Below are 60,948 nucleotides of genomic sequence, written 5' to 3' on the forward strand. Positions count from 1 at the left end.
TCCTCCATATGCATCTACAGTATACTGGGGCCTCAGGTTCTCCAGGTCATACTCTGTGATCTCTCCATTCAAACCAGCACTGAACAGTCGATGGCCCACCCAACACAGAGCCTCAATAGCTCGGCCATCCTGTCCTGGGATCACCTGAGAAAATTAAAACCAGTGTGGAGGTTAGGTTCAGGTTTCTTTATTTGTACCTGACATTTGGTCTGCAGCCGTGAATCATCTACCTTCCTTCTGCCATTACAGAAACAACACAAAAGCAAAGTACATAATACACAAAACAAAAATTAATAATAATTTTAGCATCATATTATTACCCTCAAGACCACTTTTACAAAACTCCATTATGCGATTGAGGGGTTTGGAAAAATGTAGAAAAATGCAAACCCCTGAGTTTTGGCACCTGACACATCTCTCACCCACAGCAGTGATCATCATGCCTGTGGCTACATTTAACCACTTTCATTGGCTTTTAGCAATAAAAAAAGAAAGAAATTTGGACAGTAACCAGAAGCCTTGGTCTTGAACATCCACCCATCATCCACACTTCAAACGGTGAGGTGGATGTGTCTCTTTGTGCAGTTCGAGTGTCTGGCTAGGCTCTTTAACATGGTTATGTTACAGATGCAGGAGTTGGAGACCCAGTGTGTCTGTTGGCTTCATCCTTGACTCCTTCAATAATGAGGGAAATTACTGCACAAAAAAACACAACACTATGGTTTAAGAGTGTGACAAAAAGTGATACAGAGCAGTGAAGGGTTCCCTACAATTAATCTTCCAGGCATATTCTTGCCATTATCAAAACTACACTATACTGCTGAAGTAATCACTTATCTGCCTTCACACGCATTTGAACTTGATGGACATCTCATTCTTAATCCATAGGGTTCGATATGATGCCAGCCCACCCTTTGCAGCTGTGACAGCATCATCCTCCCTGGGAAGGCTTTCCACAGGTTAGGAGTGTGTTTATGGAAATGTTTCATCATTCTTCCATAAACACATTTATGAGTCCAGACACTAACGTTGGATGAGGAGGTCTGGCTCAGTCTCCGCTCTAATTCATCCCAAAGATGTTCTGTTGGGTTGAGATTAGGACTCTGTGCAGGTCAGTCAAGTTCTTCCACGCCAAACTGTTCATGTCTATATGGACTTTGTTTTGTGCACTGGTGTGCAGTCATGTTGGAACAGGAAGGGACCATCCCCAAACTGTTCCCACAAAGTTGGGAGCATGAAATTGCCAAAAATGTGTGAGTATGCTGAAGGGTTTAGGGTTTCTTTCACTGGAACTATGGGACCAAGCCCAACCCCTGAAAAACAACCCCACACCACCAAAAGTAACACTTGGCACAACGCAATCATACAAGTACTCTTCTCCTAGCAACCTCCAAACCCAGACTCATCCATTGGATTACCAGATGGAAAAACGCTCCATCACTCAAGAAAACATGTTTCCACTACTCTAGGAACCAGTGGTGGCGTGCTTACACCACCTGTATGTGACACTTGGTGATGTAAGGGTTGGATGCAGTTGCTTGGTCGTGGAAACCCATTCTATGAATCTCTCTATGCATTGTTCTGGAGGCCATATGAAGTTTAGAGGTCTGTAACAAATGAACCTGCAGAAAGTTGGAGACTTCTGCAGACTATGCACCTCAGCACCTGATCGCACTCTGTGATTTTACACATCGTACCATTTTATGGCTGAGTTCCTGTTTACAGTACTACTAACAGTGGACTGTGGAATGGTTAGTAGAGAGGTAATTTCACAACTGAGCTTGTTGCACTGGTGGCATCTTCTCACAGTACAATGCTGGAGTTCACTGAGCTTTTGAAATTGATCCATTCTTTCACAAATGATTGTAGAAGCAGTCTGCATACCTAGCTGCTTGATTTTATATACTTGTAGCCAACTCGGGTGTTCCAATGGATGATTTGGATGTGTGAATGAATACTTAGTGCATGGTTTAAACCATGCAGTAATGTCATCTATCTGATGGCATTACCTTTTCTTGGAAGAAATTGTCATTGAAGTTGAAGATTTCTACTGCGCCATCAGCCCGGGCCACAGCCAGCCGCTCAGTTTGACTGTTGAACGCCATGGTCCGGATAGCACTCGGCATGTAGTCGAAGAAGCGGACTCGGTGTACTTTAAACTCGCCCATTATTGACTAGAAAACGGGAAAAAAGGTAGTCTCATTTCAGTGACAGCTGGGCAAAAGAAGCAAAACAATACTCATAAAACAACCTTTAATGGCATTTTGACCACAAAGTCCATTGAAGGTTTTTCTTAGTAAGAAATTGACAATTCCAAAAAGCCCAAAATGATTGTTTGAAAACACTTACTGCTGATCTGAAAATGTACCTAGAATACATAAAGACGTTTCTTACAATTTGCAGTTTTATCATATAAAACGCTTCGTCCTTTTCAACGAGCAGTCACCTCTGCCTGCCAGTATATCACAAAGTTTGACAAGATTAAGACCTTGTATCAAAGCAATAAAATGAAAAGTTCGCCATCTCCACTTCATAAAATATACAGAAATGAGCAGTCTTTTCACTGTAATGGAGATAAAAAAAAATCATCCAAAAGTTCAGGAAAAAAACCCCAGATAGATACAAATGATAAATTTTTTTGTACATGATTAAGTGAAATAACTATTTGATGCCTTGAAGCCCAGTCAAAATTCTGGCTCCCACAGACTGGTTATGCCCCCTTGTGCCACATCTCAACATGAGTTTTGTCTCATCTATGGTGATAGTACACCATAGATGAGACAAAACAGCTGTCAGATGAGCTCTGATGAGATACAAGACCATCAGAAAGGAGCTTGGTGAGAGGGTGACAACTTCCGGTGCATCGGGATCTTGCTATGTGGAGTTGTTTACAATACATCTGCTCCCTACACCATCTTGCCGCGGACCCTAACTCGGGGAATGTTGAATGCCCAGTCCAGATACCTCGAACTCCCGAGTTAGCGCGTTCAAGAAAAAGCGAGGAAAAACAGGATTTTGCATCAACACCACATATGAGTGGACGGAGTGAGGCCTAGGGTCTTTTCCGGAGGACTTCAGAGTTTGTATGGGCAGTGTGTGTGTGTGTGTGTGTGTGTGTGTGTGTACGGCGTCCATTTCTGTGTCTCCATGTTGGGTGAGTGTTTATATATGCGTGCATGAGGGTGGGAATGCATGTTTGTGTCTGTGTGTGCTTGTTTGTCTGTGTGTCAAAACGCGTCTTAGACTCCCCCTTTCTCTTATAACATCTCAGCCCCCCAGGTGTGGGGGAGCCTGAGATGTTCTACTTTGTTCGTTACAACGGGCTGACATGTGGATAAACATAACCAGTTAATGTGAACTGTAACACCGGTCTGCCACCTGAGGTACATAATGAGTAAACGAGTTAAAAATCTCTCACACGCTGCGCTGAATATATTAATCAACCAAATATCACAAAATTCACACATCTAGGTAAAAAAAAAAAAGCGCTCGCTCTGTGTGCTAATATAAGAAGCACTGCGACAACCTACTCGTTAGCAAAGTGTAACACCTTACAGCTCATTACAAACACGTCGTGTAATTCAGTTGCATTAATTATTAATGTAAAACATAAGTTACCAACTGTGCCTCTTCGCTGTTGCCAGACTATCTTGAACACCAACTGAGACACGCCAGGACCCACGTTGTTACCCTTTGAACCGGTAGTGGATTCATGGACATACGTCATCACGTCGACAGTACGGACAACGGCTTGGATAAAATGTAGTGGATAGTAGTTGCATATGGATTTATTGGAATGGTTCATTCAACTGCTCCAAGTATCAGGGAGTTGGTAATTGGTGCATGGATTCTTTGTGGAATGGGAATCTCCCATCGTGTGCTGTAGATTACATTCCGGAGTCTTGTTACTTCAGTTCAGTGGGTGGCGGTAATACACCTGGTTGTTGATGTCAAGCGCCGAAGAAGAAGAAGACGACGAAGAAGAAACGCTCACAGTGGGCGGGAAATACTGTCGGAATACGAACTGAGTGAAGAGTGCTGGTTTGTGACTGCAGCTGAAGCGCTACATCGGTAGCAAACTAGTTAGTGTTATTGCTAATCGTTATTGACGGGAGGATGGTTCAAATAATGATCAGGTAAAACTGATGAGCGAACTTTATCTTTCCATTACTTAGTGCCAAATATATGTTTATGGGGGAAATACTCAAGGCAAGTTCACGCTAATGATCGGAACAACTATAGTGTCATTAGCCACATTTTAAGAGGAGAGTAGAATTGATACTTAAATTTAAAGCGGGATTTATGGTCCAGCAACACTTCTGACAAAGACTAGACCATTGAAAGGCTTAATGTTTGGTTTGTTAAAAGTAAGAAAAGGCTCATTCTTTAAAACTCAGGACCTGGGTATTCAAGCTCTAGTAAATCTGTGGTCCTGTGGTTTTGCCATGATGCTGACAGAGAGGGAGAGAAATGTTAGACATCCCTGTGTAGGCTTGGACGGGTGCATTTATCAGAGGATGAGATGGGTTTTTTTCCCATTTTAACAAATTTAGGTTTTTTGACATTTATATCATTATACAGTATTGCTATCACATTAGACATGCGGAGACAAAATACTTGTTTTAGCTCAATAAGTTTGTAGGAGAATGAGGGAAGTCAAGGTTTAAGTCTAAAGTTGAATCTGTTTCGTACATGTGAGTGGTGTGTGCCTGAGCTAACAGTGTGAATATTTATATTTTTTCTTTTTAGAATATATTGACACTTGAATGTTTGTTTTTTTACAATTAAGTTTTTAGGGGTACCTTTTTATTATAGAAAATTATAACTGTAAAATATATTGAAATCTTTCACCACAAGGTGGCAGGATTTTATCAGAAAGTTTTGCTTAATTGTCCAGCATTGCCATTATTAAACGCAACTTTGAAAGGATGTTGTATTGCTCTTGAAATATAACTTTTAATCTGGTGTTTTTTTTATGTTAATTAAAAACAAACTACATAACATATGCTCTTTTATCTACCGAATTAAACAGGCTGAGTATGACTGCTTTATAGGCTGTTGATATGCATCTGCTCTTGTAGAGGCAGCCCGGATGGCAGCAGTCCCCCCGAGTGGCTGGTGGTGGAATTACAGGGGGAGATGGTGTCTAGACACAACTCTGGTCTGGCAGGAAATGTGATGGGAGATCTACTGTATACCAAAGAGGTACACAACATGCTGAAAAACACAGTATAGCCCCCCAAAAAAGATAATTTATGTATTTACTAAAATCCAGCATCATTTCCCTCAAAAATAATAGCAGTGTTTATAAATCAATTAAAATTAAGTTTATTTGAGAATAGCACAATCTCACACAGAAGAAAGTACTTTAGGTAGTAATAAAGCAAGTTTATTTATGAAATGGGACAGTATTGGTATAAAATGCAGACTGACATGAAAAGCTCTGTTTTCTGAATTTTTTCATTTTCAGTTTTGTTTTGAATTGTCATTGTGTCACCTAAATGCATGTTTTGGATAATACAAAGATTAATTAAAGAAATGCAAATAGTTTACAGCCTTCCAAACTTAGCTAACAATGTTAACAGAATGTGAAGAAACAGCTGCTATGTTATGTCGAAAACATCTGCGTACTTTGATTAATTTAATTCAGTTTCAAAATGCAGTCACATCAGTGCAAAAATGGCTGGTGAGAGAAAATGAGATGCTTAGGAATTTTCCATTCCCAGCATAAACACCATGGTCATACCAGCCACACAGACTCGTGAAGTCAGCATACTTGATGATAATATCAACATGTACAACTGAAGTAACAACAATATTCGCTTCCACTTGTCTCAGTTGGGCTGTGCCTGTGGCTGCACAAGACTGCCATCAACTTAGCATTTAAGCGTCTGTTTGATACCCCTTTTTAGGGCTAAGACAGCAGACTTCCAAAAATGAACCCATGAGTCCTATTGTGTCAATAAATAACCAAGTCATCAGATCAAAGAAAAAGTGGTACTTAAGTTGTTCTTGTAAATGGTCATTGTGTTGGGGGAAAGCTGAGAATCCACTGCCACTGAATTATTATTTTGTTTCCCATCCACCAGGGGGTGCCAGTGCTGATTGTAGGACATCACATTATCTACGGGAAGCAGGTCAAACTGGAGAAACCCTTTGCTGTTCTCACCAAGCACTCGGGCCATTCACAGGGCAGTCACAGCAGTAACAACGATGAAATGACACAGGAAGCAATGGAAACAGACCAACAAGGCTCTGCTTCCACATCTTATTCTGTGTCCGCACTCATTAAAACAAAACTGATTTTTAAGATCCGCCCCAAACCTATCATCACTAATGTACCCAAGAAGGTGTAGCAGGACTACATTTCATTGCTGGGACAGAGTCCCTGTCTGACTTGTCTTATTCTAAGAAGTATTTATACTGTGATGGTTTCTGATCTGAATGTTGTTGAAGGCAGTTTTTGGAAAGCAAAATAAGACATCAATGGGTTTGTCACTACCTGACTTTCTGTCCACATTTAAAGAAAAACTGCAAATGAAAATTGTCATTTCCTTTTAATCATAGGAAAGACTGTATATGCTGGGCGGACTGATGGACAGGTGAAGCGTGTCTGAAGGCAAAAATTACATTTGTCATATATAATAACTGATGCACTCAACCTCAACCTTCGTGCCTCGCAGCAAGAAGGTTTTCTCTTCCTCCCACAGGATGAAGGCCTGCAGTTAGTGGGTCTTGTCCTGTCTGTATTTCCTTTCCTGGGTGTACCCCGCATGTTGCGCCTGTGGTAGCTGGGATAGGCGCTACCAGCTGTGACCCTGATAAGGATAAGTGAAAGAGATGTTTGTAACAGCAGTTTTTGTGTGCAGTCATGAATATATATTATAAAGAAATACTGGTGCAGACAAAGTTTTTTTAGGGGCTTTGAACCAGAAATTAGACATACTTTCACTTACACTTTCTGTTTTACTTTTATTTTTGGTAAAATAGATTTAATTAAAATGGATTCATCGAGATAAAAATCAGATGATGCTAATTGTTTTGTAGTTTTAGTTCACCTTTCCACTCTGGAGGGAAAGGGCACTGCAAATCAATACACATTTGTTCGGAGTAACACATTTTTCTGCTAAAGAAACATTTTGATCATTCCAGAGATTTGGGAACTCTGCCAGTGCACACTGAATTTGTTCTAGCATCACATAGTAGCCCAGAGTCTGAGGGCATTTTGAATTGGACTTAAAAAAATAAAATAAAATTAAGCACACACACACACTCTCTCACAGATGCAGTGGATTTGGGTTCAGTATCTTCCCCAAAGATGTGTGAGTCACTGAGCTATCTTCTCATCCCTTCTGTGTTTCTTTACTGTCTTTGGATTGATGCAGCAGTTGTATTATAACAAATTGAAGTGTAGATGATGAAACTGAATGATGTTAAAACTGAATAAATGTGATGTTTGAAACAAATACAGTTAAAAATAAAGGTTTATGGGCAGTTTAAGAATATGTACATGAATAAATTCAATATGTAATACTGTAATTGTCTAATGTGTTTTTGTTTTATCTGAATATTCCGTTCAGTTTGATTTATATAGCATCACAACAACAGTTGCCTCAAGGTGCTTTACATTATAAGGTAAAGGCCCTACAATAACAGAGAGAAATCCCATCAAACAACCCTCTTGGAGCAAGCATTTGGTGACAGTGTGAAGGAAAAACTCCCTTTTAACAGGAAGAAAGCTCTGGCAGAACAGATTTTAAGGAGGGTTCATCATCTCCCACAGTCAGTTGGAGGTGATGGGAGAAAGACAGGATAAAAGACACTGTGGAAGACATGCATAGCTTGAAATGAATCGCAGGTAATGATGGAGGAGGCCTTCAGACAGGTGGGAACGCTGGCATGAGTCAGGGAGAGGTTGAACAGCCTGATGAGGATCCTTGCCAGCTGGCAAGGCTTTGACCACAGCCCTGGGGTGACAGGGCTGATATAAAAGAGGCTATAGTGGCATTGCTTTGGATTGTAGGCAGACTAGAGGTAAGTCAGCAGGGGGCTGAGCATTAACTGCAGTGTTGAATCTGTTAAAGACTGGCTCTGTCCTCACCACCCTCGGGTCTTCTGCTGTTGGATGGCAGGAATCCAGTGATTGTCTTCATGCCACTCCACATCTCTCATGTTGTTCTGCTGGAGTATCCACTCCAGCTTTCTCTTGTAATTAGTAAATTGTATTTCCACTGTATATATCAGAAATTTTTAAAGCTTTTATTTTACAAGAAGTGCAGAGAGCAGTGGGAAAAGCAGGGCTGCAACTTTGAAATCATTTGCGTGGAATCCAAGACTGTCCTTCACATGACTCCTTCAGAAAGCTTCACAAGGAGGAACAGGACATAGACGTTATTTCACTTTGGGAAATTCACATTATAGCAGCAAGGAAAAGCGAATTAAAGATATATCAGAAAAAATAAATGAATAAGAAAAAATTCTGTACAAAAAAGCAAAAAATAAAACCTATAAAATGTATAATATTTACAAATATTTATAAAGAGTCAATGCACTCAAATTGAGAATTTTTTGTTTCATATGCATATAAAGTGCAGTAGGATTGATGCTATAAAGAACTGTATAATGTTTTGATCCAGTCTAGGAAGGATGAACTTAATTAAAATTTGTGTAGAATCGCTTATCAGAATTTCCACTTTATGTAATTTGTCCGGTTACATTTTCACTATTTTTGTTTTATCTGGTTGGCAAGGGATTTTGCAGATTTAATGCCATGTTTAGAGTTCTCCAAACACAGTCTTGGCACCAGAAATTATGTCTTTCTATCAATTCTTTAATTCAATTCCAGTTTTAGTTTTCTCAGGTGAGAAGGCTGTAGTAGAGCAGGTCATGTACTAATGGGGAGGTGGCTCTGTCCCTGGCTGCTCCAAGCTATCTTTGGGCAACATGCTGTGTTCACTTAGTCTGTCTGTCTTGTGTGTCTCTGTACAGGGAGTGCAGAATTATTAGGCAAATGAGTATTTTGTCCACATCATCCTCTTCATGCATGTTGTCTTACTCCAAGCTGTATAGGCTCGAAAGCCTACTACCAATTAAGCATATTAGGTGATGTGCATCTCTGTAATGAGAAGGGGTGTGGTCTAATGACATCAACACCCTATATCAGGTGTGCATAATTATTAGGAAACGTCCTTTCCTTTGGCAAAATGGGTCAAAAGAAGGACTTGACAGGCTCAGAAAAGTCAAAAATAGTGAGATATGTTGCAGAGGGATGCAGCAGTCTCAAAATTGCAAAGTTTCTGAAGCGTGATCATCGAACAATCAAGCCTTTCATTCAAAATAGTCAACAGGGTCGCAAGAAGCGTGTGGAAAAACCAAGGCGCAAAATAACTGCCCATGAACTGAGAAAAGTCAAGCGTGCAGCTGCCAAGATGCCACTTGCCACCAGTTTGGCCATATTTCAGAGCTGCAACATCACTGGAGTGCCCAAAAGCACAAGGTGTGCAATACTCAGAGACATGGCCAAGGTAAGAAAGGCTGAAAGACGACCACCACTGAACAAGACACACAAGCTGAAACGTCAAGACTGGGCCAAGAAATATCTCAAGACTGATTTTTCTAAGGTTTTATGGACTGATGAAATGAGAGTGAGTCTTGATGGGCCAGATGGATGGGCCCGTGGCTGGATTGGTAAAGGGCAGAGAGCTCCAGTCCGACTCAGACGCCAGCAAGGTGGAGGTGGAGTACTGGTTTGGGCTGGTATCATCAAAGATGAGCTTGTGGGGCCTTTTCGGGTTGAGGATGGAGTCAAGTTCAACTCCCAGTCCTACTGCCAGTTTCTGGAAGACACCTTCTTCAAGCAGTGGTACAGGAAGAAGTCTGCATCCTTCAAGAAAAACATGATTTTCATGCAGGACAATGCTCCATCACACGCGTCCAAGTACTCCACAGCGTGGCTGGCAAGAAAGGGTATAAAAGAAGAAAAACTAATGACATGGCCACCTTGTTCACCTGATCTGAACCCCATTGAGAACCTGTGGTCCATCATCAAATGTGAGATTTACAAGGAGGGAAAACAGTACACCTCTCTGAACAGTGTCTGGGAGGCTGTGGTTGCTGCTGCACGCAATGTTGATGGTGAACAGATCAAAACACTGACAGAATCCATGGATGGCAGGCTTTTGAGTGTCCTTGCAAAGAAAGGTGGCTATATTGGTCACTGATTTGTTGTTGTTTTGTTTTTGAATGTCAGAAATGTATATTTGTGAATGTGGAGATGTTATATTGGTTTCACTGGTAAAAATAAATAATTGAAATGGTATATATTTGTTTTTTGTTAAGTTGCCTAATAATTATGCACAGTAATAGTCACCTGCACACACAGATATCCCCCTAAAATAGCTAAAACTAAAAACAAACTAAAAACTACTTCCAAAAACATTCAGCTTTGATATTAATGAGTTTTTTGGGTTCATTGAGAACATGGTTGTTGTTCAATAATAAAATTATTCCTCAAAAATACAACTTGCCTAATAATTCTGCACTCCCTGTATATCTTTGTTTAATGTGTTTTTTGCTTTTTCTGTGTCTGTACTGTATGTTAATGAACCAAATAGCAGCGTGAAAGGCAAAAATATTGCTGATTGCAGAAAAAGATAAGAAAAGACACAAAAAAGACTGAAGAGTGACGACACTAAAGAACGATTCCAAAGTGACTTAACAACAATAGAATTAATTATTAAAAATGAATTTTATCTTTTCAAGTGAACAAAAAATACAGTAAAAAACAGTCAGAAAATGATTTTAAACAGGGGGAAAATCCATGTAGTCCTTTAAATGAGACATTTTCTGTATCATATGAATAGGATTTTTGTGTCCTAAATAGAAAGCAGTTTAATGACTTTCAGCATCCTGTTGATGCCCAGAGATGGAAACAGCAGAAGATCAAGAAACAAGAGCTACAAAATGTCAGAGTTGTAAAATTCCTTTAAATGTATGTGACCTTTTGACCTTTCAAGTTGAAGCTTTTACATCTCAAAATAAAGCAATATGAATATAACTTAAATATTTTAAAGTGTCCATTATGCAGATGTTTCTCACACGAAACATACAGATAAGGTTTTTGGAACATATCCTAGAAAAAAACTTTGGTGTTTAGTCTTTTTGTTGGTGTGAACAGACAAAATCAAAATCTAGTGTAAAATGTGTAAATGACCCACATCAACATAACTGTATCCAGCAGAAAAACACACAGACATAATATGGCAACTTTTCATTATATAAAAAAGACTTCTGAATTAAACTACAACACACCGAGAACTGTAAAATAACGATTCTAACAATGACACTGCTCAGCCACAACAAAATGCAGCCCTACCTTCAGAGATGTTTGGATTCTCTTTTCTGGTAAATCATAGTGGATGATAATGCTGTTCGTGATTCATGAGAAACACACAAAGTCTAGAAAACTTCCACACCTATCCTGTATACTTCCAAATGCAATCAGTGTCTCAGTAGGAATAGATTTCAGGTCTGGTTTTGATACAGTACACACTTTAGCATGTATGCAGAAGGGAGGTTCATAGTACTGTCTGAAATGACTATGTAACTTCCAAACATCATTAAACTTTAATACAGTTGTGTCAACATACTGTTGTCTGATAAGATGGTCACTGTTTTTAGATTTTGACAAGAAGACTTTGATACCCCAGTAGAACAAATGACAATTGCACCTCGACCACATACTTTGAATCATTAAAGGTATTAATATGGATTTTTTCTCCTCATAGTTGCTGCAAAATCAGTTGTTTCAAAAATTTATCACAACAATGTTTAAGACAGTTGTTTATATTGTCATGCCTGCGCATTACTAGAAAAACACCCATTTTAGGGATATCCCCAGGAATTTCAGAATTGTAGTGCCATGCTGTAGTGGCAGTTTGCGGCAGTGTAAAATCTGTAGGCCTATTGCTTTAGTCAATTTGCCAGCTTGCTAACTAGCACAAAAGATATTAATGTCTTGAATGCCCCCTTCCCGATTTCCTATGTTTTTGTCTGTTTGTCACACTCAAATGTTTCAGATAATTAAACAAATCTAAATATTAGACAAAGATAACACACGTAAACACAAAATGTAGTTTCTAAATGATGGCATTTATTATTAAGGGGGGAAAAAAAATCCAAAAATAATCCAAACATAAATCGCCCTGTGTGAAAAAGGGATTGGACCCCCCTGTTATAACATAAATTAACCGTGGTATATCACATCTTTGGATGTGATATCCATGTTCAATTTCTGTGGCCACATCCAGGCCTGATTGCTGCCACATCTGTTCTCAATTAAGAAATCACTTAAATAGGACCTGCCTGACAAAGTGGAGTAGACCAAAAGATCCTCAAAAGCCAGAGTTGATGCCACGGTCCAAGGAAATTCAGGAGCAAATCAGACACATCTCTCAGTCTCGAAAAGCTTATAAAGCATTTCTAAAGCTGTGGGACTCCAGCCAACAATAAGAGCCATTATCCACAAATGGCGAAAACACGGAACAGTTTTGAACCTTCCAAGGAGTGACCAGCCGACCTAAATTACCCTAAGAGCACATTGATGACTCATCCAGGAGGTCACAAAAGACTCCAGAACAGCACCTAAAGAACTGCAGGCCTCACTTGCCTCAGTTAAGGTCAGTGTCACAGCTCCACCATAAGAAAGACGCAAAAAAAATGGCCTGCATGGCAGAGTTTTAATATGAAAAGCACTGCGGAGCAAAAGGAACATCAAGTCTTAGTTTTACCAGAAAACATCTTGATGATCCTCAAGATTTTTGGGGAAAATAGTCTGTGGCCTGACGAGACAAAAGTTAAACTTTTTGGAAGGTGTGTGTCCCGTTACATCTGACATAAAAGTAACACAGCATTTCAGAAAAGGAACATCATACCAAGAGTAAAATTTGGTGGTGGTAGTGTGATGGTCCGGGGCTGTTTTGCTGCCTCAGGACCTGAAGACTTGCTGTGGTAAACAGAGAATTCTGCTGTCTATCAAAACATCCTGAAGGAGAATGTCCGGCCATCTGTTCATGACCTCAAAGTAAAGCGCACTTGGGTTCTGCAGCAGGACGATGACCCAAAACGCACCAGCCAGTCCACTTATGAACAGCTGAATTTAAGAAACTACATTTTGTGTTTATCTGTGTTATGTTTGTCTAATATTTAAATTTGTTTGATAATCCTAAATATTTAAGTGTGACAAACATGCAAAAAACAGGAAATCTGGAACGGGAAAATACTTTTTCATATCACTGTATGTATGCATCTTAACTAAATACATTTAGGGTCTTCACATGGGGAGATATGCTAGCTGGCCTAATAACAGTATGACAGTTTTAATAATGTAACAGCTTTCCACAGCTTTTGTTTGAAGCTATATTAGTAATGTTTCTTGCAATTCCTCATTTGTCTAAATCTCTTCTTGCTGTTACTCAAGTTCAAAGCAAATATTAATTTGAGAATAATTTTTCCCTGCACTGATAAACTAAATCTTGTGGTTCACCCACCTGCCAAATCTCAAGAGCCCTACAGGTACCGGTCAAAGCTAAGAGTGAACTATACTTTTTTTAATCTACTCTTGGCTACATAACTAAAAGAGAGTTAAACAAATCAGTGTGAAAAAGCATCTTTAGTGGAATGCTATGTGGCAATGCTAATCAACGAGGTAAACACAGCAGATCTTTTTCAAGCACTAACACAACACGTTATGGTGGTGTTTGGTGATGAATTTAGCAATATGTATCATCTTAGGATCAACATGTTTCAAATTATTACAAAAGGTGGCAGCTGGTGCACAATCATGGTAAAACCTTACAAACATTATTTTTGTTACCTTTACAATTTACTGTTTGTAATCTGAGACAATGATCTAAATGGCTTGGAAAGAAAGTGACTGTACTTCTTAATTACTTGAAGACGTTTCACATCTTATCTGAGAAGCTGCTTCACTTCTAAAACTAACTTGATCTCGTGCCTCACAACACGCCGCAAGGTGCGAAAAAAGGTCACTATCAGCAGAGGCTTCAGTTGAAACCATTGTGAGGCCTTGCCTTTCCCTATTATCTGACCCACTGAGATCACCTGATGCAACCCATATGGAAAAGAAATAGTAAAAACATATATGATTTACTCATGAAAGTGGCCACTTTCTCATTACTTTCATATATTTTTTTAGTAAGTATACAAAACATACAAGTTTCATTATATAATTTTTCAAGGGATCTTATATGTGCTTTCACTCTTGTATGCTTTTCATACAAGTTTCATACAAGACAGATAAAAACTTTATAAGATTTATATATATCTTTTCCATATGGGAAGAGCTAAGTAGAGGGTGAGGCGCCTGGGAAGGGAACACAGAACTGCATAGTAAGTGGCAGACAGTTGGTGTCGTAAGCCATCCCCTCTTTACAAAGATGGTCATTCATCTATGCCCACTGTGAATGACCAGTGGAACTGAAGAAGCTTCTCAGATCAGAGGTTAAAAGTCTTAAAGAAACTTAAAGAAGTCCAGATGATTTCTTTCCAAGCTCCTTAGACTATCATCACCTGGATGACTGAGAACCTACACAGACAATTTGAGACAATGTTACTTTACTGAAATTCACACACTACACTAGTAGATACATAGTATAATGTATATACTATTAAAGTATAAATAGTAAAAATGGAAGTAGCAAAATTAAGACACAGAATATTTATGTAATTTTTTTTCATGCACCAACTGTACAGATCTTAGGATGTTACAGAGTATGGATGTATTTTTATGTATAACTCACACACTAGTGTATTTTCTGTTTATTTCTTAAAGACTCTCTTCCTACTTCCTACCTCTCTATATTTTTAAATTCATGCTGACTGGCCAGGACAAATTCATCTCTTCCTCTCTTCCATGTTAAACACATCTTCAGTTGAATTTGTTGGCAGTTTCATATTTTTTAAAATTTGCTTTGTCTCTGTCTGGACTCTACACCTACTGAGCCTCCCTAATCTTTTCCAAAGCAGGTGCTCTGACTAATCTAAGTAAACATCTTAAATATAAAAGTTTCACATGTATTTTTAAAAAAAAAAATGTAAAACACTGTATGACACTTTTCATTACAAAAAGCAACCTGTACCCATCAATTACCTGATGTTTTTCGTAGCAAGTATATGGATATTTTATAACATTATGACCTATTCTGCTTGGTTAAGGTTTTCACTGTGAAGCACCATAAAAATGGGACAAATGGAAGAACTGTATGGATCTATAAGTCCCCACAACTAGAGTCATGCTTCTCAAATTTAAGAATCACAGTGTTGTAGCACCAGCAATGAAGATGTGTGTTCCTTGTTCAATGTTTTTGTTCCAGCAAGGTGAGTAGAGACCTTGCTTGAATCATACTGCAGTGAAACTCAGACGAGCAATATTTCCAGTTTAGGCCTCTTCATATGGCAGATGATACTGTTCTTCCCTCTTATTACACCGTTTGGCTACAATTGCCAAGTACAGTACCACAAGAATAAGCCAGTAGCAGGCGTAGAGTATCGTCCCTGCTATCAATAAGGCTTTCTCAGTCTCACTGAATGGCTCCTGTGTTTCACAGTAAACTGTATATGCCACACCTCCAAGCAGCACCATAGCCCAAACTGTAACTGGCACCGCTCCAATGAAGTTGACCACAATCTTCCTGCGGCCTGATGTGCCCCATCCAGCCTTGTTTATGGTAAGCAAGGCAAATATTTTGGCAGGAAGAAGGCTGGACATGTAGAGAAGTGAGTAAAGTGACATGAAGATCATGACCAGACTGCCACGCAAAAAACAGGCGTAGGTCGCCTTCACCATCCCGACCAACTGGACTGTCAATAAGAAGAGCAGGATATTCCACAGCCGTCCACGATAGAAGAGATGGATGACTGTAGCAACCAAGAAGAACGGGAAGAAGCCAGTGACCATGGATTCATAAGTCATCCAGAGGCTGTGTTTATGGAACCACAAGGCATTGTAGAGCCATTCACGAAAGTAAGACTTGCTCCATCGAGTCTGCTGGTTGAGCCAACGCAGATACTGGGTTGGTGTCTCAGTCTGACACTGTGATCGAGCTGTGAATTTTGTCTTGTACCCAAAGCTAAGCACCCGATTGGTGAGGTGGCGGTCATCTCCAAAGCTGCACTTGGAGCCTAAAAAGGTCTGATGGTACCATGGCTCCAAGAAGTGCTGTAGCAAGGAGTTCCTGTACATCCCGAGAGGGCCACTGATACACTGGACACAGCCAAAGTAGGACTGGCACGCACGCTCAATGTTGAAGGCCATCCAGTAGCGCACACTGCTTAAGAAGGAGATCCATGAGTCGTACTTGTTGAGTATCTGGAAGATAGGAAAGTGCATAAGAATATATTAAGATTGAAAGAAAGGAAAATCACAGTCAGGTTTCATTGTATCTTAACAGTTACTGAAAACTAAGATTTTTCCATCAACTTTTCCTTTTTTTTTTCAGGTTTAGGGAATATTGTCTTGAAACTCTCCAAGGAGCCTTCACCTTTTTTTGTCCCAGATATAAATAGAATAAAATAGACACATTTTCAGGACCTAGATGACATTTCAAATGTAGTTTTATACATTTTTGCATTGTAGTTTTTTTTTTTCTGTGAGGATTTTACATTTGAGTATTTCAAATGTGCAAAAATATGCCTGGTTAGCCCACTTTTCTGAGTTAGATACAGCTCATTTCTGTATCTAACTCATTAAATTTCTAATTAATCCATCTACCTCATTAAACTCCTTTACTTTAATTAATGTAAAACTTTATGTTATTCAAGGTTGTGGCTGTAGCTGGGCTGGTTATGCTCCCTGCTCTGTTTCTCATGTCTCTCTTTCTGGAGCATGATTTTGGCTGTCAGCAATATCTGAGGTTAACCCGCTATAGGTAGGCTGCATGTCTGTTCACTTGATTCTGTCGGCTTAAATAATTAGCGTTATGACAGCTTACCCACACTTTTGTTTGTAGTGTGCCGTTTCCAGCCGTTGTGGAGCTTTAATATAACTAATTTGCGACACAGTGTCCTTTCACTCTGGTGAGTAGCTTTGAAGACAGTATGCTTATTAGTTAGATATACACTAATATGATTTTTATTTTTAGGATTCTGTTTCCAGCTGACGCCTTCTGACATTGCAGCCATACTATATATGGATATATAGCCTGCAATGGCCACAGTTGACGCGGCCTGTTCTCAGACCTGCCGTCTTGCCTGTAACAGTTGCTTAAGTAGTTTTGTCTGCGAGGATTTTTCCAAATTATTCTGCCTACAGTTTTTTGCTTCTGATGATTCACCTAAATGTAGCTCACTGAACTGTCTACTTGTAAAATTGCCTGATTTGAGCAGCAGCTAGTGTGGGACCTTTGTTCAGAGTTGTCCTATGGACTTGGGCTGCCATAGGAGGTGCAGACCTGCCATTGCCTTTACGGAGAGATTGTTGAGCAATGGATTGTGGGTGGAACTGGCATTACAGTGTCCTTAGTGTCCTTATTTGAGGCCTGACTGAGCACTTGGTTTTTGGGCTGAGTGTCCATAGCTGTCAAGTTCAGCTTTGTGAATACTAATTATCTTGTTCAATCCTCTTCGTTGCTGGAATTGGCTACAGGAAGATGAGCTAGTAACAGTGTGGATTCCCCTTTGGCATTTCCTTTATTGTACAGCACTTTGGATGTGAAGCTGATGTTACGTGCTTTTCTTTTTATCTCCTTTCGTTATGTCCCCCAGCTACTGGTAAGTCTATTCCAGCCTCTCTTGCTTTTTATTTATTGATTGATTGACTGATTTTTGAGCACACCATGAGACCAATTTGCATTTCAAGTAGAGCCTTCAAGCTTCACAATATAGCCATGGTCTTCCGACAACAAGGGAAAGCATCTACTCATGATGCAAATGTTGTTATAACTTCAGTCTGGATACGACTGGCATCTGGCACTTGCTAGGCTAGCTATAATTTCAGTTTTTCGTTGAAGTGCCCAGAACAGTTCTTTGTGAATGACGGCCACTGTTGTGTTAATAGCCATGCCAAGGACAAAGACAATGGATTGTCTGTCTTTGAATGATTTAACAAGGCCTTGTCTTGCAGTGAAAGCCATCTGACAGTTAGTTGTAGGGCTGCTTGCCAAATCACAATATCTCCTATTTTTACACGTGTTCAATGTAAAAGGATAACTGTATGACTGAGAAGGATTTAGAGCTGTCTATGGCATTTCCAATTGTTGTGATATTTTAAAGTACACTAGAAGGCAAAGTGACAATTGGTGACAAAGGGAAGCCCTGTCCAACAACACCCACCGCTATGGAGCCGCTACTCCTCCACATTGAAAGGAGCCAGTTGAGGTGGTTTGGGCATAAGCGAGCATATTAGCAATCTGAAGTTTGCCCTGTACTTTGATGCAAAAATGAACTGCATACTCACAGACGCAGCGTAATAAAGAAGATAAAAGCCATTTTGATGCATAAAGGGTTCAGTATTCTGTGACTCTGATATTTAGATATTGAGTTTAATCAATAACAAGAGAGGAAATTCAAGTTGACTTTCTCATTTCACTTTTCCTCTGCAGTGCTGTTTTACCTGCACGTCTCCACCAACCCCTCCCACCATTGGATCTTCCTCAAGGATCTTGAGCATTTCTATGGTACATGCTGGGTCTAAAACTGTGTCTGAATCACACACCTGGGGAAATAAAAGACGACATAAAAAACAAAAGGTGAGGCCTAGTGGGGGTTAAACACGGGCTCAGACAATTACAACCAGCAGTCTAAGACCCCAGGTGTTGCCAAACACAGGCTGGTATTGATAGTAAAATCCAAGAGAAAAATGAGAGGCTGCTGACAAACATCCCAGCTGGTTCTCTGTAATTTCAATGCACCTGGGTCAGCTGTGGACACGACCTTTACCCTCGGCAAGGACAAAGGCGTGCAACAGTTGGCCATGAAGAAGGAACTAAATATCCAGCATTAACCCACAGGTCTGGATGCAGACCTGGAAAGTCTTTCCATGAGCAGTTAAGCAACACCAACAACAGTTTCAACAGTCTTGCTTGACTATTACTTGTGTAAAGTAGTTAGGATTTCATGCTTGTTTTACATTACATTGCAAGTCCTTCACGGATGGTGAAGGTTTTCATTCTTCTAATAAACAGATGGTTTATTTTTACTATGAAAAAAAATCACAAGTAATGTTACTGTCATGTTAAATACAAAAGAGGTCATTTTTGGGTGTGCAGGATTTTATACTGCTGACAACGCATTTCACAGTGTTGATGTAAGAAAAGTCATGCGTTATAATTGGTGCCCCCACCCCTATTAAAAAAAAAGGGGGGGGGGGGGGGGAATCCGGCTGTGGGTAAACAGGAAAGAAGGGGGCTATAAAACATAGTTTGTAACCTGGTCTGGTCCTATTTTTAAAATAACGTAGTTTTATTTGACAGAAGGATCAATTTAAATCAGGGTTTATGTGAAGTTTTTAAAAAAGGACTGGACCGAATCTGCCGTCGGGCTCTGAGCAAAAGCCTACTGTGCAATTAGGAGGTGGCCAACCTGCTGAAATCACAGACCCAGAGAAAAAGAGAGTTCTATTCCAAGGATCTGGTATGGAAACTCATGTTCCACTAACACAAGGCCTATTAAGGTAGATGAAAACTCTCTTAGGAAGATGCAAGAGTCCGATTATTAAGCTATGTGTTTGACATCTTGTTCCTCTGAGCGACCACCTTTTCCTGTATGAAACCAGGCTGAAATTCTGACTGTGGTATCCTTGGGCTCTGGACTGCAGGTCAGAATTACACTGTCAGCACTAGTAGGCTTTGAAATAAAAAGAAATCTTGTGTACTCTATTTCACTGTGAGTGTGGTTTTCCTAATGGCCACATAGAATTTATGTACTTCTTGCTCTAAGGCAGTATTTTGCCCAGTTTTTAACATTAGTGTGTTAGCATTAGCATGTAGTTCAGAAGAAACAGCTAGCACAGGTAGACATAAGTGCAGGTTTTAAATGGCATCTGTTATCAAACATGGTTCTCTGGCATTCAAAAATGGATGTATTGGAGAGCAACTTGGGTTTAGTATCTGGCATACAGGCTGGACAGCCAGGGATTGAACTGCCAGTCTTCTGATTAGTAGATGGCCTGCTGTACCTCCTGAGCTACAGCCATCCCGTTTTACATTACCGTGGTTAGTAGCTAAGTGGTCAGAATGACTATACAAACTATGCAGATCATAACAAGTGGTCAGGATGAATATTCAGATTATACATCAGGTCAGCCTAAATTGTTCAAATGAATTCTTTGCCATTGCAAATGTACATATATGTGATGGTGTCTGTGTAGCCCTTACCTGCACGTAGTCCACACTGTCCCCCAGCGCTTTGAAGGCAGTGTACATCACCTCCCTTTTACCTCCCCACTCCTGCATAATGCAAGAATAGCGGCAACCTCTGACCATCCTTGACACCTGTGCCATCTCTTCCATGTGCGCTGTGCTTTTCCCCCCACCTCCACTACCGTCCCTGTGATAGTTCCCCTTCCACACCATGCTGCCAGCCTGGTCCGCTCCTCCCATCACTTCATGGAAAATGTCCATCATGTAGCGATCCTCGGGTCTATTTCCATCCACAACCAGCACCACCTTCAAGCCTGGAAAAGAGATTCGGCAGATGCTGTGGAGACACTTCCTTAGGTAGTCTGGGTCCTCTTGGTAAGCTGCGATGCAGAGGGCCACGGAACGACGAAGGTGTTGAGGTCGGGCAGGACTCCTCATCCGCCGATGCTCCAAGAATGCAAAGAGGCTCTGGAGAAAGAGGTGGAGGGAGAGGAAGGCACCATATAGGCCAAAGGACAGGTGGTGCTGCTCAGTGTGGATAAACTGGTAGCCTTCACAATGAAGAAGGGGAAAAAAATCAGTAAATATGATCATACATTTTAATTATCATATACTTTTTGTGTTTGTGATTGAAATGAACCTGTAACATAGGCCAACAGAATGGTGAAGAGGACCACCGCAGCAAAAAGGGTGGTGACCACAATGTTCAGCGCATTCCTGTAGCAAGAGGGCATCTGAAGATGGAGCAGGAAGTGAGGCAGAGGGGTCCACAACAGATGTCAACATGAGAACCAGGGAGTGAGTGGAGATGGGTTTAGGAAAAGAGGGAACAATTTGTGGAGGGAAGAAGAGGTCAAGAAGAGAGAAAAAAAAACTCACGTGTGTAATCTTAATTTGCTGTCATATGGAAGTAATGAAACAAGACATGCTTTGAAAAAGCACAAACTTTATTCTGAGAGTCACTTAGACTCAACATGAATTTATACAAGCAGAATTGCCATTTTCTTTGTGTGTTTTTCAAAATAGTTGAGCACCTTGAGGCAACTGCTGTTGTGATTTGGCGCCATATAAATAAAATGCAACTGAACTGAGCTACAAACATCTCAGAAACAGCAAAAACTACTAAAACAACTAAATCCCCCATTCTGCCATTAGAACCTCTGGTGCTCCTTTCTTCCACATCTCCAGGTTAGGGCTAGGGTTAACTTACTGCACAGGAGAGACTGGTTTATTCTTTACATTATTACATTCAGCTCTGTTGGACAAGCAGATTTATACACTTTTTTGAATGGATTCACAGATTTACATCATGGCATCATGCATTCTGCCCGCAGACTACATCAGGAGAATCTGTTTTATCGGCGCTCCTGACCGAAAGGAAAATTTTGCAAATAGAGGTGTTGGATCACATGACATCACAAAACATTTATATTCTTAATCACTGTTTTCATGAGTCATTTAGTCATTTACACAACAATTTAGTGTTTCTAGTAGCTCTAATTTGTCTGAAATATCTCCTCTCTCCTTTTCACTTTGGCATTTCTTTCCCCTTGTGCTCAGTGTGCTTACAGCAGTCTGAATCGTGAAAAAAATCAACATATGAAAAATATACAAAAAAGACTAAACAGATTCAAACTACAAATTAAATCAATTGAAGTCAATTAGATAGAAATGATATAAACCACTGCAGCACAGTACCTTTAATACCTATGACATGCTCTAATTGCTGTAATAAAATATCGTCAACAGTGTCGAACGCTACACTGAAGTCTAATAGGACAAGCACAGAGATGAGTCCACTGTCAGAGGCCATAAGAAGATCATTTGTAACCTTCACTAAAGCTGTTTCTGTGCTGTGATGAGCTCTGAAACCTGACTGAAACTCTTCACATAAATGATTCCTCTGCAGATGATAAGCTGGAAGTTTTAAAACTACTCTTTCAATAATTAAATGAAGGTTGGAGATTAGCTAAGACGGCTGGGTCAGGTGATGGCTTTTATATTGAATCCTTAAACTTAATTACAGCACTTTTAGAAAGACATTTACTCTGATAAAATGTTTCCCCATTGCTGTATAATCCATTATTGTAAATGTAAAGTTATTAGTAAATGGTCAGATGAAAGATGGTTTTTGAGGAATACTGTTAAATGTTCCGTTTCTATGTCATATGTCAGAACAAGATCTAAGTGGGATTAAAGTGGTGTGTGGACACTTTCACATTTTGTGAGAAGCCAACTGAGTCGAGTCTAGTTTAATCTATCATTTTCAGTATTTACACAAATGTTGAAATCACCCGCAACAATTATTTTATCTGAACTAAGCACTAAATGTGATAAAAAGCCCAAGAAACCAGATAGAAACTCTTAATAAGGATCAGGCAGACGATATATAACAACAAATAAAAAAGCTTTTTGAGTTTTCCAATTAGAGTGGACAAGGTTAAGAGTCAGGCTATCAAATGAGTTAAAACTCTGTGTCTATGGTTAATAAGCTGGAATGGGAGATTGTTGTTATTCTGCACCCTCAGACTGTGCTTCGAGGATTCTGACAGTTAGTTTATCACGAGGACGTTGATTTATTTCAACATATTCAACCTGCTGTAACCAGGTTTCTGTAAGGCAGAGTAAATCAATATGTTAGCCAATTATTAAATGGTTTACTAACAGGGACTCAGGGGAGAGAGACTAATTGTTTAATAATCCACATTTAACAGTTTTACTCTTTGATGTAGTTGTGGATATTATATTGTTCTTTCTGTTTATTTTTTAATATTTAAATACTACTGTTACTGCCCATCACCCCTCCCAGGATATGGGCTGCCAAAGGTAGCTCTCCAGAGATTTCTGTCCTGCTTTTCTGTTCGGAGGGGGGGGGGGGGTGTCAGGCATGATGGAAAGAGAGAAACTGCAGAGAGCCATGTAAGACCGCAGCTCTGCTTCCTCGTCCCAACTCTGGATAGTCACGTTTTAGAGGGGGTTAATAAATTTGTCCAGATTTCTAGAAATGACAGCTGCTCCATCCAAAGTGGGATGGATGCCGTCTCTTCTAATAAGACCAGATTTTCCCCAGAAAGTTTCCTAATTATCTATAAAGCCCATTTCATTTTTTGGACACTGCTCAGACAACCAGGAATTTAAGGAGAACATGCGGCTAAACATGTCACTCTTGGTTTGATTTAACCACAAAGATGTCTGAAAGACTTGTCAAAGCTAGCTACTTAGAAGCTGAATCCAAAAAGCAATACACCATCGCAGACACATTAATATGACCTGCCTGCAAAGTCATTGCAAATGAGATGCTCAGCCCTGACCCAGTTAAAGAAACAGCCAAAGTTCTTCTATCAGATATGAGAGAGGGACTTTCACCAATGAGGTGATGAGTCCACTTTTGAATGAACTGAAAACATGCTAACCATAACTTTCTTTTAAATAGCAGTTTAATTATTTACATTTAGCTATGTGCTGCTTTCAGCTAACCATTAAATCGATTTATCACTGACGTATTAGTAATCAGTGTTGGGTGTTAAAAAGTAATATCACATATTGCATTAGTTCTTAATTCTAGTAATTTGTTGTTTGATGTAGTTACTTTTCAAATAAAGAAAAACAACAAAAGAAATATCTTACGTGCATTTGCAATTTCTTTGTCTTCCTATGACTCCTTGGCATGAAGCTTGGCAGCATGACATCCTCAATACCACATCACAGCCACAACAATTTGTCATAGCAACACTAACAAAACTATATAGAGAAATCCCCAGAATGTCAGTCACACACACTCTCTCTCACACTCACACACACCTTTTGACTAGTTGTTTCTGTACACATTAGCACATCCTTTTTTTTGTTTTTTTTGTTTTTTTTACAAAAACCAAATATGCAAGAATGATGATGGCTGAATGATCCAAATGCTAAATGCAACGCTTAAAAAATGCAAATGCTAAAATGACAGAAAATCTATTCAAGTTCTGGTGATGCAGATGCACAACAAAATGTGTTTCAACTGTAAAAACTGCCAATAGACTACAATTGCAATATTACAAGTATTTTACAACCTACTGACTCAACCAATGTCTACAATAAAAGCAGGTGGTATCCACAGCACTGGTCTTTAACGCTTTCACACATAATGGTCACTACAGTGGACAGCTATTCAAAGGCTGTTTTCTTGTATTTGTGTCAGTGTTGATGGTATACTTGCACATAAACCACTACATTGGACACTGATGTGTCACTCAATACCAAATTCATAAGTCAAAACATATGTTGTCCACCTAAGTGGACATGTAACTTTTCAAAGAGTTTTTTTACATGTTTAAAAAAAATGAAGTTCAAAAATCTTTTTTTCATACCTAAAGATGAATAAAAATACTTAAGAAAGAAATCCTGATTGAGGTTGTCATAATTCATGCATGAACTGGTTAAAGAAGAGTAACAGGCGGCAGGAAGGAAGTATGCTGAGCTTTTGGGAACAGAACCACTGGTAGCTCTAGCAACTAATGGCAGCGAAATCTCATATGATGAGTGGATAGAGACAGAGTTTTATTTGGACTGTTACCTTCAAAACAGGGTTCTAGTTCAAATTCGGGGATCTAGTGATCCCAATGTTGCAGATTTGAGTGGGTAAATGGAGCAAGCGGCAGCAAAGATCAGGCAACATTTGAAAAATCATCTGAATCTTCTCACTGTCAGTAAATACTGCTAAATCAGTGCTAAAACTATTGTGACACCTGACCCGAGCTAAAGTCTGGGCAGAGTCCTGGCAGAGAAGACATGACATCAGGATCAGTGGGACCAATTTCCTTAAAGCCACATATACAGATAGATAAAGTTATTATCCACCTTTGCCCCCAGCCATAAGCCACCTCAGTGGGACCTTCCAGATAAATTAGACCATCTCAGTAAAGACGAGCATGTCAGCATTTGTTTATGATGACTATCATGTTGGATGCAGCCACACTTTAGACATGTACATCACTGAAGACCTACATATCAGCCTCAAAACCTCTGAAGTGAAAGACTATCTTCAAGATCTGCTGAACCATGAGTGGATTTCAAGAGTCCCGGTCACCCTACTCATCCCCAGTTGCCTGTATTAGAAAAAAGTCAGGTGAACTGAGATTGTGCTGAGATTTCAGGGGACTCAACAGAACGTCAGTACAGAGGCACAGAAATAAAAAATTTCCAGAATTCAAGATAGGCTAGATTCCCTTCACGGCAGCTTCTGGTTTTCTGCTCTTGATCAGGGAAAAGCATATCAACAGGGGTTCCTGGACCCTAAAGGTTGCCCCCTCACAGCCTTCATCACACCTTGGGGCAGCAGAACTGCATATTTAGGCTTTAGTTGAGCCTCAGCAGAGTTTCAATGGAGCATAGAGGACTAATTAAGAGGGCTTCAGGATGTAATCTGTCAGCTGTATTTGGAAGACAACCTAGTCCACTCTCCTTCCTTTGATACTCATGTTGAACACATCACAGATACCAAAAACATGGTGGCAAACTCAGATCACAGAAGTGTGATGTCTTCAAGAAGAAACTGGATTTCCTCAGTCAGATGGTGCTAGAAAAAGGATAGCTGAGGACCCAGCTGAAATAGCTCCTGTCCAAGCTCTCAGAGAATGCAAAGAGATGTGGACCATTTTGTAATGCATGCTGACCCTCACCCTGCCCCACCCTGAGCCTGGTTCTGTTGGAGGTTTCTTCCTGTTAAAAGGGAGTTTTTCCTTTTAACTGTCACCAAAGCACTGGTTTAAAGCGGGTCATATGATCTGTTTTCTTCGTATTATTGTCGAGTCTTTACCTCACAATATAAAGAACCTTGTGGCAACTGTTATTGTGTTTTGGTGCTATATAAATTAAATTTAATTCAATTGAAATTAATTGAATTTATCTAAAGAAGCAGATTGGAAAGACTCGCTGTCAAACATAGTGCCTGCCTACAACTACACTTGGAAGGAGGCTACTGGGTTTCCCCCATACTATTTGCTGTTTGGCCACACTCCTCGGCTTTCTGTAGATGTCTTGTTCAACTTGCCTTCACAGGACCAGCAAGCAAGCTATGAGAAGTATGTGACAAAATGGCACTCTCAAATGAAGGAGGCTTATGAGATTGCATCTATTACAGCTCAAAAAGAAGCTTGGAAATCTCAAAGAGAGAAGTCCAGAGAAGCTTTGGTCATACTGGGGGGATGCAGTGTATGTGGTAGTGAGTCAAAAAGCCCTAACATCCCAGTTTATGAGTTCAAACCACAAAAGGGAGGAAAGAGTGACACAATACACAGGAACCTGTTCCATCAATGTACCAGCCTGCCCGTGGAAAAACCATACAGATGGGAACAAAACAAAAAAAGAGAAGCCTGAGACAAAAGGAAGGAGAAGCTCAACAACGTATTAAGTTTTAATATTTGTTTAAGTATTAAGATGGGAGCTATTTGCCCCCAGGGGCTGTGAGGTCTTGTGTTGTACTTATGGGAAGTTGTGCTCATTGTAAAAAATAATCATGTGATCATTAATTGCCTCAGAGACTTCGTCAATAACCAACGCCTCATGGTGGCGCTGTGTGGCAGACAGGATGAGGACCAAAACACAGGACTCAAAAAAAAGGAGTGAACTAAAGGAGGCAGCTTTATTGCTGATATAACGTTATTTAAACATAGAAGCTCTAATAACCAAAAACTCAAAAACAAGGAACCAGAAGTAAACAACTAGGGAGAACAACGAGGAATAAACTGGGGTACCAAGGATCACACAGGAAAACACACAGCACATGGGACGACACGACAATAAGCAAAGGAACACAGAGGACTTAAATACACAGAGGATAACAGGAGGGAACACAGCCGGACGTAATCAGACACAATGTGTCAGAGAGGAAGCAAAGCTGAATACACTGAACACGCAACAAGGGACTATCAAAATAAAGCAGGAAACACACACAACTCAGATTCAAGACACCCAAGCTTAACACAGTGACTAGGGAGACACGAGTAAACACAGGAGAAGATAAACACTGAGTGAAGGAGAACTAAGAACATTATGAACCTAAGAATCACAATAATTATTAAAAAACAAACAGCATCATGTCCCAAACTACAAAACACTGGGTGTGAATTTGTTGTGCCTAAAATACTCTGAAATGTTCATCTTAGACATCTGTCTCAAGTCAATTAAAGCTTGCTAATGTGCTACTGTTACAGCTACCATCATATTACATAGCACACCAAATAAGGTTGTAGCAAAGAACGATTTATTTCCTATTTGTAATAGGAAGAACATTTTCATTCTTGCATGAACGTTCCACAGTCTTAGGCATTTTAGATTTACTTAAGTTCTTACTGTATGCACTGAGACTCTCTAATAATGGCAGGCATTGTGCAAAAAGGACCAACACATTAGGGAGGTCCAACACAGCAGTGATGCTGTGGAAAATCAAACAGTACAAGGTTTTTCATTGGAGACACCAGAAGCTTCAAATGGGTACTCTTTGGCTATTTTTTCAGATAGTTGCTGTCTTCTTCCACACAGGGAAAAATGTTGCATATGCTAGGAGCTAACACAAGGACACAATAACAATGTTATGTTCAGACTGATTCACATTGATTTTTTAGTTTTCAGTGTAATTTTAAAGCAGAGTAAGCTAAGCAATTCAAGCTAAGTGCCAGGCAGAAATCTCTACCATACACTGTAAACATTCAACACACATGCCTGAACACTATCCTACAATGTAACTATTGATTAATACGGTTTTTCTAACTTTTCATTCAGTTTTTGTCTCTGTTCAACCTTCATTTAGTTAATCTTTAGAACTACATACCAAATCTGAAGAGGTATCCAAAACTGAAGCCTAAGCATAGTCTATTTAATAAGCTTTTGTAAGATAAACCCACATTTTAGTGTAGTTATGTTACAGAAATAAGAAATGATTGATTTTGCTATCCTGAGGGCAAGTGAAAAACATTTTAAAGACCTTACCTTCCTGAACCAGTGCCCCCTCTGTATTTTCCAGTTTTCAGTCCGTCAAGCCAGGACATCCAGCCCTCTCCTCTCCTTTGCACACAACTTTCCTTGTTCTCTCCCCCTCCTTCCTCCAGCTCACACTACATCTTTATTCCAGCTTGCTTGCTTAATTCACATCCAAAAATACACCAGGCTGCTTTGACCACCACACTCCAACCAGCGTGCCTGTAAGCCACCCTCCTCCTTCTCCTTCGATCTTCCAGGAGTTTCCCAGGGGATGAAGTCCCCAAGCTGAGATGTGATCAGAGGTGCTCAGCTAGCAGCTGACGTTGGTGCAGTCTCTGTCGGTGTTAAGCAGCAGTTATTCTGCCGTCTGTGTGTGTTGCTCTCCATCCTATGGACATGGTCAGAGCAAAGTGAAGATGCCTGAGATTCAAAGCAAAAGGTTCCGTCTGTGCCTTAGTTTTGACATCTTCTTTGTCAGGGGATTTCTCTAGCTTCTCTTCTCTCTTCTGCAGTCTCTGCTCATTTTGCACCTACTGTTTACAGCAGAGCTGAAAGCGTCCTCCTTTATCACTCTGTCCAAGCTGGTCGACTGAGAGCCCAACACTGCTGAGCGGCTCCTTCACCACCTGCTCCCCTCCCCTCCCTGGGCATCCTAACCAGCACCCGATCTCTCTGCAATGCAGCCAGCAGTCTTTAACAAGTCTGGGTGCTCCTTTCACTTCTCTACCTTACTCAAAGCAGCCCTTATGGGCTTATTTATCTCCCCTCCCTCTCTTTTCCTCTCCTCTTTGAGGCTGAGTTGCTGACACGCTTATACCTGGACAAACTGCAGCATGCACTGGAGAATCGATAGATGGCTGGCAAAGCACAGCGATCTAAACACAGCCATGTAAACACATTTCACTATCCACGCCAGGTAACATAATATACTAAACTTGTACACTTTATCTTTCTCTATCACACATAGTGAGATGTAGTAGTTATTGTAATAGAAGTCGCGTGACTTTAGCCAGGGGCGCCATAAGGGGAGAAAAGTGATGACGAGGGGCCTTAGAAAACAGTAAAATAGTCAATTAGTCTTTTCTTTTAAAAGAAAATTATTAACCTATCACCATAAAATAATGTCTGATTCACAAGGATACTTGTGAACTTGATTATTTTATAGCATTAGTTTTTTTTTTTTGCTATTGGCAACAAAAAATAAAATCCAATCAGCCTCTGACCCCGCCTCCCCCTCCTTCTTACATGATTTGGTTTGGTCCAGGTGCACGCGCTCCGGACTGACGCTGAGCGGTAAGACTGGAGGATAGCTCTGTGCGAAGTTACAAGTTAGATTCAAAAAACAAAAGAGAGACAGGTGGAGATTAAACTCATAGAGAAGTCCACATGAAGGAAACTGCTTTACTTTCCATACACTAAATCATTTATGTGACAACGTGGTGCGGGGCCAAACAGACAAACACAGGCTCAGGCTTAGCTGTCCCACTCCCGTCTCCCCATAACCACACTCCTGACACTGAACCAGCCCCACTGTGTCTAATTGTGTCTAATTTGAGGAGGTTCATTGGGAAATTAATTCTATTCCACACACTATTCATTGTGTAATAACAATCCATTATTACAAAAGTATAATCCACATAAAGAGAGAAGTGTGTATTTTGCTCTACATATATTTTGCACACTGCCTGTGACTGTTGCAGGTGATGAGATCTTTCAGGAAGCAAAATCAGATTAAAACCTGTTTGAGTTCCACAAGGTCTCAGGACAGAGATATGTTTTATTGTCACCTAGCGTAAAATATTACGCCTCGGGAGTGAGAATGTGTTGTTTTAGTTGGCTATACTAACATATAACATAACCCCGCACACTGTCTCGCCCATCCCACTGCTGTCAAAGCGTTTGCTCATAGGGGGTCATATGATTGTTGGGGTTTTCTGTTTTCTTTCTATCATTGTAGAGTCTTTACCTCACAATATAAAGCACCTTGAGACAACTGTTGTTGTGATTTGGTGCTATATAAATAAAATTGAACTGAGTTGAACTGGCATTATTTTTATTCAGTTACAACATTTCAGTACTTGACGAAGGTCTCAAAGACTGGAGCTAGTTAAAGTGTTACTGAAACTGTTACTTTACTTAGCGGTCTTAGCTAATTACAGGCCATTCACCAACCTTCCTTTTATCTCAAAAATTCTTGAAAGAGTTGTTGTCAAACAACTAACAGATCATCTGCAGAGGAATGGTTTATTTGAGTTTCAGTAAGAGTTCATCACAGTACACAAACAGCTTCAGTGAATCAATCAATCAGTCAATCAATCTTTATTTACAAAGCACTTTTCATACAGAAATGTAGGACAAAGTGCTTTACATGGTTAAAAGCAGCCCACCCCACCCCATCCCGCCCTCCAAATCACTCCCCACACTCTCATTAACATAAGCGGTCATGGATACATACACACACATCCCCCCCCCAAAACACACACACACACACTTGAAAAGTAAAATTGGGCTGGGCACACATGAGCCAGGTGAGGGAACACTATCACACGGAGCCGTCTGCACCGGGAGCTGGTCACAGACCGCAGCCTCCAGGCCGGGCACACAGCTGGAGGGAGGCAAAGAAGCCCCCCAGCCAGGCTGAGAAGACCCACAGCAGCCACGGTCGATCACAACCCCGGTGCAGAGAGCCCCCTCCGAGGTTACAAATGATCTTCTTATGGCTTCTGACAGTGGACTCATCTCCTTCAATGAAACAAATATGTAGGACTGCTTTCTTCCATTTGCCTAGCATCTAGTGACGCTAAAAAAACTAGTTCATGTATTTATTCCTTCTAGGCTGGACTACCAGGATGTCCTAAAAAGTCCCTGAGTTAGGGTTAGTATTTATTTATTATTGACCTTATAGTACCGTATCACCCCATTAGAGCACTTTACTCTCACACTGCAGGCCTACTTGTGGTTCCTAGAGTATTTAAAAGTAGAATGCGATGCAGAGCCTTCAGCTTTCAGGCCCCCCTTCTGTGGAACCAGCTTTGAGTTTGGATACGGGGGTGACCGTGGTTCAGGGGGTTGGGAAGCTCATCTTGTAACCAGTAGGTTGCCGGTTTGATCTCCAGCTCTGTCTGTCCTGGTTGTTGTGTCCTTGGGCAAGACACTTCACCCTACCGCCTACTGGTGTTGGCCAGATGGCGCGATATGGCAGCCTCGCTTCTGTCAGTCTGCCCCAGGGCAGCTGTGGCTACAACTGTGGTTTGCCTCCACCAGTGTGTGAATGTGAGAGTGAATGATAGTGGAATTGTAAAGCGCTTTGAGCGTCTAGAAAAGCGCTATATAAATGCACATGATTGTTGGGGTTTTCTCTGTTTTCTTTGTATTATTGTAGGGTCTTTACTTCACAATATAAAGTGCCCTGAGGCAACTGTTGCTGCGATTTGGCGCCATTTTAAAAAATTGATTTGAATTATTTTATTACTATGTAATTGTAGCATATTTCAATCAGAATTTGGATTCTTCCTCTCTTGCAAATTTCTTCTTTGACAATCTCAATGTAATTTTTTTTGTTTATGATAATGGCCTCCCATACTTTAGAAAGGCCCGTGGTAGTGAAGTGGAGAGAAGTGCAAATGTGTGATAATGTGTGATAATGTGCAGAAGTTCAGGGCAGTACTGTGGCATGAGGTTTTCTTTGGGCTTAAAGTTTTATAGTTTTTGTGGTATACAATATGAATATTATTTAACATCTTCATGCGTGCTCAATCATAAGGAAATCCCAAAAAGTAGATTCTGTTCATCTGGTTGTAGCGTTTGTAGTGGGTGGTGGTGTTTAGAGCTGCCTACCAAAGGGGTTGAGGATCGAAGCCAAAAACTTTGAGCTGTTATAGGTGACCGAGTTGATCATACAGACAAAGGGTCTTTTCACGTTCTTACAATGCTGTGATTGCAGCCATTCCCAAACTCTGTGTAAATTGTACTCATGGCCATGGTTGTTAATCAGTGGTCATGACAATTTGCATATTAATGATCAATGAACTGACCTCACAGTCCATTGTTCATTAAAGGGTGCTAGTTTCAGTCATTGTGCAAATGTACTGTTTATAAGATTGGGGAAACCTGCAGTCAGCTGAGACTGAAGAAGTCACTTGGATGAGTGACGAAACGTTTCTCCCACTGAAAACGCTACGTCCAGATGAACCGAATCAACCTTTTTGGGATTATTATTCAACATTAATATATATTAAAGTCAGTATTATTACAGTATTTAATTCACATAAATCTAAAGTTAAAATATTTTTCATATTTCAAATCACAAATCACAGAAAATATGCTTAAAAATTTATTGTGGAATAGGGTGGTATGCTAGGTCACAGTCCTTGGTATGCATGGATGTAGGATTTTCTGCTCTTTGTGGTCAACCACATTTCTGAAGACTTAATCCACATTACATGGAGGCATAAATTGTAGTGCAAAGAGCCCACGGAAATTAGTTCTATGGTAGGACGACAATCTTCTTCTCCAGCTTCTGCTCAGGGAAGATGAACCTCCTCATTATGTCGTCAAGCTCCTCCAGAGCCAGGTGGGCATGAAGCACGGATACCTCATCCAGGTCAGAGTTAACCACCCATTTGAGAGCTCGGTACAGGTCCAACAAAACATCACTGAGAACCTGGAGGAGACAGACACTAATGAAACTTTGGAAAAGGTGACACTAAAGTGACACAAATGTGGGGGTGCTGAGTTTTCTACCAAGTACATTTCATACAATATGACTCAAAACACTCCTTATCCTCCCATACACTAAAAAAAAAAAAAAAAAAAAAAAAAAAGCATAATAGTAATTGGTTACTTAATAAAAAGTCTGCTTAACTGAACTACATTCATTTTTTATTTGTACTTCAACTATTGTTCATTCATATTTACCGAGCTTTAGCATGTTTATTTTAGTTGCCTTTTTTGCTTTTTTCTATTAGACATTATTTAAAGTATCGTCAAATTCAAAGCCAAGGAAAACTTTATTTGTTGGTCTCAACATTGACCAAAATATATTGTTTCCAGTTATATTACCAATTGATAATTGCCCTGAATCCAGACCCTTATACTGTAAGGCAACTGCTACCTTGGAAAATTGCTTAAAGTAGTTTAATCAACACAACAATTTTTACATAAAGTGGGAACCAGTTTACATAAAATCTGGAATTTTAGATTTTAGATAGATATAGTTATTGTTATAATTTGGTTTAGGGTCTGATTAAATAAAGTAGGAACACAGCATTTAGCATTTCTAATTTACCTTGAAAACTATGATTAAAAAAAATAATGTTCCAGATTTCAAATGGATTCTGTCGTTGGGGGAGGTGAGGGGGGGTTAAACAGTCCTTCTGGTTTCTTCCCAGTCTTGTCTTCCAATAATGTCACTGTGTGTCATTAGTGCTGTGCAGCTGGTGTCACCATTCTCCAGCTGTTCCAGTAATTATACAACCTGGACTAAGTCAAACAGCTAGCCACTTCACTGGGGTCATGACAGGTGATTAAAAGCTATATAACACCTGATCCAGCTTTTTACATACAATTAGCAGCAGCTACTACAGCTTTAAAACCACCAGCCTATTATTATTAGCTCTATTTCATGGCTTTGATCAGTTTGGCCATAGACAGAGGAACTGTAAGGATGTACTGTGCTGATTGGTTCTTATGGGTTGCTAGGTGGGGGTGGGGGGTTCTGTGTAAGAAACAGACCCCAGGACTCTTTGGTGTGCTTTTGTTGTTTCATCCTGAGATATTTCTAGTTAGTTCTCTGACTGTTTCCCTGCTTTCACGGTTTTCCCTGGATTTAGTTGCTAACCAGCTTGCTGGTCTAGTGAATCACCTGTGTAGCTGACTCAGTCTATTCTCCACATAGTTCTCATTCACCATGCATACACCTACAAAACCTAACATTAAGGCTAACAGATGGATTTTTCCATTTCAGTTCAGGTAGACAACAATGAAGAACCACTTGCAGCTAAAAAGACAGAGCGAAAGTGGTTAAAGAAATAAGTTTTACGTCATGGTCCCTCAGTCCTCTCTGTGCGACTTCACTGGATTTTATTTTTATCTCTCCTCTCTCCTCTGCCTGGTGCACTCCAAATGTACCTCCTATCTCCTCTTCCCCACCTCTTTTCCTTGACCTCGATAAAAACGTCATTGATGAAAACGGCATCGAGGTCAAGCAAAAGTGGGTAGGAAATTTGAAAAGGACTTAGGAAACGAAAAGAGCGTGCCGAGAATAAAAACGACCTTACATTAGTCTCTCATTAACAACATGATGTCCGGATGTTGAAATGACAATATGCAGGATGTGGAGAAAATGGACTACAAAACATGGAAAAGTGTTTGCCCCCTTCCTGATCTCCTATTTTTTGGCATGTTTGTCACACTTAAATGTAAATATTAGAAAAAGCTAACAGCCTGACCTCAAACTGAAGCGTATTTGCACATTTGCAAGTGTTTCACTTTTAGGAGAAAAATATTTAAATGAGTCACGTAAATGTTAATTAAAAAGTTTAAGGCACACAATTTACTGCAAATTGCATGCAATCAAACATGGAAAAAACAAAAGAAAACAAAAAAACGTGTAACGTAAAAACAGCCCAGCACTGTCAGAAACACCCCTTATGGAACTGTGTTAATATCACAATAATAGAACATTCAATAAAACATTTATTCACAATAGCACCTTACGCGGGTCCCCAGTAATACACCGACCAAATATGAAGTAACATCTCATCTTAAGGTCTTCTGGCATTAGGTTTAGAAAACTGAATCCAGTGCTTCCTAAGACATTTTTAAAAATACCCAGTGAGCCGTGAGAGTGTACCTGTGTGCTTTTGTCCCCAAGACCACGGAGCAGCGACGCAATAACGTGGACAGCAGCTCTCCTCACCTCTGCCTCCTTCTCCGTCTTTATCAGTGACGTCAGACAGGAGCTAATCTGCACAAAAAACAGAATGCAAGATGTTCTTTTTAGCACTTTTCCAGCGTTTTGCTGCACCTGTCCCAACTTTTTTTTAGTCATGCTGTTGTCATCAAATATGAATCGAGTTATTTTTCATGAAATAGTCAAATGTAAAATATTGCATTCCTTGTCCAATGTATCTGTTCCTATTTTACACAAGTGTCCCAATTTATGGGGAATTATATTTGTACAAAGTGTATCCACGATAGATAATAACAGTTAATAATGCTTTAAACTAACAAGCACAGATAACACAACTGTAGATAACTGTGGAAGCATGGAGTCTCACATTTCAGAAACACAGAAAATTATTTTCCCAATTGGACTTAGTGCAGTTTGATTTATTTTAAATACCTACCATCTTTATCTTGCACAGAGCTGCTGTAACTACTCTCAAAATATTACCTACCAAACCAAAATAATCACAAATACATCTGGTTGGTTATTGCAGCCTTGCAGCCTGGTTGAAAGAACTGGTGTATTTTCAGTATTTTTGTGAGTTTTGCAGTTTTCATTTCAGTATCTATGTAATATTACAGACATGAAGTCTGTTAATTTAACAACATTGAAAAATTACAAAGAGTTAGTCACTATAGAGCTGAGCTGTGCATCTCAGGACAAACATTCAGTATATTTAGAGTGAGATGTGTTTGTGTGCTGCAGACATATACAGAGGTGGCTCATTCATGCCAGCTGGCTGCAGCATGGAACCAACATGTCAGCCAGTTTACAGAGTGAAGTTAAACCAAAGTTCTTGAAAACCCACTTGTTCAACTCAATTATTTTACTAATTATCTTTTCACTGTTTCTATTGTAAATTATTGTCCTGTGTTTACATTGTTCCATCTGTTGTCCTGTATGAGGCTTGAGTTATAAAATGCTGTAAAATGTTTATTTGTAAAATCTTGTTGGTTTTATTTTTGTCAGTTGAAGCTGTACAGCTGTTTGTTTGATTTGGTGACTGGACTGAGAGTTCTCTATCTTTTCTACTCTCCAGGAGCACTCAAAGCACCCATTCATACAAGAATCATGCTTTTCTATCTAACATTCACAGACGTTCATACTCGATGGATGCAGCAGAGAGCAACATGGGGTTAGCCCAAGAATATCTGGCACGCACACTGGAGCAGCCTGGGATCGATCCACCAAACTTCTGATCAGTAGACAACCCGCTCTACCTCCTGAGCAACAGGAGTCAGATGAAGCCTCTAGAATTTCATGCCATTTAATTTATACTCCAACAATAACCTGTTTTTTGCTTAATGGGTTCTTAGAAATGTTAATGTGTTTATTTTCTATTGTCTATTGGTTAACCCTACCTCTTGAGCTAGTGACCCCAGGGAATAGTCCAGTCTCTGACAGATTTCCCCCAGGTTGGACAGACTGCTAGCCCGGATGCTTTGGTCAGGGTCTCTGGATTCTCGCAGGAAGATGCCCACCAGAGGACGGCCAAGGTGGGGAGCTAGTTCTCCTAAAGGAGAAACATCAAGCAGACAGGTTAGATCTAAGGCTCCATAAAACTGACCATTTATCAGAGGATGTCATGTCTGTGGTTCTCTAGGTGATTGTAGTCATCTTCTGTGGAAAATACAATATATGGACAAAAGTACTGGGATGACCTCTTAATATTTGATTTCCAGATGTATAAAAAATTAAGCACTTAGTCATGCGGTCTGCCTTTAAAAACATTTGTTAAAGAGTGGGCGAATTGTAAAGGACTCAGTGAATTCAGGCATGGTACTGTAATAGGATGCCACCACTGCAACAGTCAATTTGTACATTTTTTTCCTTCTAGATATTCCACGATTTACTGTAATCAGTATTACAGCAAAGTGAAAGCATTTCAGAACCACTCAATCACAAAGTGGGAGCCCAAGTAAAGTAACTGAACAGGGTCAAAGGGGTTTCTGGTTACGTCATAAGTTATGATGTAGAGTTCACAGAGCCAGTTAGATTTGTCGTATCCAGAAACAGACACCTTGCACCTTAATGATGTTAGCTTGTTCTACAATAGCCTTTTTTCAGCTCAGCTGCTCTCACTTTATTTCCATCTTTCACTAGCCGGTCACAACTAGCTTTAACAGACTCCATGAAAGAGAAATGCATTTCTTGCTGTTTTAGAGTCCATACTTGTATCAGTGTGTCTCAACTACACACATTAATATTCAACATTGGTAAAGCTGGTAAAACTGATGCACTCCAACAAATACATCTGCACGTCCTCTTCCTGTACATCCTGATAAACATCATGTTTTGAGAACAGCAGCTGGTTCAGAGCTCTTCCCTTTCAGTACATGTCCTATCACTGGTTACTATGAGACTTCACAGGACTGTGCAAGGCCATTAAGCCAGCCACAGTTAGCAAACCAAACATTCATTTATTAAACATTTGCTCAACCAGGCGAGTCAATTAAGAGAACTTTCTTACTTAAAAACGATGGCCTGGCAAAAGCCAAATCTTGGCCAGTCTTGTGGGAGCATTTTAGCCAAACAGAGGAGCTCTCTGGGTGCCTGTGCAACAAACTGAATCTCGATCCAATCTCTCAGCAAGGATATAAACCATCTAATTGTCCCAGAGAAGTGGTACGATGGCAATCTGGCACAGTAAAACAGAGTGGGGTGGGGGGGGTTCTGTCAGGAAAGATTTTTATACACAGGGTTCCTTCTGATGGGGATCTGCAAAGAAAACAAGCGTGCACTGTGGTTTTTGTGTGGCTGTGATGACTACAACAAAGTAGTCACTTTTTTACCCGTTTCTTAAGGGCATGATATTCAGATATTGTTTATCTGCTGTGGATAGCTTTTAGACGTGACGCTTCTTTTACCCTTCACTTGTCCAGTTTCCTCAGTTTTTTAAGGACACACAGCACACCATGCAGACGTGCCATGTTTTACCAACGTGTCAGGTGGTTAGCTCTTTGGTCAGCACTTTTTGGTGTGAAAATGCCATTTCCTGTTTTGTACAGCTTTTTGAGTATGTTGATTATAACTAAATCGAATATTACATCTAGGGCTGCAACGATTCATCGAGAAATTCTATTATAAAAAATTCTTGTCAGAAATTATTTTCTTCGATGTTTCATTTAAGGCAGGGGTGGGCAACTCCAGGTCTCAAGGGCCGGTGTCCTGCAGGTTTTAGATATCACCCTGGGTCAACACACCTGATCGTTGTGTTAAACAATGTAAATGCAAGAGTGTCACCCACATTTGCAACTAAAAACAGACCTGTGATACAAAAATATTCAGAAGCAATTATTAGAAACCTGATAACACAACAGCAGCAGTGATAATGATGCTGGTGTAGTTTAACGTGGAGCCAGAGTCTGTTTACACACCGTGAAGAGCAAAGAGGCGGAGCCGTTACCGACACACTGAGGCTCAGGCAGCAGCGCTGCTCCCGTAACCACCTTTCAAACCTTTACTGGGGAAAACCTAGCACGAGCTCCATCCACACCATTTGTTTTACACAGTGAAAAATCTGCAGTAAGCCTCCAGATGTTTTAAAATATGCTGATGAACTGTTAACTTAATCTGAGAGCATGTTTAAATTATACAGCTTATTGAAGGCTGATGGCAGCTGTCCTATTCTGTGTAACAGGGGCGAGTCTAAAGGGGGGCATGGGTGTACTAGACCATGTTTCAAGGATTTCACGAGATTATTAAGATTAAAAGTGAAATAATATAAAATATTGTATTCAATAAATTGCATTTAAAAATGTGAACTAAAATAAAATAAAAGCTACTTTCACAAGCCAATAAAGACGTACATGACAAGTGAATTATTGTTAATATTAATTACCATCGGTCTTCAGCAACACAAAAACTTGCCTTTTATTAATGTCAAAGAGGTCGAGTACAGGTACATTTTATGCCTTAGTTTATATGGTGTATATATCTTATTTCATTCTAATTTTAAATAAGATTTTTCATAGTCTGGAGGCTGCAGATGGCTCAGGTCTCCTGGGTCTTTCTCTGTCTGCCTCCTAGACACAGTCAGTGTGGCTTCTTCTTCCATCATTACCAAGTATAATTGGTGTCACACACACACACACACACACACACACACACACACACACACACACACACACACACACACACACACAAGATTGTGGTCAGCTGCTGCCTTCTTGTATGCGTTTTCTTACAGGTGCAGCAGTTAGAGACTAGAGATGGCACGATACCACTTTTTTATGTCCGATACCGATATCATAAATTTGGATATCTGCCGATACCGATATGAACCCAATATAGTGTGTTTTTTAATCAATAAAACTGTTTTTCTAATATCTTGCTGCATTGTGTATAAGTTCATAGTCAAGTTTTAAAAAACAAAACACTAAAGCTATTCTGTTATACCTGTATTCAAAAAATACACTGCACCCAAAATGTTTCATAGTTCAGCAACACTCATCAAGCTAATAAACTTAAACCTGCACCATCCTCCCTATTCTGGTATTTTAAAGAGTACTTAGCAGAAATATTAAGCAACCTAACTAATAGGGTTGCAAACTCCCAGCAAAAAAAGGGAACCACCCCTCACCCTCCACCTCGTGATGCTTAATCGACGTAATCAATTTTAATTTAATGCACGTGTAAAAAAAAAAAAAAAAAAAAAAAAAAAAAAAAGCACAGAAATCAATTATTTTTCTACAATAATTCAATAGATTCAACATCTTTCGTCAACAGAACAGCAGACTGCACAGATGGTACCTTCCCAAAAGTACTATAGCTTACTAGGGTATATTAGACTTAATAGTTCCTCTATACAATAATGGATTTCTATACATTTTACATCAGATTAAAACTGGGTGTAAGATTCAGATAATTTATTAAAAGCTAGATGTTTTAAATGAGAATAAGAAAGAAAATATGTCTTTGTGCCCCCCTTTCCCTGTTAATGCCCTATCGGCCCCCCTGGCTAAACTTTGCTAGATCCGCCCCTGCACAGTTACCAGCCGTCAGCTACGTAGAAAAAGATCCTGGTGTAGAAAGTAATATTAAATAAATTCTAACAACAGCTTATCAAGCTTAAACGTGCTGCTGTTGTTCAGCCGCTGGTTTCCTCTTTATGGTGCAAACTGGGCCATAAACAAACAAGAGAGACGGACTCGCGACAGAAAAGCCGATCAGCTGATCATTGATCGTTTCATGATTGAAGTAGCAGCAGGAGAGGGAGGGTGAGAGAAGAGGCAGTCGCTCCATAAATCGGTTGTTAAGCTTAACGCGGGAATGCTTTACAAACATTCAGAGATGAACTTACACACTTGCTTTACTTCTCTCTGGGATAACTTCCTCGGAGATGAAATGCCGGGCTGGTAGCGAGGCTACAAATGCTCAACCAGACCGCCGAGAGGTCTGGCAAGCCACAGCCGCTCTATCGCGTGATGCACACTGCTCCGACGTGCTACGGTTATGAGCCGAGTTACGCCATGTTGCAAGTCTTCTGAGGTGCTTTTGTGATATTTAATGGATCGGATTACATTTTTTTATTTCTCTCTGATATCCGATCCAGTAATTTAGGTCAGTATCGGACCGATACTGATACGTAATATCCGATCGGTCCATCTCTATTAGAGACACATAGTGTTTTTCCACTTGTGCTCTGTCTTGCTATTCTTATCTTTTGACCTATTTTCTTTTTTATATATACAGAAATAAGATGAGTTTATAGAGAGTCTATAGAGCTCATCAGAGAAAAAAGCAATGTTGTCACAACAGTGCGTTCAGATCCTGATTCAACACACAAGAGCACACAGCACTGACAGACATGAAACAGAAGCAACAACAACAAAGTAACATCACAGCATAACTGTTAAGTTGAATCTGATGATGCTCACCCATGGCCCTGCTTGTCCTCATCAGGACCTCTCCCACTTTAAGGCGGGTTTCCACGGAGCGCTCTTTGTTGGAGGAAAGGAGGGAGGGTCCATGTTGGAAGTCTTTTAGGAGCCTTTCCAGTATTTTGTCAGGGTAGGAATCAGCCAATGCAGCCAGACCTAAAGACGGTTTATAACGAGTCCATCAATCATCAGCAGCATCTGAATACTTCAACATTGGGATGAATCATTAGATTACCTTGAATGGCTGACAGGTAGACGAATGAGTCTACATGCTCCAGGCTTTCTAAGAAGAGCTGGAGAAAAATAGACCATCAGTATGATTTATAACCACATGGTCTACTGTGTAAAAAAACACACAACACATCAAAACACATACAAACAGCAGAGCCAAGAAGAATACACACCACTCCATACATTAATCAAACAAACAACATTTTAAAAAACAAAACAAAACTGTAGTTTCAGTTAAAATAAGGAGAAAGGACAGTACACATGAAAAGTGACCTCTAGAAAACTCAACTGTGTGACAAGGCAGAAAAATCAATAAAGGGGGGTTTTGCTGAAGGATGGTTGAAGGGGGTGGGCTTCTGATCAAATAGAATAATGCATTAGTTGGTATCTTCTCTTACCATCTTAACAAGCCCCAAGAGCTCAAAGCTCTTTTGAGCTGTCTCAAAGAGCTTCAGCTCCCTCATTTATTATAGAAGTCTCAAGAGACAAAGATATTGCCAATGCTCACATTTTTTTGAAACAATAACACACTGTGACAGATTTTATTGTATGTGTGCCAAAAAAAAAAACAAAAAACAAAAAAAAAAAAAAAAAAAAACACACCAGATGAACATGGAAAAGAAAAAAAAATCCATCTAAAACTTGACAGACTTGAGAGCTGTTCACAAAAGCCTAAACAGAAATGGGCTCAATGGAAGAGTAATGTCAAGAAACCATTATTAACCATAGGAAGGGAAACTGGGAGGAAAAGCTATGGTACGCTAAATTACTCAAGAACTGGGCTGAGAATCAGTGACAACTGGTTTTTTGGAGTAAAAGCTACGTTGGCTGCTCCCCTGCATGATTTGGCAAAGCTTCAAGCTGGATGCCCTTCCTGACATCAAAGCAGTGACCTTTCACTTGCCAAGTGAAAGTGTTAACTAGTACACCATGGGAGGCATAACAGGTCTTATGGAGTGATATAATCTCTCCAGTGTGTCCTGGGTCTGCCCCAGGGCCTCCTCCTGGTGGGACATGCCCAGAACACCTCACCCAGGAGGCCTCATTGTCAGATGCCAGAACCACCTCAACTGGCTTCTTTCGATGTGGAGGAGCAGCGGCTCTACTCTGAGCCCCTCCCGGATGGCTGAACTTCTCACCCCATCTCTAAAGGAGAGACCAGCCACCCTTCAGAAGAAGCTCATTTCTGCCGATTGTATCCACAATCTCGTACTTTCGGTCACTACCCACAGCTCGTGACCAGTTTAAACAACTTTTAATAAATTACTTGACGCAGTTCCAATCCTCCTAGCAAAATACATAAAGAAATGAGGGGTAGCTGAAGACCTTTGTACAGTGCTGTAAATGGTAAAGATACTGGTTCTTATATAATGATTTTCTATTTAATGTCTAAATGTTTTTTCTATTTAACACTGACATACAGTCACACTAAGATGAACACACTGGGAGCAACTAATGCTTCAGTATCTCACCCGCTCTACACAGGCCACTCCAACTCCTGTATACTATATGTGTGGATAATCATTTATTTAATTTTGAAATAAAGTACTTGAATCAAATTAATCAAATTTCTCTACCTAAAAATTTAATTTATAATTGTGACTTGCAAATGTGAAGAACATAACATCTACTCAACTTGACAAACAAAAAGAAAAGAAAAGCCCAAGTTTAAAAAAAAAACAAAAACAAAAAAAAGAACAGAACAAAAAAATGAAAACACCAAAAAAAGCCAAAACATATTTAAAACAAAAAACAAACAAACAGAGCAGCTACCAGGTAACTTACCGTCAGGATTTTCTCCTGCGCCTGGATGGCCTCTGGGTTTCTATGTTGCACCATTTGTGTCAGTACCCTCAGGGCGTACGCTCTTGTTGGCACGTCTGGGTCACATGCCTCTAGCAGCCAGTCAGAGATGGGCTTAGAAGGAGGGCAAGAGTCACTGGAGCCAGAGATCTGTCCTTCACATCCTGGACTTATTCCTGACCCTCCAGAAGATGCTGTAAGTCTTTCATGGCTTTGGGCAGGTTTATGTGAGTCGTTTGCTTCACCTTTCACTACATTTTTTACAGCTGTTTTATGGTTTCTGGGGGGCGGTGCGTCAGTGACAGAGATAGCCTCACTGCTGCTGTCAGGGCGGTACGCCCCGTGAGTGGCAATGACAGCTCTCAGGTTGGACGCTAGCTCCTGAATAATCACGTCAGGATGCTGCTGAGAGAGTATCTCCAGAGGTGGCAGCAGCTTTGACATCGACAAGTAGTCCTCCACACTGAACTGTAAAGTCAAATGTAAGGGTTTCTTGAGAGTTTCTGTTATGCATTTACTGTTATAAAGTGTGTTAAAGTTCTAAAACTTTGTTTTTAATGTTGCTTTAATGTTCTTCAAAAAACAGATGTCAAATTCTTTGCACATGTACACAGAAGTACGTAATAGCTAAAGCTGGAATTATACTACCTGATTAGATCTCCATATGACAGGCATATGTACATCATCAGAGTCTCAAAACGTTCCTTAAATAAAAATTCTAAATGTTTTTTTAAAAAGCTATCTAGTGTTATGTAAGGCATGATAGCAGATAAGCAGCAAGAAACAGAGGGATGCATTTTGTAAAACAAAGTCAACATATGAACATCACAGGTTTAGAATGACTTAAAATTACTGGCGACCACCGGTGCTACCTCTCAGCCTCTTAGAAGACACGCCTATGGTATCAATTCAGAATTCTTTATCTCCTTTTTCTCAAGTTATTGCATTCATTAGATTTTCAGGAAAAAGTGACCTCTGAGAGGTTGAGGTCACTGAGATTTGGACTCATCTGAGATATTTAGTAGATATGCCCATATTAACAATTTGAAGCTCCTACATCACCTTTTATGGTTGGAGGTAATTAAAAACCTTTCTTAAAAACCCCCCAAAACAACAAAATAACAAACAACTACCGACTGTAGCCGTCTATAAAAACACATAGAAAATGACCTTTGAAATTTAACTGAAGCTGCTGTCTTGAGCAAAATTAATGCTCAAGACCTGCAGATACTCTCTTATTGTACAAATATAATGTATAATCAAAGCTACAAAAAATGAAACTACAGAACATGATGAACTGAACGTGAATGAGCCACATGCAGCAGAATGGAGTTATCAGTCACTTGTGCATACCTGAGGCTCAGACAACAGCGCAGACACCAGACCCATCCCCATTCTCAGTGTCTGGCTCTCTGCTGCACTGCCAGCATTCAGCCCAGTGGTCTGATCCAGGCCCGCACAGGCCCTCTGGAGCAGAGACATCATAAAGTCCACAACCTATAACAAACCCAGACAGGGGTCAGTTGCTCAGTGATGAAACATCAGGGAGGCAAATGCAGAAAGACTAAAAACAACAAAAGCAATTTGAAAAACCGAAGTGACAAAATTCATTTGAAAAGGGTGAAGTGCAAAGATATTAGTAAGCATAGGTGTATATGATTGTAACAAATACTATCATAAATAACATACTAATAAAGTACTAGAATTTATACCCAAAGCTGAAAAATAACTCTTAGATGGATTATTTTTACATTTTTTCTTTTTCCTTTGAAACTTCTAAGAAGTTTATGCTTCACTGTTGGGAAATAAAATTATAGTATTTTTTAGCCTTTCACTTAGTACAAATGAGCAGAAATGAGTGTCTGTGTGTTGCACCTGTGCAGTGTGTGGATGCATCTTGATAACCAAGCTTCTCAGCATTGACCAGTAATTTAGCCCTCTATCTTCTCATCCAAGCACAGCACCAAAAACTAACATGGTAAGTGTGGTGAGGTCCAAAAATGTGAACTCCAGAAACTGATGGGTAATAAATGTGTCCTTTCACCTGACTTCAGGTTTTGTGTCTACAACTTTGAGGACTGCACATATTAATATTGCTTTCGGTTCGATTGCATGAAGAACGCTGCATTAAAGTCCCAACTGCTCCAAAGCCAGTAACAGCCCTCCACTTGTGCCGTCAACTGACAGTGACAGTGCAAAACTGAAGTCATCTGCTTTAGGAAAAATGACACTGAAGACATCCATTCTGTTCCTTCTGTCTAGGAGAAACTAAATTACATATATCGAATCAATTCAAATCCAATCTGGTAATGGCTTGCTGTATAAATGTTGTGTTTGGTCCAGAAGGTCCAGACCAGAAGCTTTATTTGAGAATTCAAGGTGACATTTAACCAGCATGGCTACCACAACATGCTGCAGCACAGCTTTGATCTTACTGGGAAAATCATTAATTTTTCAGCAGGAAAACGACCCCAAGGTGAGTAAGGTCTGTCTGAGCAAGGAGCAAAGTGATGGAGTGCCGCATAAGATCTCATTATCTCCACTCACAAATCTTGTATAGAGCGAAATTAGTAAAAACAAAGATTTACATGTGTAAAAAAAGATTCACAAGGATAAACTAAGATTTTAAAATGTGTACAGTGATTAGTGTTTACATTTTGAGTACTCACACACGCATGCTTGGATTGATACACTAATACTGAGCAATAAAAAAAAAAAGTTAATAGTGACAGATTATACAGGTGACAGAGATGGAGTAAAATGTTGGTAGTGGTAAATGTATGTTTTCTAGTAGAGGGGTGATCAGTCGTTCTGCTTATTTAGAAAAACAGGAATTCACAGGAAGTTGAATTCCCCGTTTCCTACTAGTACTTGAACAAACATTATATTACTGAAACATTGAGGAGCCTCAAACCTCATCTACACATGTGACCTGTGTGTATCGTGCACACATATTTAAGAATCCGTAAATGAGCAAAAAGAATGTCAGAAATGTATTTATTTTTTAAAGACATCTGCATGCACAAGAAGAGTTTTGAGAGCAGAAATAATCTGATTTTTGACATTGACCTTAAAAATGTGTGTGTAAATTATCAACGTTAACATTTTCACATAAGCAATTGTAAAATACTGCTACATGAGTTTAAATTGCTCTCTTTTAGCGTATAGACTGGTACACTCATTTGTGCTCAAAATATATACACAATCATTGTCGTACTTTACACCTCTGGATCACATCAGATCTGTATACCTTTTAAGACTAATTTCAAGCGTTTCTGTATGTCTCCACCCACCTGTGTTGTTTTTCTCAGTAGATGAGCGTGCTGCAGGGACTCAACCATCGTAGCCAGTACATGAAGCAAAGCCAGTCTTTGGGCTTGTTTCTCAGCTCGACCCAGTAGCTGCTGCTCCACTTCCAGCAGCGTCATGGCCGACATGTCAACCTCTTCTTCATCCTTTGTTTCTTCATCTGCAACGGCCCAGCTGGTGAGCTCCTACAGAAGGAGCAAAGTTATCTGAGGTTGCTTTCTGTCACAGAGCAAACACTAATATAATCTAGACATAAAACACTCCAATTCCCAATGACAACTACATAAAATTATCAATTTCTACTGAGGCTGATGAAAGCTCACATAAGCACTATTTATGAGGTTCAGTTCTTTTAAAACCGATCCATATTTAAATGAAAATGGCCAAAAAAAGAATATAAATAAAGCAAATTAAAACATTTTGTTCTGATTTTCACTGCAATATTTGGTTGTTCAACTAATTACATTCATTATTCTTTCAGGAAATCAGGAATCAGGAAATTGGAGGACATGTAAGAGTTGACTTGGATCGTTGACTGGTACATCTTGGTGGGGTCCTAGGAGTGGGGGCTTTGAGGTCAAGGTCAGAGGTCACCTTGAAGTCGAGGTCACTTAAATTCAAACTCAAAGATTTTTAATAGATGCACCTACGGTATGAATTTCAAAATCCTATGTTGCCTTGTTATCAAGTTATTGCATTCACAAACTTGGGTTTCCATGCCACCCGCCCACCTGGCAGGGTGATAATAATATTTCATCAGTCATTTAAGACTGAGAGGTAATGATTGAATGCTGGAAGTAACCCTCACTTTTGACCATCATAGGTCAGCAGTCTATCCTCGTGCATCCCTGTTTACCTGCAGCAGGTCAAGGAAAAAGTCTCCTGGCAGATCACAGTCTTTGAGCTCAGCCAGCAGGTGCATCAGACACTCCACTCTCCACTGGTCCCCTGACAGTCTCTCATATATCTCATCATCTTCATCACTGGGAAACAGCATCAGAAAGAAAATAACATATTTAATATACTACTCTGCTTAAGCATTATGTTTTTTTTGGACGCCCCATTAATATTTGGTTAAATAAAACCAGTCATTATAAGTGATCACACACATACATCCCTCATTATTCTAACTTGCCCCACTTTTAAATCATCTCCCTTATGAGATGATATGCGATTTTCAAATACAGAGGCAAACTATGTTTCTTAATGCTTAATTCTTCATATTGACAACTTATGTGAGCATATAGGGAACAATATAATGAGATTCTAAATATTATATTACTTTGGACCTCTGACCTCTTCTGCAGGGCCAAATACTGCCTGTGTTTGCATTGAAAGAATAAGCTGCCTAGTTAGTTAGAAATATACTATAGTATAAAATTATATAACAAGCTCAAGTGGTTCATGTACAGTTATTTACCAATTAATACCAAATGTTCATTACCTATTTGTGCACAATGTTTGAAAGCAAAATAAAACAATATTCCCTTAAAACTAAACACTGCCTGTCAGCTTTGTGCTGTTCGACTGCTTCTTGTTGTTTGTATACTGTCGACACCTTGTGGATCAGACGAAAACCAAAAACAAATTCAGATTTTTGCAAGTCATTAAAGATGTATTAATAAACACTTAACTTGTAAAACTTGAACATTTTACTTGTAATGTAACATTTTTACATTGCTGTGCTTTTATTTTTTACTTTAAATTAAGGTTTTTAATACTTAGGATCTGTCATCTGTATGTTTAACATCATTACCTGCAGCTCTCTCTGCAGCTAAGCCTGGCCCCTCCTTCACTGCCAGCAGTGAAGTGGAAGTTTGCTGCCACCTGGTTATTCCCTCTCTGGAGGCCTGAAAGCTGCCTCAGCATTGACAAGGCTGCAGACATCTCAGCGTGGGTCAAGTACCACAGCAAGATCTCCTGACAGGGGGCGCTGTGGAGCACAGAGCGCACACAGGTAATTACTGTGTTCTACATCCAGTATCAGTTTAACTTTTCCAACAAAATTAGTGACTAAAAATGTTTGTTGAGCAGCATTTTAATTGTGATTACACTAAGACCAAAACTGAATCCTTCAACCCTTTCTTCCAAAATGGTCAACTCAGGTTTAGAAAAAAAGAGTTGGTCAAAGTATCCAACCAATTAGCAGTGATCCACACGGCAAAGGGTAATATTATTGTAGCCGCATCCATTACACACTCTAAGGCAGCGGTCCCCAACCCCCGGGCCACGGAGTCGTTTGGTACCGGGCCGCGAGCGTTGAGGCTCAGGTGTGAAATGCATGCTTTTCAGGGTTTTATCATTTTTTTTAGCGTTATTTTATTATCAGTTTTATGGTTAACTCGGTTTTCCTGGGTCTTTTCACGTGTGTTATGCATAAAACTTATTTTTTTTCGGTACTGCAAAAAAGATTGGGGACCGCTGCTTTAAGGCATAAATGCATTTAAATACACAAACTGATGAAAAAAGCAGCTGAAGAATGAAACAAAGTTAAATCGCAGCTAAAAACAGAAAATGTTTACCGGAGGTGAGAAACATTCTTCTTGGTAAAACAGAAGAGTGTGAAGATAACAGGAAGAACTTCTTCTAGAGCTCTGAGAAGAGAAGCTGAGGGAGTGTTTTCAACCATGCAGACCTGGCAGCAACAGGAGACACAAGACAAGCATCAAGTAAACAGCACGACCAGGATTCACCCTGTGAAAGAATTCTGTTTATCAAAGCCACAAGCTGCAGGTACAGGCATGAAATCAGCTGATGGTTCTTTTTTAATGACATTTCATTCAAATCAATTTATTCAAGTTCTGCAGTTTTCACTAGATACTGTTACAAAAGTTAATCTGTGGTCTTCGTAAATGGTAAATAGTCTGGTTCTTATAATCACACCTTTCTACTCTGAGCACTCACAGCGCTTTACAACTTGCCTCATTCACCCACTCGCACAAGCACTTTTTTCTATGCTACTTCAACGCCACTGAGAAGACATGTCTGACTCAACTGCAACAACAATTCAATGAAACTCAAACGCAGGTTACTCAAAGACCACAGTTCAGCTGGATTAAAGCAGAATAGGAAGAGGCAATACAATAATGCAGCATGAGTAGGCTGGCTAAAAAAATGGAATACACTGGACCTAGTTATTAGGAAGATGCTGGATGGCACATTCAGAGATCATCTTGATGGCCCTATTCTACTCCACCAACATCCTCAATGCCAGACACATCCTTCCCAAAGAGCTCTGTTAGATGAAAGAAATTCACTCCTCTTACATTCCTGCTTTTACATGTCTGTAAAGACCTTGCGTCCTCACCTTGCATACATCTTCCACACACTGTGTCAGTTCTGACTCTTCCACAGCAGTTTGGGAATCACACTCACCTGGAAAAATATATATATATATTTTTATCTCGTCATATTATGACGTAGAGATGAAGATGGTTGTGTTACTGACTGGGGATAGTGGTGCAACGGTGCAGTGCAGCAAGCAGAGGGCTGAGAAGGTACTTTTTGGCAAAGCTAGATCTTTCTTGCACCATAAAGAGCACCGCCCTGGTGGCCACAAGCTGGAATTGACGGGATGTCAGCTTGTCTTTGAAGTGCAGGAGTTCAAGGATCTGGAAAACAACACAAACAGCAAACAAGCTGATTTATTTAAACAAGAAATGTAAAGAGTATATAAACTAGACAGAAAAGTGAATAAAGAAAACTGGTTAAAGCAAGAAGGAGTCCATAAGGACAGCGTTAGCTTTAGCTTATGGTTAGGATAAAGGTAAGGATCAGTCAAATACTGATTAAGGTTGTGTAACACAGGTGACTGTCATTGTGATGTACTCTCCACAAACACAGGGGATGACCTGAGGGCAGATGTGTCTGAAGTAGGCGTCAGCTGAGGCAGACTGCTGAGGGCAGGCAATGAGGATCTTTGCCACAGCATCGCATTTCCTCCAGTCTGACTCACCCCCTGAAACAGGACAGAAACAGTGCGTCTATTTGGTTGGAACCACAGACATATATTGGCACAATTGGCATCACCCACTGGTCTCTGGACTTTGTACTTGAAGGCTTTTTGCTGCTGTGTTTCTAGAGCTCACATTATCTTCTGGCAGCATTTTATATGATTCAGATTTCATAGATGAATTAGTAATCACAAGCTGGTGATACACCAACCACAACATTTCCACTTCTTCATGATGTGCTAATTCTTTTCAAAATACTGTACATGATGGCTGAAATTACACTTCTCACCTGTGCCACCCTCCAGAATTGCTCTGATAACAGCCTGCACACCACTGGGCTGCATCAGTCGCTCAGACAGCAGCTGACCACACAGACGCCTCAGCCAAGCTGGAGCCCTGGAGCTGCAACCACTGGAGCTCTGAACTGGACCAGACTGAAAGGAAGGAGACATCTAAAGTGAGACCTCTGAAGTAAAATATTTATTATTATGTGAAAAACAAACAGGCTTACAAAGATTGAATAAGAATAAAAAACATGACCTACACAGCAGCCCAAATGAATTGATCCAATGAGGAAATCAGAACAATAAGCCTTGATGAAGTTTGTCTAAACTTTGGGGTGATTTCAAGCAAACAAATCACCATCCAGCAGCACAAATTTATATTTGTCAAATAAAAACCATGCCGTCATTATCACCTGTTTGGCTCCTCCTTGGAGAATAAGGAGCTCTTTGATGACAATCGGCTGGTACACTTTTCCAAGGAGGGTCTTGAGGGTCTCCTTACATGTTTGACATTCCTCAGCACTGAGCAGCTGCATTAAAAAAAAAAAAAAAAAACAATAAAGAAGAATGAAAGAAAATTAAAATAGTATCTTCCAGAGAGACTGCTGGGTCTCAAAAATTAAAAACAAAAACCCATCTCCCACCCTGCCTACCCCACTATTAAGTCAGTTACGTCATTATTCCCTGACATTTCAATTTGTGCAAAAATGATCCTGACAGTGAGAACAATAATTACCTTTTCATCCTTGTGGTGTGGCATGTATCCCAGCTGGCATATTGCTGCAATAATGTCTCCCAGATATCGGGTGAACACGAGTGTGGCAAGAGATGATAACTCTGCCAGCTCCAACAGGACCTTAGTGGTGGTAAGAAGGCGGCGTGCCATTCCAGACACCGGGCCCACATGGACTAGTTTTTCCACCATGGCTCCAAAAGCTGACCTCCGTCCTAGTGGGACACCCACTCCAGGGGCCAAGTATGGGCAGAGCCCCAGACAAACCACAAACTGCAGAGCAGCTCCGATTGTCTTCTGCTGGGTGATGCTGAGGATGTCAGGGGCTAAAGGTGGGGCCATCTCAGGGGTACGACTTTTTGGTGCCAAGCAAGATTGATCCTGTTGGAAACGCTCCAGTTCATCAGAAAGGTGACGTGATAACGTGAGTAGCAGCAGGAGGCATTCCTGGACAAAAGCCCATGTGGCATCATCTGTATCCGCACAGAACCAATCTGCTGTTGCCTTAACCTCCTCCCTTAGCCTCTTCACAACCTCAAAGTTGCTCTCCCTTTGAAGTTGCTCCAGGAGATGGGCCCGGTTAGCCCGCAGAGCTGCCAGAAGGACCTCCTGATGTGACGGTTGAGCCTCATGTGCAGATACCTCTGCAGACACACAGAACATCACACTACACAAAACTTCTATACAACACTATAAACCTTTTTTAATGAGAGAAAAATATTAAATTCAATTCAATTCCGTTTTATTAATACAGTACCAAATCACAACATCAGTCATCTCAAGTCGCTTTATATTGTAAGGTAGACCCTACAACAATATATAATAATTGGGCTTGTTTTCTCTAAACATCATAATATACACATTAAAAGTGTCCTCAAGTACATCTGTCATCCTTTTTTACTTTTAGGGGTACAATATTTTGAAACGTTTAGCTTCCAAAATCATAATCATAATTATATAAGCAGGTATTGGAGAATAAATTAAAAATTATAAATCAACTTGGGTTTTTTTTCGTTTTTGTTTTGTTTTTTTGTTTGTTTTTTGACAAATCACCAGCTGTAGCCATAAACCAAAGACGTTCTCTACCGACCGTGAGACCAAAGGCAAAAGTTAAGACAGCTAAAATATTTGCTTTATATTATTCAATGTACTTAACCGATGTGCTTCCGGAATACATGCGTTTATTTAGATTAACGCTGTCAAACAGTCCACTTACCTTTAAGAGGTCTGGTGAGGATGTTTATCGCACATATAATCGCGGAAGTCATTTGACTTTCATACAGATTACAAATTTTACATTCCAAGTCTGGGTACGACTTCAGCGTTTGATTTAAAGTAAGACAGAATAAGCTGATCGTCGGATATAGACGGCTAAGGCTATTAAAAACATTTCCAACGGGCGCCGAAATAAGACGTCAGCACGCTCCTTTCATGGAATTGGCTGGCAAGTAGCGATGGGTCGGTCGCGAACGAAATGGCTCTTAGATCCGATTCTTTGAAGTGAACGATGCGATCCGACTCCTTATTGGGAGTCGTGGGTTTGTTTGTTTTTTTTCTCCTTCTCCTGCCCTCTCTTTCACTTTTTTTCGCTTCACGCTGCAGGTCACCCTTGTGTTTGCGCTGAGAAGAGATGGCAAAGAGTCTTGCATTTGCGCCCCTCCCCCCAGCGCTGAGCTGAGGGGGCAGGGCGGTAGTTACAGTCATAACAGCACACAACAAGAGCAGGAGGGAGAGGGAAAGAAAGAGAGCCGGGAGCAACAAGAGACAACACCATCACATTGGAAAGGTACAGTAAAGAAAATGAGTGACACCAAGAAAAGAAGCAAAGTCTGGAACCATTTCAATCTTATTGACAAAACAAAGGCAGAGTGTAGAGTCTACAAGAAAAGGATATCATATAGAGCCGGCTCCACAAACAACATGCACAGGCACCTAAGAACCATCAGTGCAATGGGAAGATAAAACGAAGTCAGTTGAGTGTGATATTAATATTTCTAAATGCCAACGTTCCCCTTAATTAAAGATCTGGGCGTTCCTTTTTTTTTTCCCCCCTTTTTTTCCATATTTTAATTTATATTTTATTGTGTTGTGGTTTGCAGTGTTTTGTGTTGCTTCAGTTTATATTTGTTTAAAAGGAAAAAGCTGAAATATTTAAGTAGTTAAAAGTTGAAATGTAAATAGTTGGTTTTTGTATTTTATAATTTATTACATTTTGTGGAGTGAATAAATAAAAGTATATTTACAGTGGCCCCTAGAGACAAAGCACGTACAAACTCCAAAACACAACGGAAGTGCTCCAGGATGCTAGGGGCTGTGTTGAGCTTTTGTTACCTAGTGGCTACACAAGCCAGGAAGTACCAACAATCGGATTGGGTGTGTGGTAGTAACAGGTAAAAGAAGAGATCTCTATATCTCTAGATATATCCATAGATATATCTATGGATCTATCAATATCGATATATCTATGGATATATCTAGAGATCTAGATCTCTATATCTATAGATATAGAGATATATCTCTATATCTATCTATATAATTTCTAAGTGCTTTGTAGTTTTGGACGCATTTCGTCTCTAGGGACCCCCATAAATATTTATATATAAACATACATAAAGAAAACCACGTTTCTTTACATTACTAATTCCTTTTGTGCATAATTGTATATTGTTGTTGGTAGTTCAAGTAACAAAACAACCTGAAGAGCCGGTTGGGAGCCGAAAGAGCTGACTCTTTAGTGAGTCAAGCCGAAAGAGCCGGTTCTCTAAAAAGAACCGGAAATCCCATCACTACTGGCAAGTGCCGGAGGGTCGTTCCCAACAGTGGGTTCAGACTTCGGGGTGTCACGTGATGCACGGGACTTAAAACAGTTCCGGCAGTGCTTACCGCTGCTTTAAATGGAGACAGTCAATTTTGGGAAATTATTAATCTATAAATGCATTAATTTCTCTTATTTACATAACAAATACAATTACATGTTGACATACAGAGGCGGAGCCAGACATTTGAAACACCCGGGGCTTAGCCCTAAAGGGTAGTATGCATGTGGGATTTTTTTTTTTTTTTTTTTTTTTGGGGGGGGGGGGGGTTAGAAATGACTGAAAGATTAATAGGCTCTGTTTTGAGTTTTGTTCAAAAAAAGAATGACTTCATATAGGGAAAAATATATATCACATGTGCAGCACACCTTAAACTCGTTTTTTTAATTAAGCAGCAAGGCAGAACAAAGTCGGGCCTGTATCAAGACACGAGGACTAAACCCCAATTCAACCAGACCCAGAACTGATCCGGAATTAAAACAGGACTACAACGGTTCAAAATCAGGACTACTTGGGACTTAACCAAGACAGAACCAGAATCAGAACTAGATGATAGTAGCACTAAAAATCATCATATACCTGCACTACACTTGTTTTTAATTCTACCAAAGTCCACTATTTAAATTGAGAAAAGTTTATATAATTATTTAGCCTTGTTGTGCAAACAAGCCTGCATAACTTAATAAATGTAGAATTTGAAAAATAGCAAACCTAAAAAGAAACACTAGGTACGAGATACATGAGGACCTATGATACGGTGATACTTTTAATAAACAACCATTTGACTAACGTGTGTGTCTCACCTGCTCTTGTTCATCTCTGTTCTGTCCTCATTCTCTCTCTCTCTCTCTGTTCCTCTCTCTCTCTGTTCCTCTCTCTCCCTCTTTGTGCTGACAATCATCAAATATACAGTTGAAACCAGATATTTACATACTCTTCTGATAAAAACACAAACACTTTTTTAATTGTAACATCAAATAAGACTAAATGTTTATTTTTTTAGATTGATAAATATAAAAAACATATTTGTTAACTTTAAGAGTAAAGAGAGAAACTATCTGTATTTCTTAATTGCAAATGGCACCAAATTGTATTCAAACTTGAGCCACACTTATGGAGCTCCACAATTCTTTTCCTGGTGTTTTGGTTGATATCTCTTGATGTTCCCATGTCACAGAAACAGGCTCTGTGTTTTGCCTTATATGCATCCACAGCTGTGCCACCAATTTACTCACATGGACTCTACTAACCTATCAGAAGCTTCTTCAGCTCAGAATGGAATCGTCTGCAGTTTTCTTATTAATTAACAATAAACTTAGTGTACATGTACTCCTAAATTTGATCAAAGTGATAAAAAAAATAGACAGCTCTCTCTTTATTCTGACATTTAACTAATTCAAAAGATGTTTCAATATTTATCTAAAACAAAAGTTTACTCTAAATTGATGTTGTACAGTAAAAATGTTTTCTCCTTAAAGTGTAAATATCTGGTTACAAATGTGAATATCCTGCTGTGTACTGAAATCCCTCTTGTTTTGCATAGAAATATACTGAACAACATACAAAGCATAATATATAAAATAACATTTACCTGAGTTTTTTCTTTGAAAGAAGCCTCTAATGTCCATTCTTATATTTCAGTACATAACTGAAACCGATTTAGTCGGGGAGGGTAAGAACTGAAAAAAATAGCATTTGTTCGGCTTTTCATTTCGCCATTTGTTGATTCACTTGAAGAGCAAGTAACGTAATATTGGTCAAGTGATCAGTTTGATATCAATCTTTCGTGATTCACCGTCATATTTACATTATTTGTACAGTATGAATGATTTTCTTTGGTACCTGGTCAAACTTAAGCTCTCCTTAGTATGGCTGGCTCCGTTTCTCCAACAGCGCACTCACAGGCGGCAGCTGCCCCGCCCTCTCGCTCAGTCGCTTAGTGCCTGAGCTCGGATCATACCAATATCAAGGGGGATTCACGCACAGTCGTAAATTCCCCACAGTGTGCACTATGTGCTTCAAATATTGCTTGCACTTTTTGTTTTATACAGTTGTCAGCCAGGCATCTAACTATGAAAAAAATTACACTCCAAAAGACCCCGGGCTTCTGACAAAACAACCCGGGCTTAAGCCCAGTAAGCCACCCCCACGCTCCGCCCCTGTTGACATACATATATGTATTTTTACAGTAGAATATATGAGGGTTAGTCTGAACAGTTACTAAGACCCACTAGCTAAAAACAATTTTGGCTGTTCACCAAAAGCCAAACCCCCCCCCCCCCCCCCCAAAAGCCATACTAATTAAAATAACATGGCTACAAAAATCTATTAATAACAAAATAATGAAGACTGTTTTCAAGATTTTGAACATCTGAAGTTAACAGTACCATGTGCAGTACTTGTATAAATTATTAAGATAGAGAAAAGCAGAAGGGAAGAGATTGAGAAGAGCAAGCAAGTGCGAGAGAGAAGACATGGCTTGAAATGAGGAAGAGCTTACACCTCCCAGTCAGCATACCAATGAGGCAGGAGGGGGACAGTGTCCCAGAGACAGAACATGTAGACACTCAGTGGGTTCTCTTGAAACAATCCCCCCCATATCATCTTCTATCCATTCTGCATAATTTAACAGATCTCGCATCAGAGATATTATAGATTAATCTGTTGTGGAGAAAGCCAGATTTTTTCACTAATAATTTTATTGATACCCAATTGGAGTCTGGCTTTTAGTAAATATTTTTTAATCAACATCATGTTCTTAAATTTTCATTTTTTAATTATTCCTTGCCCTGTTATTAAAAGTGAATTCTTTTGTGCATACTCTTTTGCTTCCAAAAAAAAAAAAAAAAAAAAAAAAGTATGATTATAAGTCTTTATTGTAAAAAGCCTTCTGCTTGGATATCAATACCTGATATTTTTTGGCAAACTTTCAGAACAGTCAAACATGCATCTATATGCAATTAACCCTTAAATTGTTAAACACCAGCTTAGGAGGAAATAAGTGGCATTGTTTAAGTTTAAAGCAATTTATTAAGTATTTTGGCAACTGGGCAAAGAGTCATTGACAGACCTGAGAATAGAGAAGAGCAGACAAGTTAATAAACCAGTTATCATTCACACCACTCAAATGAAAAGCCAAGAGTAATTGAACTCACCAAGAGTTAATAGGCAGCTTTGGCTGGAGTTTGAAGATTGCATGTCAAGAAAGTGTGTAGCTGGTGTATGGGAGTAGCGGCATAGGTAAGCCAACAGACTCTGTGGGGGTGTAGCGGGTTTGGGCAAACACTGCTCTTCCTCTTTGGTAGCGTGAACGAGAGCCAGTAGTGTAGACTGGTTCCAGACCAGACACGTCACTAAAAACAGGCTTGTTTTCCTCACCGCTGGTATCAGTGTAAACACTGTCTCCCCCTGTATAGCCACTAGTGAACCAGTCACCCCCAACCATCGTGTTACTCCTGTAACTACGAGGACCAGCACTGGAGTCTGTGGCGATGTGGGCATAGCCGTCGTTTGCCTCATAATTTGCACTGTCTTGGAAATGGTCATAAAAAAATATTCCCTCCTGCATGGGGTATGTGCCCATATCAAATCCATAATCTGAGGAGAAACAAGGCAAGAGCCAGACTGTATTCAAGGCCACTTAACTTTGTTCAGCTTTCTCAATTTTGTTAGTGTTATCATACCATATTCTACAGGAACACAGATGATGCTTCCAATCAGCAGACATGAAATCCACAAAACCCTAGAAACAGTCATTTCAGAACATAAGGTTTAAGCCAATATTTAGCCATTTACCCTCACTGCTTTAGTACCCATTTATCTTGATGCATCAGACAGGCCCTTTAAAATTTAGCTTTAGACTTAAACATAATTACTCACCTCATTCTGCTGCAGTTTGAGTTCTGACCTGCCCCTGAGAGCCTGTACTAACACAAATGGAGAAACCCTGGTCAACCATAATATATCAATAATCCCAGCCCCCCCCCCCCAAAAAAGCCACAAACTCATAGCTTCTACCAACCCTTAACTTGTGCCAAGAACTTCTCCTTAGTCGTTGCAACCTACAGAAGCTGCTTTTATATGATCCTCAGTGCAGCAGGAGCTGATTGCTTAGTGATAGCAGCTGCCTTTGAAGTTAATTGCAAACAGCCGGCTTCTCAGTTCCCTCACTTCGCCTTTACCCTTATAATTGACGATCCATTTATTTACACTGATACATGGACCAGAGAACCACCTTAGCTCTGTATTGCAAAACAGAATTTGAGGTTTAAGGAAGTTTGTATTGAAAAACAGTTCATCACTCAAAGCTTTTTAACACAGTCCTCTTTAGGGACATCTGGTGGCCAGAAATATGAAGAGCAGCTTGAATCTAAAACGTATAATGAACTGCTTCATTATGACTGCCCACTCTACAGAGCTATGGTGCTTTGAATATGTTTTTTCGGGGGTGAAAAAATTATCTTATGTCTATTTTAATAATAAATAATTCAGACAAATAAACCTTCCTTGTTTAAACATGTGCCATGGTTTGTTTTCTTTTTGCTTGTGACGTCTTGATGTTTTTTTTTTTTTAACTAAAACTAAAATACACTATATATAACAATGTACAACACAATCTTATAATAGGTTAACATTAAGACTGCCATAGCAGAAGATCTGGGAAAGAGATATGTAAATGAGAGGGAGACACTATGGATGGCATCAACTGTTGATCCTCGGTTTAAGGACCTGCCCTTCCTGTCTGAAGCAGAGACCAGTGAGACCTATTCCAGACTGTTGGACACTGTGGTGACTGTGATAAAGAAGGAAGAAAATGTAAGTAAATTAATTAATTTATTTGGAAAAATTCAACTGAAGTTATAAGCAAGTGAATAAAGTAAAAAGCAAAAAAAAAAAAAAGCATATTGATGACATTTGTCATCAAATATTAGTGAAAAACAGGGTGAATCTTGGATTTGAAGTTGGACTTTCTGACATTAATACTATTTGAATTTAATGTTTTTCAGCAGCAAAAGAATGATAAGACTGACAAACAGGTGGAGGAAGAGAATGCCACAGAGGAGGCTGTGGAGGATGCCACCCACATATCAAAGACAGCTTTGACTCCATCCCTCAGCCACCCCTAAAGAGACAGAGGACCTCATGTGCATTGGTGGACTTGCTCGGAGCTACGTTTGCCTCTACTAGTGACAATACTGCACCAAAATCAGACCATGATGTTGCTGCAGCTGAGATCAAGAGGTATAGAGATGAGACCCCTTTGCCTCTCACAGGAAATCCTCTCAGTTGGTGGAAGGACCACGAACAGGAATACCCTCACCTATCCAAAATAGCAAGGAGTTTCCTATGCATTCCTGTAACAAGTGTCTCTGCAGAGAGAGTTTTCTCCTCTGCAGGAGACATAGTAAATGCACAGAGAAGTGTCCTGAGAGCTGACCATGTCGATCAGCTTGTATTCCTGCACAAAAATCTGGAAATTGAAAAAATAAACACTGAGAAAACACTACACATGTAAAATCTCTGATATGAGAATGTTTGACATTTTGGTTGAGTCTCATAAACACTTTTATTTAGATGAGTAAATTCCTTTTTTCAGGTTGTACTAAAAGTGTTCCATTGATGGACACTGCAGAGCTGTACTTTATTTTATTAACACTTAATTGTAATAGCACTTTACATTTTTTGTTAATGTTTACTTGGATGGATTCTTCAAGCAATTTCATTTTTGATTTATATTTGTGTCAGGGTCCTGGGACTGGGCGACCCAGGATCCCTGAGCAGTTATGTATTATATTATTATTATCATTATTATATGTATTTTGGTGTTGCTGCTGCTCTTCTCCATGCTTGTAGATGTGTGTGTGTGTGTGTGTGTGTGTGTGTGTGTACGTCTGCGGGTAGGCTTGGAGGATGGAGCTCAGCCACCTGCAGGCCTGAGGGGTGTGGCCAGTCCTTCCACAGGGCCACACCCGAAACCACACACCTGCCGCTGATCAGGGCTCGTCGGGGGAGCTACTTAGGAGAGTCTTGGAGCTCCCACCGACGCGGGATCATTGCATGAGACTCCACGTTAGTCGTCCTGTTATTAAGTTAGTGTGTGTGTGTGCGCGCGCGCGCATGCCCGCAGTTGTATGTGTCCTGACGGCTGCGTCTTATGTTTCCCGCAGGAGCAGCGTGGGAGACACGAGAGCAGCGAGCACCGGGGGGTGCTGACACGGGAGCGGAGAGAGCACAGAAAACACGGACTATTCACGGGGAGACACGACACTGGAGTCTGGGAGAACACGGGGATTTATTGTTACGTTGTTTCACCTTGTAAATAAACACTGTCTATACATAGAGCACCGCGCCTGGGTCCTCCTTCCCCACTCCTTCCACGGTGTGCCATGCCATACCGTGACAATTTGTTTATATTAAGGTCACATAAAAAGTACTTTGTTTTGATGCTCCATAGAGCAGTTTTTGGATAAGTATTTTACAATCATAGTACTTAGAAAGACTTCAGTGTTACATGTTTACTTTTTTCATGTTAAAAAATACTTGATATTTCAGTAAAGTAGTTTTTGTTTGTTTATTTGACATGACTTCTAATAAGGCAGATGTTAATTTCTCCATTCATTTTGAACTTAGAGAGTGTTTTTGTTTCAGATG

The 60,948-nt window shown here is 39.9% G+C and overlaps 4 protein-coding genes across 5 annotated transcripts in view; 1 reads left to right on the top strand and 3 right to left on the bottom strand.

Moving 5' to 3' along the window:
• utp4 (UTP4 small subunit processome component) overlaps positions 1-3,734 on the bottom strand; it is a 14,400-nt gene extending 10,666 nt beyond the window's left edge. Inside the window, exons 1-3 of one of the 2 annotated variants that reach the window (XM_040026696.1) lie at positions 3,619-3,734; positions 2,010-2,174; positions 1-144 (exon numbers count right to left, since the gene is read on the bottom strand). The exon at positions 1-144 is cut by the window's left edge and continues 45 nt beyond it. In XM_040026696.1, the coding sequence (XP_039882630.1) occupies positions 1-144; positions 2,010-2,168 (303 nt within the window). In that variant the 5' untranslated portion in view covers positions 2,169-2,174; positions 3,619-3,734. The remainder of the gene's footprint in view (positions 145-2,009; positions 2,175-3,618) is intronic. The other variant, XM_040026697.1, reaches the window with a different exon arrangement.
• A 112-nt stretch (positions 3,735-3,846) lies between these two features.
• chtf8 (CTF8, chromosome transmission fidelity factor 8 homolog (S. cerevisiae)) lies at positions 3,847-7,245 on the top strand. Its single transcript, XM_040026699.1, has 3 exons — positions 3,847-4,136; positions 5,082-5,205; positions 6,090-7,245. Exons 1-3 carry the CDS (start codon positions 4,117-4,119, stop codon positions 6,354-6,356), a joined length of 411 nt encoding a protein of 136 aa, XP_039882633.1. The 5' UTR covers positions 3,847-4,116; the 3' UTR covers positions 6,357-7,245.
• A 7,114-nt stretch (positions 7,246-14,359) lies between these two features.
• Positions 14,360-40,131, bottom strand: has3 (hyaluronan synthase 3). The gene is made up of 5 exons (XM_040026701.1): positions 40,121-40,131; positions 21,016-22,622; positions 20,391-20,926; positions 18,629-18,730; positions 14,360-16,387 (listed from the first exon to the last, which is right to left on the bottom strand). The coding sequence occupies exons 2-5, from the start codon at positions 21,107-21,109 to the stop codon at positions 15,458-15,460; spliced, it is 1,662 nt and encodes a 553-aa protein (XP_039882635.1). The 5' UTR covers positions 21,110-22,622; positions 40,121-40,131; the 3' UTR covers positions 14,360-15,457.
• Positions 32,022-53,121, bottom strand: tango6 (transport and golgi organization 6 homolog (Drosophila)). Its single transcript, XM_040026700.1, has 18 exons — positions 52,698-53,121; positions 51,485-52,125; positions 51,162-51,278; positions 50,754-50,898; positions 50,363-50,469; positions 49,960-50,122; positions 49,819-49,886; positions 49,034-49,146; positions 48,268-48,444; positions 47,368-47,494; positions 46,496-46,696; positions 44,556-44,699; positions 43,185-43,670; positions 41,404-41,461; positions 41,166-41,324; positions 36,648-36,799; positions 35,191-35,304; positions 32,022-33,000 (listed from the first exon to the last, which is right to left on the bottom strand). The coding sequence occupies exons 1-18, from the start codon at positions 52,747-52,749 to the stop codon at positions 32,824-32,826; spliced, it is 3,201 nt and encodes a 1,066-aa protein (XP_039882634.1). The 5' UTR covers positions 52,750-53,121; the 3' UTR covers positions 32,022-32,823.
• Between the last annotated feature and the right edge of the window lie 7,827 nt (positions 53,122-60,948).

Source organism: Simochromis diagramma, unplaced genomic scaffold (genome assembly GCF_900408965.1).
Source record: "Simochromis diagramma unplaced genomic scaffold, fSimDia1.1 OVJJ01000293.1, whole genome shotgun sequence".
NCBI lineage: Eukaryota > Metazoa > Chordata > Actinopteri > Cichliformes > Cichlidae > Simochromis > Simochromis diagramma.

Coding starts and splice junctions, on each gene's coding strand:
- chtf8 (XM_040026699.1), top strand. CDS start 4,117: ATGGTTCAAATAATGATCAG. Junction 4,137..5,081: donor ATGGTTCAAATAATGATCAG/GTAAAACTGATG, acceptor CTGCTCTTGTAG/AGGCAGCCCGGATGGCAGCA. Junction 5,206..6,089: donor ATCTACTGTATACCAAAGAG/GTACACAACATG, acceptor CCCATCCACCAG/GGGGTGCCAGTGCTGATTGT.
- has3 (XM_040026701.1), bottom strand. CDS start 21,109: ATGCCCTCTTGCTACAGGAATGCGCTGAACATTGTGGTCACCACCCTT. Junction 20,927..21,015: donor TCTGTTGGCCTATGTTACAG/GTTCATTTCAAT, acceptor TTCATTGTGAAG/GCTACCAGTTTATCCACACT. Junction 18,731..20,390: donor ACAGTGTGGACTACGTGCAG/GTAAGGGCTACA, acceptor TTATTTCCCCAG/GTGTGTGATTCAGACACAGT.
- tango6 (XM_040026700.1), bottom strand. CDS start 52,749: ATGACTTCCGCGATTATATGTGCGATAAACATCCTCACCAGACCTCTT. Junction 44,700..46,495: donor TACTGAGAAAAACAACACAG/GTGGGTGGAGAC, acceptor GGTTTGTTATAG/GTTGTGGACTTTATGATGTC. Junction 35,305..36,647: donor TGGGGTCACTAGCTCAAGAG/GTAGGGTTAACC, acceptor TTTTTTGTGCAG/ATTAGCTCCTGTCTGACGTC.